Genomic DNA, 70,913 nt, shown 5'->3' on the forward strand with positions numbered 1-70,913 from the left:
ACCTTACCCTAAAGGCTCCCAGGGTGCAGTCAGGCCGCAGCTCTCCACAGATCCAGTACTCAGACGTGATGCATTTAGAGGAGCCAACGCTGGGGTCAGACAAGGAAGATGATGGCAACACTGACGCCATTTCCACTTTGTCTGACCTGTATGCTTCTGTGCAAACTCAGCGAACCAAAACCATCGACACTGACAGTGGAGAGGGCTACGCCAACCATCTCTGATGCTGAAATGACAGAAACCATCTTTTTTAAGCTTGACCTGCTGCCACAGGAGGGCACTGTGTGTCACTGTTTGAAACCTGACAACCCTTCTGTGTAGGATGGAGCACGCTTTCTCAAGTGAATGTGCTTGTCTTAATAGGAAGTGTGCATTTTTGTTTGACTTCAGTGCAGGTTTTCTGGCCTTTTTGTTTTGGTGTTGTACTTAAATGATATACAGATTTCATAACTATTCAGGAGTTTTATTGCTTGTTTCATATGTTTAATGTGTCTATCATTGGTTCTGTAAAAAATCACACTGGAATGGATTCATTGTGTGGTATTCATTCAAGTGATATCCACTGATTTTAATTCCAGACCTGGTAATTATTGTTTTTTTAGGTGTAGTCTGATTTATTTTTATAAGAAAGTGTGAAAATGTACTGCATCCACTCCTGCTTTCTCATTAAAAATAAACCTGAATCCACATCTATGTATTTTTTTGTTTCAAAAGTCCAAACATTTAATTGTGAATGTTTGAAAAAAAATGTTCACAAGCCCCCTGAGGCTCCAGGAGCAGCTGAGGGAAGTGAAGTGAGCTGACGCCGACTGGAGCTGAAAACTGGAAAACTGCAGGTTTGAAAGTGAAATTATCAAGGGGTGGTTCTCTGAGTCCGGCTGCACAGTGACGTAGTGGTTAGCACTTTCGCCTTGCAGTAAGAAGATCCCCAGTTCGAATCCCGGCCTGGGCCTGGGATCTTTCTGCATGGAGTTTGCATGTTCTCCCTGTGCATGTGTGGGTTTTCTCCAGGTACTCTGGCTTCCTCCCACAGTCCAAAAATATGCTGAGGTTAATTCTAAATTGCCCGTAGGTGTGAATGGGAGTGTGATTGTTTGCCCTGTGACAGACTCTGGTGACCTTTTCCAGGGTGTCTCCTGCCTTTGCCGGAGTCAGCTGGGATAGGCTCCAGCACCCCCCGCAGCCCTAATGAGGATAAAGTGGTGTGTAGAGAATGGATGGATGGTTCTCTGATTCTTACTGAATGATTTGAATACTAGTTGGTAAACACCTACAACATAGATATCCAGGTGAAGGAACTATAAGCTTAGCATCTTTTTTATTTTTTGTACTAGGACTTTAAAATACTCCCATGTCCATAAATGCCTGATTGGTCAAAACTGCTGACACTCTGTTAGAGATGTGATAAAATCTGATTATTTGTGATATGTTGATATATGAACTTGTCAAATCACACAGTTGACCAATATTTTTTTTTCTTTTCACTCAATAAAAATAAAACTTTTTTAGATTTTACATTTTTTCTGTGTTTCAGTTGTCAGTTCTGTAAAACTTCATTGGTTACTTTCGGCTTATTGGAGAAGGACCTTGTTGATCTGTACTTTTTACGTAACCTTATTTATGGTCTCAGTGAAAGCAGTAATACATGTGACCGAGAAGAAACATTTATAATGATTAATGACAGTTAGAGGACAGCTGTAAACTTATCAGAGTCTACAGTCTGTTATTCTCTTTACTGTCTGCTTTATGTAACAAGTGGAGAAGAACAGACAGTTAAAACATCAGAATGTAAGACAAATCAATGCTAATGATCAATATAGATGCCTTAGCTAAGAAACTTAAATTTGAGTAATTATTACAATAGTGAAAATGTTATATGAATAAATTTTCAGGATAGTTTCCATGATTTTTAGATATGGTCGCAACTTGGTGCTAAGGATGATAAAGTCGGTCAGTCTTTTTGGTGTGTCTCCACTTAAAAGATTGCATGATGCTTCAAATTTACTAGAACCAGGGACAAAAGTCAAATTTGGCATACACATGATGGCCACCCTTGACTGAAGGTCCTTTATGGTGGAAATCCATTTTTATTATGCTTACTTCTGTCATTCCTCAAGCCTCCTCACAAATAGATGGTCTCCCAGCTTTACAAGCCAGTGAGAATTTTAATGAACTATATTGAACTAACATTGAGCTCAAACTTTGTATAATCCTGCCCCCTCTGCACTTGCTGTTTTAGAGGTTTCACAGAGTGAGCAGCTGTCTCACAGTCCACAGTCAAGAGCTCATTCTGCTAACCCAAAATGCATCAAATGTTCTGCTGTTGGCAGCAAGAGTTAACACAACAGATGTTAGTGCATTCCCAGCATCTGAGGAACTGAAGATCCTGCAGATTCTTTCTTTTCATTGGTAATCTCACCCACAGCCATCAGACCGGTCCTTAGTGTAAGTAGTGTAAGCATGCTGTCTGGACTAATGTGGCTAACATTACCATTAACTTTGATTGGTCATATACCCACAGAGTTTCTTTGGAAACTGTAAAAGGTAAAGGGACATTCAGAAAATGGTGGACACCTACAGACTGATTTTGAGACCATATGAACAAGTATAAGGACTAAGTGGGCTACTGTGTTTTCATATTGGCTTCAACCTCAGCCAGTGTTTGCATCTGTTCACTTCTCTTCCTGCTCTCTGTGCTCACATAAAGTGCATTTTATTTTTATTTCTCATTTATAGATATTTCAATTTTTGTTGTCAAACAATGGCACAACTATGAAACTTTGACTAAATGCTCATTAAGACCCACATACTTATGGGGAGTCACCTTAGCAAGCTCTGAGAGAGCTGCTCTGCACCACTAAAATATTGATTTAATAATATTGTCTGACAATCCACATCATACACATGAGTGAAAACAACCACTGAGCCGTCAGTTCTATGTCAAATAATCACCACAGGATAAAATTGAAGTAATTCCTGGTTCTCACATTGATTCATGTCTGTGGTGTGCTTCCCAGTCGGCTATTTTGCTCCCAAAATATTGTCAATCACAGACACAAGGGAGTCTTCTTCCTGAAAGAGGTGTGGCCTATTAGCAGCTCAGCTGAATTAAAACGACAGACATTGAAGCAGTCATGGTAAAAAGAATAATCTTTGCAGTATTTGTAGCAGAAAACTGAAAGATACAGTCTGAGAACATGGCAAGACTTTCCTTAATTTGCTAAAGAAAAAGTTATTCACAATTGTGAGACCTTTAACATCAGCATGGTAGTATTATCCTGTTAATGTGTGATGTTGGCATTTAGATCAAAGCACTGTGACTGAGTACGAACAAGTTTAACAAACAGAATCAAGAGAGAGAAGCAATTGAAAGAGAGTTAAGTAGAATTGTCAATCTGAACTGAAACCTTTTGCACAGAGGTCATGAGGGCCTCTCGTTGTCATACAAGCACCACTTTTAGTAGATTTAAAATTTCAGACTATCCATGCAGATGCGAGTATGGTGTTCTTGAAAATCCTGAAACAGAAAAATGTAATATATCCACAGCCATTTGTGGACATGCGCATGAAGTGCATGAATCCTCTCAAAAGCAAAGCGTGGATCAGCACTTTGAGTATGAATAAATTACAGTTTACATGGAAGCTTTGCAGAACTTTGCTTTCCAGTTGTCAATGATTAGATAAAGCACTTTGTTCACCCTATCAGTTAATAAACACTGATGATGTAGTTAACCTTTGTTGACTACAGCTTGCACTTAATGCAGGTAATCACAGCAGAACAAGCCAACTTCCCCCGACTACAATTTGTAATCTTTGTTAACGATGAGATAATGTAAGAAACCCTTTTTATTGACTCGATATGCAGCTTTGTCCAATAATCTATCATTAAACAAGGTGATAAAATCCAGACTGCAATCACGTGTCAGTTAATTTTGCTTGTAGTTTAAAGTGGTGTAAACCAATAAACCCAGTAATTCAGTAATCCCTTACAGAAGAGGTTGCATCACTTTGAAGTTGCTGATTAAACTTTTGGCAGTGAGCAAATGTTCATTGGTTAGCAAGACAGCAATATTGCAGATAATAAATAGCAGGGCTGAATATCAAATGCTGAATAAGTTAGATTGTGTCTGTTGCACCGCACATCAAAACTGTCCAACATTATATAACATTTAGTCAAATTCTTTTGACTTGTTTACTCATTTGATGCAGCCCAATTCATAATAAGTTTAAGATGTACTGCAGGCCTCCTTCAAGCAGGTTGCCATCACTTGAGGCCCGCAACGTCCAGATTAAAATGCTCTGCGTCAATCTCAGTATTGTGAAACAGAATGAGAGTTTTTTGTCCAACATCCGATGTGATTTGTCAGCAAAAACCATTGATTGCTGTCAAATGCAATGACAGCAGCAGTTTCAAAAGACCAGTTAATTTGTGTATAAATGCATGACAGTATTTTTAAATGACCATTAAATTGTGGTTTAAGAAATGAGTCCATGAAGTTACCTTAAATTATAAGAAGGAGTGGAATTTGTGCTGACTTTAGAATATATTTCAGCGGGATGATTACAAGCCTACACTGTTGTCTTTGTGCATATTGTTTCACTATGACTGATTCCTACTGACTGCAAAGACGGATCGTATTCAACAGACAATGTTTCTGTATCCTTCAGATTCTCAAAAAGCATTATGCCATCGAGGACATGATGTTCAGCATTTATTCTGCTTCCATTTTTGAAGCATTATATTAAAAGTTTGTTATCAGCTTATTTGAATGTGAATGATTCGTGCGTGTGAAGCCCAGTAATGAAATATGCATAACACAGGAGATGATATATGGCCAATATCTTCCTAATCTAAACAGCTCTTTATAACACACAGAGGAGGCACTGAGTTTAAATTCATTATGAATGCAAAAGAAGACCAAAAAATATATTTGAAGCTGCCAATTTAGTTTAATCCCTTGGTGAGAGAGTATGAGCTAAATATGTTCTATAAAAATGTTAGAAGAAATATAAATGTTGCATTGGTTTGGTCATAAAATTCTTTATTTCAGACACAATTTATGAAATACAGTGTCATATGACAGACTTGACTTTTCTTTGCATACAAAACACCAACAGTATAAACAGCATTTGATTTATTTCCCCAGATATATTTTATGCATTCATAATCATCAGTCTCACGTGTACCACACACATTGCAACATTTAGGTGAAAATATCTACATGTATTTGTGATGGCAGTAATTTAAAATGTATTAATCTTATGTACATCAAAACTGACTGTCAACTAAGTGCTTTTAAACCTCAGACTTTGGTGTCTGAAGGATCCGTTTGTCCTTTTTCATCACTGCTCACGGGGTCTTTAACACTTCCACACTGTCAAAGTCAGAGGGCATGTCAAAGAAAACCTCATCATCAAAACAGTCCTCATCAGACGGCGATGCCATGAAGGACAAATCCATGACCATTCCAGTGAGCACTCCACCGATTGCAGCTGCTGCGATGGTGGTGAAGATCGCTGCAACCTGGTACAGAGCTTGTTCCTGTGCGCTGCGGCCCAAACCTGGCTTCAGCCCAGGAATCAGTTGCTGCAGCTCCAGCAGCTTCGGATCTCCCTCAGGTGGAGCTCGATGGGAAAAGATCTGGAACATGCTGGGCCCGTAGGTTTCCTCAGTGGCCAGGAGGATGGCAACAATCCCTGCTATGGATGATATGAGGCCAGTGAGCCCGTGGAGATTGTGAATACCACACTGGTCCTGGATTCTCATGCGTTGGGCCAAAAAGGGGGTGAGGTATCTGTAACCGAGGAAGCAGGCGGTGCAGCCCATGACGCCTAGAGCGTATGCAGCCACAGGAGAAATCATCATGTCCACAGAGGCCCCAACAGTCACACCGCCTGCCAGAGTCACATTCTGAATATCAGCCATTGTGAACTTGCTCTCTTGTTGAACACCGCAGAGAGAGCAAAGGCGGTGATAGTGGATGAGCTCAGCCCTATGAAAGTGTGGAGTACAGCTCTGTGCTGATCGTCACCTTTAATTGTAAGAGCAGAGTTGAATGAGGGCCAGAACACCCAGAGGAAAAGGGTTCCCATTACAGACAAGATGTCCGAATGGTAACTAGTCGTCTCTTTAGCATGTCCAGCATTCAGGCTTGGGCGATACAGCATAAATGTCACTCCTAGACCAAAGTAGCAGGCAAACAGATGAATAAGAATAGAGCCACCTGCGTCATTGATCCTGATATATTTCAGCACAGCCCACTCTGTCACAGAAAAGATAGGGATCTCTAACAAAGACATGACCAGGAGCTGAACTGGACTTTTCCCAAGCACAGCTCCGAAGGAGATAAGCACCACAGCACAGGCGAACTCTGCATTCACCAGGTTGATCACCCCTATGTGAATTTTGCCATTATAGTAAAACTGGAAGAAACCTTGTATCAGGATTGCCCACTGGATCGTGAATGCAGCAGTGAGGAAGTTGAAGACCATCCCACTGAAGCCGTAGAATCTGAAGAAGGCCAGCAGACAACCAAAACCAATGAAGATCATCACCTGCACGTCAGCAAAGTAAGGGTAGTCGCGATACATGGAGTTGTCCATGGGGTTGGTCTCATTGTTTTGCATCTTAGCATTGGCATTGTCATCGTAAGTGACAAACATAGCATAAAGAATTATCATGACCACCTCCATCACCAGCACGAACGCCGGCAGGCGCACCTTCAAACTTGTAGACGCACTCATGCTGATGTACAGTTCTTGTCTGGACAGGTGCTCCCCAGCTGCAACAACATACCTTTTATACCTCTTTATTATCAGATAAGAGCAGCTAATGACATTGAGTAAGGAGGCTGACCCTGTGCAGGACATGGTTATTTAACAATGCAGCACTTTAAGTGAGGAATGTACTTTAATCCCTTAGTTTCCTGACTACTGCATTTTCTCTTGTCCTGCTGTTTGCCATCACAACTATATTTAAAGATAAATTCCTGACAGTAGATTTAAACCTTATGATTAAAGGAAAGCAAAAAGGAAACAACAAGTTAAATTACTTTAAAAAAAACATATTAAAATGGTCCATTTTTAACTTTAACAAAAAAAAATCTAGATTTTTACTTTTCTTGTCCCTTCCTGATGAAGTTCTGATGCAAAATATTCTATTTTATACAGTTAAAATAATAAACGTGATGACAGTGGGTAACAGTTTCACATAACAGAGGCAAGTAAGAATTTCAAACTTTTTATCTGAAATAAACGTTTCACCTCAAATACCTCTCTTTTGATGGTAAACAAGTGTAGGGCTACCTTGGATTATCACTAACCATTAATAATATATTTGACAAATGAAAAGTCAGAAAGTCTTCCAAATGACAGGTAGCGGAATTGTTTTAAAGACTAATGGTAAGTGTTTGTAGTGAAAATAAACCATTACAGAGAATGTTACTTGAGTAATTTAAGATAAACAAGTGCATCATATTGCATATTGTTCATGTCAGACAAGAGTCATTCACGTTACTTGTTGGATTGATGTCAAATAAATTGACAGGAAACACCAGTGTTGAGCACAATCCGAAGAAGCTACATGGGGCTGCTGCCAAGTGGGTCCACCACCCACAAGGGTAGGATTTGGGGCTGTATGCATTGTAAAGGTGGTTACCTGGATGTGCTGACCTCTGGTGGCACATTCAAAACGTAAAACATACAAAGCACAACATCATATTAGATAATCTGCTTGGAGAGACACCGTCACCTTAATAAAATAATACCTAAGAAATGTTAGATAAAATGCCAATCCTGTACGTGACAGTAGAGCTACTCGCAGCTGCTTCACAGCCGCCAACAGGACACCAAAGAAGAAGAAACCGACTCCCATGATGCATTGCACTGCCAACGTATGCAAACAGGAACATGGCTAACGGCGTTTAACATCGGCAGTCTTCAGAATCCACTTCTGTCCGCTGACACAGTGTGTGACAGCCCGGACACTTGCTGTGTCCCTGCGACAGAAGAAGAGCTTCTGTAGAGTTTACCAGCGGAGCCTGCGGCCGGAAACAGCGTTGTTTTCGTTGTTCATCAATCTCGGACAGGTAACGGCTCTGTTAGCTAGCGTTAGCTCAGGCTAAGCTAACGTCAGCAGTGTCGGTAATCATGTCATTCCACTGACACACTTGCAAATGTGTTATGTCCCATTGTAAGATTAGTTTTTAATCATTTCGTTAAGGAAAAATGCCGTGACTAGTCCTTGTTATTTTTCTTTAAATACACACGTTAACCGGTGTGTGAAATCGTAGTGTTTTTTTCCCAGAGCGTTGACACGACTGCAGCTCTGTGAGGCTGTTGTTTTAAACATCACAGTGATTGAATTTCCCTAAAAAGACAAAAATTACCATTATTGGACACGCAGTTCAAGGATATTTTTGAGTTCATTATTACGATTAACGACAAAACTATTCATATCAATACCAAACGTTGATTTATAGTGAATTTCTATTCTGGCTGGCATGAACAAGTGGCGGAAGGCACTAAGTCATTGTGTCAGAGATGTGATAAATTGTCACTGTCGGTATTTTTCTCTTTTTACCTTTTTGCTAAAGTGCCATGTTTCAAATGTGGGAAATACTCGTGAAAATGCAAGAAGTTTTTACACCATTCCGAGTGGCACTAGTAATTTCTACCATTCTCGACTCCATTATAGTAAATTAATAAAACAGTTCATGTCATAGTCCACTAGTCAGTTTTTAGTTGTCACAGAAGCAGAGATGCAACATTGTTGAAAGGCTTTAAAGAAGTGTCCAAATGTTTGAAGTGCCAGTGGCCACAGCACAATCATATTTAAGAATGCAAGTAGTTTTTACACTGTGAAAAGTCTCAGAGGTCATGGTAGAGAGCCAAAAGCGATCCCTGCGCTGGCACCAGTGGTACTGCAAGAGGCCAAGAAGAATGCAAAGATCACCACCAAGCATCATGAATCTAAGCAGATCTTGATGCCAACATATACATCAGATACTTCAGCAGACACTGAATAAGGTGGTCTGCATGGATATCACCTAAGGAGGGCTCTACTTCTCAAAGACATTCACACAAAAACTTTGCAAAAGATCATTTGGACAAAGAAGAAAACTTTTGATCCTCAGTTCTCTCTTAGCATGAGATGAAAATTGAGTTGTTTGGCCATAAGATTGTGGATTTAGTTTGGAGAAAGAAAAGAGGTGCATTCAACCCCAGCCATACCATCCTCAGTCAAGGACCGGCATGGGATGTCCGAGAAACACAAACAGCATCATGGGAAGAGAAGACTGCATTAAGATTCTAGAGGAAAAAATCAGGCTGCAGAAAAACTTTGCAGATGTCATGTCAAACAAGACAGCGATAGGAAACATATTGTTAAAGTGGTCAAGAAATGGTGAACAGAAAGCAATATCAGCATGTTGGAATGGCTTGAATGGAACCCAGACTTGAACTCTTTCGAAAATCTGTGGAAGAAATGAAGACCAGTGTGATGGCGAGGAGCACTTCCATCTGCAGAGACCATAAATTGTCCCAAAAGAGGAGTGGAATAAACATACCATGGAGATATGCTGACAGCTTGATGGCAGTTATAAGAATCATTTGATGCTGTGTTGAGAACTAACGATGTTAATATTGATTGCGGAGAAAACTTGCAAATATTTTTTCAACGAAAACATGTAGTATAATTGATTTGGCCAGAAGAAACCTGTAGATCAAAGAAAATTCACTATAAATCAAGATTTGGAATGGGTAGGTAGAAATAATTTGGAGCTTAACTGTACATAATTTGAGCTATGTGCTTTTAGGCTGTGCTTGAATAGAACTTCAACAACATAAAATGATATATACATTTTTAATGTGATTGAGCAGCTGCCTTACTCCTGAGGGCAAATGAGAAGTTTGTTTCACACAGAATATCCAAACGTCTTTGTTGAGGCAACACACTCCTTAGAATATGCTCCAGAGGCTTTTATTTGCTTCGTCTAGTTGTCTATGATACTGCATGGATTACTGAAGGGGGCGCCTCTGTGAAACATCACACCATCCTGTGAGAATTGCACTGCTCAGAAATGTCCACACAATTACAGAAGTTATATTCAATACTCGACTATTTCAGTGATATTTGGATACTAAAAGAAAATCTATCTCTCCCTATTATAATATTGTATATTTAATATATTCTGCTGGTCTGACAATCCTATCTGATTTAACATATCACCTTGGGCTACGTGAAATGTAGATATTTCTCAATTTAATATACAAAGAGCATGTACAGTTTAAAGGATGGGGATGGGACTTTTCTTTTTGCCAACCGGCATGACCAAAAATGTGTTGGTGCATCTGTCGCTACTTTCTGACCAGGATATGTTCATATGACTTAGATGACATTTTTCTTGTGGCACTGAAGTAATGTTTGACTCTCTTGGTGTTTTGTGAAATTCTCCTTGAATTGACTTTAGGTAGATTAGACCATTTTGACCTGTCACAGTTATGAAAGCACATCTTTCAGTATTGCAGCATATGATGGATGAAATGGTAGTTTTTAGGGGCAGAGCTTTTGCTGATTTTAGATTCTTAGATTATTGCTGTGACTATGCACCCATATCACCATCACTGATGTCATGTTGTCCTGGTAGTTACTCCACTATTCACAAAATTTGTTTGAAGGCATTAAGACAGTAAGAATTATTAGTAATCACCGCTCAGTGCATGCTGGGTAGACGTCTGGGCAACTGGCTCCTGATTTGCCAAGGTGTCACAGTGCTGTAAACCTAACAAGACTGAGGCAGTTGTAGGAACGTGTGTATTCTATAGGTTTCTGTGCAAGTTATTTTTTATTTGTTAAATTAATATATATTGAATATAAGAATACAAACTCGTGATTTCCACAATTATTACTCATATCAGCAGAAAATCAGTAACGTGTTGTTTATTGATAGCAATACCTGATTAATGCTGCAGTCACAACATCCAGTGATGTATTGGATGCCGTATCTCTCAGAGCATCCACATCAATAAACAATTTATTGTTTTTAAAAAAAAAAAAAGTTCGATAGATTATCATATCGCAACTTTTTCAATTATCATCAGTAACTTCTGCTGTGATGAATGTCGAGCTGTCTTCCTTCATCATTCTGGAAGGGCTTTACTGCAGCTTTTTGTAACTTCTCCTGGCTGCAGCCTCCTGCTCTCATCCACTTTCCAGGCGAAGCACAATTAATCTCAAACAAGCCTGCTGTCTGTGGAGAGGGTCCAGTTCTCTTTCTGATTACATCATCAGTACAACAGTTTCTCTTATTGCTTTCCAGTCTTTGGAGAGAAATTGGTTCAAATCCACAAATGAAAACTCACCACTGTTATACAGTATAAATTAAAGAGACCCTCCAGTAGGAATATGTGATTTCAGTGTGAAATGTTCCTCTGATATTGGTGCCATTTTATCCATTTTGTTCATATTGTCGCTTGCTAACATAAGCTGGGTTGTGGAGTATTAATTCCCAGTAGTTTATATTCATGTTTTGATAATTAGCTTTCAGTAGCAAATGTTGTACTTAAAACGATCATTTGCTAATCCTTTTCAGTGCGGGTCATCATGGCGAGTCCAAGGACCAGAAGAGTTCTGAAGGAAGTGAGAACACAAGATGAGAATAATGTAAGTCCTCATAGCAGATTTTTAATGTCACTTCTCAGTCAAACTTAGAACATTCTTCACATAGACGGTAACGGGTGTTTGGGAGCCTTGTGATGTAACGCCTTCTCATAGTTCTTCACAAAATGTCCCCAAATAAATGGCGAGAGTAATTTTTTGGTGGGAATTCTAGTGCCAGTGGACATTTTGTCAGCCTGTAGCTTTGGCAGTAGCAGTAGAACAAGTGTAAGATCTCCTACTCTAAAATATTAAGTTATTCTATTATTGTTTAGTATTTTTCCAGATAAAAATACACTTTATTTATCAAGAAACAAAGTGCCTAGTCTGACTTTCTGGATGTTTGCTGTGGGTCTAAGCCTGTCATTGGCTTCCTTCTTGCCTTCTGCTATTTCCATGTTACTGTTTTCCTCTTTATTATAGGAAACAACAACAGTAGTCACTTACCCACTAAATGTTTTAATTTGTGTATTACAGCAGCCTTGCTACCTTTTTTTAAGTGAATTAGCCATTTTAATGATAATTATTGGCTTTACTGTGTGCAAATGTTCCTCCCAAACATTTTCACTGTAACTATTTTAAGTGAACACTGACGCAGCATCCTTCACTGAACTGCCTAATATGATTGTGACTAGTTTAAAGAAACACAAACAAGATAGAGTGTTTTCTCCTTTGTATCAAAATGATAATGAGATGCAGCCAGAGCATTCTGCTAGATGAGAATAGATCTGTGTTTGCTTCATTTTTTTTAGAGCTGGAGGCTACATCTATCTTATATACACAGTTTACAACCCTGTCAAAAGTTTTAGGACAGGTTCTAATTTATTTGAATGACAAAGTGTCCTAAAACTTTTGTCAGAGGGTGTATTTGCTTAAGAGCAAGAGAAAAGAATAAGAAAATCTAAATTAAGTATATTGTTATAGAACAGATGAGAAAAAAAAGCCAATACAAAAAAAAAAAACATTTCAGAAGTGGGATAATCGGCAACACATCAAATGTCCATTAAGGCTGTCCAATATAAAAAATAATTGAAGTGGTTGAAAGAGCTCTAAAGATGTTGCCAATCTGATGTCAAAAGTCAAATTGTTCTACAGTGTGGGTGATCAACAGCACACGGTTCAGTCAGGTGGTCACCTCTGGTCACTAGCACAGCCCCATCCACTGATCTAAGTAAATATTCAGGGTTTATTAAGGCCCTGATGTAGTTTGGAGGAAGGCCAGTTAATGCTTTAAAAGGGATCAGCTGTCAAAATCAATACAGAGTGTAACAGGCAGCCAGTGGAAGCTGGCAAGTACCAGAGAAATATGTTCATATCTTGGTGCCAGTTAAAATGATATACTAAGAAAATGGCATCCCATTGCAACTCCAGTAAAGAAAAGAGGTTTTTAATAGAGGATTAGTCATCTTTTTGCCTTTGGACAAAATAGGAATGCTCACTCCCAAGAATCTCCTCCACTATAAAATGTTTGTTTGTAGTAGTGGAATGTGTAGGTTTTTTATGATTGTTTGGCAACATTTGTATGTTACAGTTCAGTGGCGTTTAGATATTTTCCAAACCAATGCAGGGTCAGACTACAATATTGTTGCATAATGATACAGTAATTCATTAACTGTTGAATACCTGTTCTTTTCTTCTCAGCTGTGTTTTGAGTGTGGGGCTTTTAACCCTCAGTGGGTTAGTGTGACATATGGCATCTGGATTTGTCTGGAGTGTTCTGGCAAACACCGGGGCCTGGGAGTACATCTCAGGTAAGAATAGAGCTTTGCTTCATTTAACACTACGGCACACTACTACTGAACTTTTAGATGAACTTTCCAGCTAATAGCTCAGACTACAAAGTGTCCTTAAAACACTAGTGTGAGTGGTCTATTGCAAATGCATGGGTCAGTTTTGTGATTAAGTTCCATTACTGTCACAGCTTTGTGTACCAGCAGCTGAACAGGCCAGAGAAGGCAGCATATTCCTTCCATTCAGTAACAATACAGTATTACAGCCTGGCAATGTTTAATTTAACACTTTTTCCCAATCTGCAGTTTTGTGCGCTCGGTCACCATGGACAAGTGGAAAGATATTGAACTTGAGAAAATGAAAGCAGGAGGAAATGGAAAATTCCGCCTGTTTCTTGAACTTCAAGATGATTATGACTCCAACTGGACTTTACAGGAGAAATACAACAGCCGAGCTGCTGCACTCTTCAGGGACAAGGTGAGCTGCACAGGACAAGATTTCAATCATTCAAATTAGATCAGTTGCCCTGCAAAATCCCAGTTTATTTTTTTTCATTATGTCACTTAAGTAGGTTATTTTAGAGATTTGAAGTGTATTTGCTTAATTGACAATTTAAAAAAAAAAGAACAAATATGAAATGGATTATGGTCGAAGAATGGTTTAGTGGTAGCTTAAATTTTGTGAGATCCTCACTTTGTCAGAGTATCTCCTGTTAATCAGTAGAATTTCGTCCCCCCCCCCAACGCTGAACATGACAGGTCGCAACTTTAGCAGAGGGTAAGGAGTGGTCCATTGAGACGTCCCCTGCCAGAAATTGGACATCTCCTCAACCCAAGACCAGCCTTTCATCCTCTCATCGGTAAGAATGAACTCAATTTTAAACATAATTCTGTGTGTGATACCAGATACAGAACAGCCATCAAAGCAGTGAACTCATGTTTCTTTAACGTAGCTCTGGAGGACCTGGACAGAACTCTGCAAAATCTAGCGACAAAGCTTTTGAAGATTGGTTAAGTGACGATGTAAACTCTTATCAGAGGTACATTTTTGACTTTTTTTTATTAGTCTGTCTTCTGTTGTGTTCTGTAAAGGGGGTGATTTGCTAAAAGTGTTTTTCATGCTTCTTCAGTGGAGGTGGTTACAGCGGGAATCAAGAGAATCGATATGTTGGCTTCGGCAACACAGTGACCCCGGAGAAGAAAGAAGACGACTTCCTGAACAATGCTATGACTTCTTTTTATTCAGTAGGTCATGATATACATCCTCTGGCTGATTGGAACCTTTATGTTGTTTATCCTGTTAAATGTTGTTTTTTTTTCATCAGGGTTGGAGCAGTTTTACTGTTGGAGCCAGCAAATTTGCTTCTATTGCCAAAGATAATGTAAGTATGTTTAAAGAAGTGTTGTAATTTCATAGCATTTATGTTCTGCATTGAATTTCAAGCTAAAATAAGAACACATATAAAAAGTTGAAGTAATTATGCTTCTTTTAACTGCCCACATACAGACAAGTAAACTGGCAAATCAAGCAACCTTGAAGGTAAGATGAATGTTTTCACAGATTACTTGTTTGACCTATGCTTCCTCTGACCTCCTCTGTCAGCTATATGGAGTATTTCTCTCTTTCCTGAGAGTATAAGCATTCACATAATGTGTCTTTTTTCTTGTTAAGCTCTTTATATATAATGTAGTCTTTCAAGCTTTAATAACTGTTACTACTTTAATATCTCTCTGCCCTCTCTGGATGTAGTTAAGGGGCTATAAAGCGCCCCCAGAACCGGTAAAGCAGTTTATAGGTGCATGGCGCTTTTTCACATCATGTTTTTTTCACACATTTATTTATTTTATTTCTATTTATTGAATATGCATTACATTACCCATGATTTATATTTTTTGTCGGCTTGTCAGATTTTCTGTTTTAAAGCAGTAAGACACGTTTTGCAAAATGTGGGTAAATGTCATCTTCCCATGCTTCTGCTTAGTAATACTAATACAAGGCAACGTGTCAGTCTTGGTACATCTGTTTTAAGTTCATGGATAACCTTTGACAGGTGGTATTTGTACTGTGAGATATGATATATTATGGGATAGGGATCTATGGGAATTCCTACCCCTAATATAGAAATGAACAGAGGAACTGTTCTCTCACATCCATTGATACTGGGTTATCCATTCATGCATGACAGTTCTTGTGCTCACTGCTGACAGGGGGTAATGGTGTGTTAAAACACTTCAGTAAACTTCTCTAAAGTTTGGCGCTTTATCGACATCTGGTAGATTTTTGAGACAAAAGAAATCCTTCGTGCAACCTGTTCCCGTTGCAAGAAGGATGCGTAAATCAAAATGTTGTATTTTATTAATTCCAATTGCAGCTCTACCCTTGAAAGGCTGCTAGTTTTTTGAACCATTACACCCTCTAGTGCTTGTTCAGTGTCATGGTGAATGGGAATGATCAGGCCTCTTCATGCAACTGCAGAACAAGCAGCTCAGTGTCTTGCAGTATTTGAATGTTAAACTGTGTTTCATTCAAGTGAACTCTCCTCTCTGACTTCCAACTAGGCCACTGAGTTAGGACAGACATTAAATGAGAATGTTATCAAACCTACCCAAGAAAAGGTAACATTGATGTTTGAAGTTGTTGGTTTGGTGGTGGGTTGCAGTGCTTTAGACAAAGAACAGCTTCAGATGTGAATGTGCTATTTTCTCCACTGTTTGTGTGTGTCAGTCTATCTGCTTTATGCCAGCGCACATTAAACGACAAAACCTGCGGTTGCAAAGATGGAAAAAAAAAATTCCTTTGTTTCTCCTAGTCAGTGACTCAGTCATGAGATTTGCAGACACATACAGTGGTGAACTGTTTATTTGAGAGCTTGTATGAGTCAGTGTGAACTGTCAGCAGAGTCATTGGATGAAGATTGAAGTACATTTAAATATTTTTACAAGGCTGAGTCTTTGTTCAGATATCATGCCTCATTTCAAAGTAGTCAGTTTCCAATCTTGACTTGCTCTTTGCTGAAAAATTACTTTCTGTAAATAATTCAGTGTAATTTATATATCAGTGGTGTCAGTTTCCATTTAGCTTCAGGGCTGGTTCCTACACATTCTTGCAATTAAGGAAATCAGAATTTAATACAAAGTTCTAAAACTGATGTACATTGCTCAGTCACAGCATTAAAACCACCTGCCTAATATTGTCAGCTCTCCCTCGTGCCACCAAAACCCATCAGATCATGGACAGGGAACCCATTGTGGCAACTGGAACGCTTAAGCTGTTCCTGAGCAGTTTTTACAGTGTGATGAGGTGCACTGTCCTGCCACTGGAGGCTGTTGCTGTTGGGTCATTTGCTTGATCTGCACCGGTGTTTACATCGGTGGTGACATTCACTTTAATGCCTGGACCCAAGATTTCCCAGCAGAATGAAAAGATCAACGTCATTCACTTTACTTGTTGGTGGTTTTAATATTGTGACTGTTCATCATCATCTGACTGAACCACTGAATTTGATTTATCCTGTCTTCGCTGATCAGGGCAAAAGACAGCTGAGTGTTGTTTTAGTATGAAATTTTCTTGTTGACTTCAGTAAACATGAAATGACACAACCTAGAGCTCCTCATTTGAAAACAGCTGCTCACTATCTTTGCAGATTTAATGTTTTTGAGCTTTGACGTTTAAGTAAGCTTTGTTTTTGGCGTTATATATGAACTACTGAGCAATTTGCTTTCCCTGGTGAGTGTTTTCCACATAAGCGCTTCTGCTTAACGCTTTAACTTTGACTGTCAAGTGAGCAGCTCCTGGATGTGTCTTTTATTGGGATCAAACTGGTCCTGTATACCTGTAAGTAAACATACAGGCCTTCACAGATCAAAATACAGGATAGGGACCTTCTCATTTACTTTTTAACATTACCAAACAACAAAACCAAATTTAATGAGACCGTGTCATTCACCATACTGTGTGTAGTTTGTTCTCTATAAGCTGGTGACTCACAGGGACAGATATTAAACAAAGTGCTTTTGTCTTCTAATGTACAGTTGGCATTGCTGGTTTCAGATATCTCTAGTATGTGCTTTTGAATTTTCATTCTACTGTTTCCTGTGTTCCTAATTTTTAATGCTCTTAACAAATCTCGCTACAGCTTTTCTCACAATCAAAAATTGACAGTGCACAACTTGTTCTGTGCAACAAACATATTTGAATAGTGATTCTTGTTTTTGTTAGTTTTTAATAATAATTTGGCTCATCCAGGTGAAAGATGGCAAATTGCTAGATGAAATGGCCGTCAGCATCTCTGGGCTGGCAAGCAAGGTAGGACGGGCAGACATCTGCCACACTGTGCGATGCAAAACCAGCCTCCTGGATGAGGAACAGCAACCCAGATCCACCGTATTCTGGTTTAAACTGGGTCTCTTAAGTCCACAAACAATTTGCAAAAATGCAGAGAAAGTACCCCCTCAACACCGTAACCCTCCAAGGAGACTGGTTTTGCAATGTTAATGAATGTTTGAATAATGCTAATCAAATGTAATCTCTCGTTTGTCTTGCTGCCACTTTAATTTTGGCGGTGAGTACACTGTAGTCAACTGTTTTGCTGTTAAAGTGTTAGAAACAAGTATCTTTGTGCAGTCTTAGTATTGCTGTCTTTGTGACTTGGTAAAACAAATTTTGCAGTCTTTTTACTTGTTGTGTAGCCAGTATCCATTTGTATAATTTTTCACGTTATGCTCTTGTATTTTTTTTTGTTTGTTTTATCCATTTATTTCAAAGACATTGTGTTTTAAGACTTCAGGTAACATCAACCTAACGATTGTCTCTGGTGCTTAGGTTCAGGGAGCTGGTGCAAAATTGACTAATCTCTTCTCTGGAAAACCGGAAGATGGGTAATAAAATCCACTTCATAGAAATGAGCAAACGGCAAAATGTTTTCCAATATATGATCCTGTGAACAATATGACACATGATTATTAAACCACATCTTTATGTTTCCTGCTCTTTCAGGTCTGCTGGAGAGAGCTACCAGAACATGGATGCCACTGAGGGATATCAAGGCAGTTCAAGCCAGCCTGTCTCAAAGGACTTCTGGGAAACCTTTGGCAGTAACACCTCCTTAAAGGCCAAGAAATCTCCCAGCAGTGACAGCTGGACCATCGCAGATAATTCTGCAAAGAAGAGCTCTGACAGTTGGGACAATTGGGGCTCCGAAGCGGCGTCCAACAACAAACACAGCACAGAAGAGAGCTGGGAGGCCTGGGACAACAACTGGGAGAACGCAGATGGTAAGACGAAGAAGAGTCCTACGAAACCTGCTGAGGAAGCCTGGGATAATGCAGACTGGTAGTGATCTTACAACCATACATGTCACCTTTTTCCTACTCTGGCCTTCTCTCTCTCTCTCTCTCTGTCTCTCCCTCTGTTCATCTCACTGGCACTTTCAGGGAAAGAGCTGCGTCAGCTTAGTTCCTGTTAATGCAATCGAAATGTATTTAATAATCATCCAAGAAACGATTAAAGCCCAGGGATAAATTTAGCTCAATATTGAATGAATATTCTTAAAAAATACAACTATGTTGACCTGCAGTCCTGTATTTTATTGTAAATTTCCTCCATCACAATGAATCAAAGTAAATCAGTGTAGATAATGTCATAAGTCGCTGTCTGGGATCTCCAAATATAGTAGTCTTGGGTGAACAAGCCAGTGTTTGTACTGTATCATTGGTGTCATGGTACTGGTTTTCAGTTCACCACATAAAAGATGCATGATCGAGAAGATTGGATGTTGTAAATATGGATTATTGTAAATACAGTACAATTGACTGAAAACTAATCACACTACTTTCTGTGTTTACGTTAAACCCTTGGACATTTTGCACATTTTGGTTTTGAAAAATTGATTATGAAGTGCGTTTCTGACAGAATAAAGCCCATCCAAAGCATACTGTAGTCACAGCGTTACATTAAATTAACAGAACAAACGGTGATCTTAATTATCTGCCATTTATCAAAATCTGTGTGGATATGTACAATTTTAAATAAAAATAATCTAATGCATAATCAGGTAGGATTAAATGACCTTCATAGTATTTTTTTTTTTAAATGTGCAAATAGTCGACGGTTTCCAAATCCGCACAGAGCTGGTGATACAGTATTGTCATGTTAGGATTTTGAGGCGTCCAAAACAAATTAAGTTCATCAGTAACTGGCCCCCTGCTAAAATAATTAAGATGCTTTAGGGTAAATGCATATATGACACCACCTTGTTGTTATATTGCATGATCTGATTATTGCATCAATGACCTTTTTTAAAACAAATTTTGATTGGTTGATGCAATATTGTGATTTTACTCTCATTTTTCCCCATCTTCGTTGTCTGTCAATAACAGGTCAAAGCCCGTCTAACTTATAATTTCCATGTTCACTGCAAACATTTGACATTTGGTGTTCTTTGAAGCACATTCCCACATTAGGATTTTTGTCTTCAGAGTATTTCTAATTGTACTGTAGTACTTAAACAGCTGGTTATTTACTTACACCAGAGTTGAGATCAAACAGTTTGGCTTGAAAAATAACAAGACATATATGACATATATATATGCCAAGTATACCTGCCAATACTTGGGGAGAGCAGGGGGATTTATTGCAATATTATGCTATGTATCATTGTTTTTTGTTTGTTTATTTGTTATGATTCTCGTGTCTGACCCTGAAAAGCTGGCGGAATTATTAAACTGAAATGTATTGTTGGAATACTCTTAAATAGGAACTCACACAGTCAGTACAGGCTGTATTTACTTGTAAAATCGTTTAAACCAGGCTCAGGATAGACAAACTGGCATTGTCTTATGAATAAACTGTAGCAACTCACATTATTGGACAAAATCAACAGTTTTAATCGTAATTTTGTGATTTTGTTTTCAAAGATATATTGTGGGGTTTCGAGTAATTAATGTTTAAAGATTATATTGTAGATAATAACACACGAAAGTTCCTCTCTGCAGGGTCACATGCTGTAAGTACTGTAAGTGAGCGTGAAGATTGTGTTTCGGTAAATGGGCACACATGGGGATCGTGGAGTAAATTGTCGTCATCGTGCTGTTGTAACTGCTGACCTGTGAGCCTGTAACTCGTGACCTCAGCTGAAGAGACAGGTCGTTGTAAATTTCATCTCGTACAAAGCAACTCTGTGAACTGCATCAAGTGTCATTGCGCCTTGTGTACTGTGAGAGTTTGGTGTCACAAATACCTTCACACTTGTATTAACATCTGAGTTGCAGGTTGATGTTAATGAGGCTCATTAGACGCTGGATGCTTAGATGGTCTTAGCTCTCAAACACTTGTTAGGAATTAATTTAATCAACCTTGTGCATCCGTCAGATTAAATGGCAGCTGCACTCACATTGTTCATAGATGCAGTTATATTCCAAAAAGTTCACTGTTGCGACAAGTAGAGAAGTAATCGGCATGAAACTGATTCTGTAGAAATTTACTGAGTTACCTGGGTTTAGATGTATGCCAATTTTGAAGCACCTAGTATTCTATGTGGCTTTTGATTCCCTGTAACTCTAAAAAAAGTCAAACAAACCTCAAGTTCAATACTATGGAACCAGCTACATCTCTGGTTTTTGAAGTGATACTGGAAGATAGTTTGACGTGCTTGAATTGCATCTGATTCTTTGAACATTGGTGTCTGCTGTCATCAGCCAGTATTCAGTTAATAATCCTCCTGTGCAGCCTTCTACCAGTGCAATGCAGCTACTGGATTGTTGACAATATTTTGCAGTACTCCTAAAGGCGGTCCTCTTCGAGCCTCGTAACTGAACAAAATAAGATTTTACAACCATGCGTTCTGACTAGTGAAGGATAAATCCTGGAAACTGAATTCCACGCCCATTTTCCTACCTCTAACAAGTGTTCAGTTTACTGCCTGATTTTCAGTTTTTATTTCGTTCTTTCATCCTGCGGCATTGTTTTGAGGTAGACCTTATTACCACTGTTTTAATTTTCTGTGGCTCATTTTGTCTTTGATGAAAGAAGTGTGTAATAGCAAAGCTGCAAACGTGAGTCTACAGTGTTTGTGTGTTTTCAGTGACAATGCAGTGCTGTTGAAAAAAAGAAGTCACTCCTGGCACATTTGTGTCGCTGAACCTCGACAGTCGTGTTCATGTATGGTCGTGTTAAAAGCCTTAAACAGCTGTGTTTGCTTTCTGATGTCAGTTTGCTTCTGTGTTTCTGATGCAGTTATGTGTACATGTCAGTAAATGATCATTCAAAATACATCGTTTTCCTCAGATTTTCCTTTACTACAACAGTTTTATGGTATGTCAATTAATTTGGTTTTGTTTTAAAAATGATGTCATGACATGGAACACGCAAACTGCCAGGAAATGAAGTGCTGCGATATCTCACCATGTTAGAAGGGACATATTTGAACAGTAATTTGTCTGAAAACTGAAAAAAAGCAACAAAAAAAGTACTAATTCTGAGAGACCACAGCCTTTCATTCAGTGAATGTCTCCTGATTCATGGACAAACTGCAGAATGTGTCACTGAATGAAATACGTCTAAATGACCTTTATAAAAAGTCATGATTATGTTTTTCTTTTTTTATAAAACTGTATTTGTGATGTGATGCTTTGGCCACATTCTCTAAATCTAAACTTTCCAGAGGAGCAGTTTAGCTCAGTTTCTGTGCCTGTAGAACATTTGAGACTGGGTATGTCTGTGTTTGTTGATGAAGCTAATTATGTCAGAAATACTATTTTTGATGTAATGCATGATGTGTAATGTGGAGCTAAATACATTCAGTTGTCTCCTCAGTGAATTTAAGTGCAGTTGTCCGCTTTCCCCCTCAAGTTTCACCAGCAGCCATCCTATGAGGTGAGCCACTGTTACCTACTACCCCCTTGAGGCTGTGGATATTTTTCCTGTACACATGGTTTCTGCGTAAAATAAAAATGTATTGTGTCGTGAGTATCTGTGTGGTGCAGAATGTGCAGTCATTTGTTGAGCATTTTATATTTAATGGCCACAACTGGCAGTTATTGGTTCATAAATGTCACATCTGTGCACAGCTGGTAAGATGAGAATCAAGCATAGGCTCCTGTTTGCTTCATTTTTCCCTGAACCGCATTTACGGATGTAGTTGGCCAGATTTTTACTAAGACAACTGTGAAATCCTGTGTCCTAGCACAAAACAAGCCGAGAGAAAACAGGACAATTAAAGGTCACATATTTTAGTCATATTCCCAGCTTCAAGTTGTCTTGGTTTGGGCTTTATTAATGCAACCTTCCTTTGACAAAAGAAAAAAAATGTATTTGTTATTAACCCAAAGGACATGAAGAGTGACTTTAAACTGAACAACCTGATACTTCTGACAATATTTTACGTTTGCTTTTAAATAGTGAAAAATGAAACCTCTTTTTCATTTTTTAGTAAAGAGCTTCAAAATTAATATAAGGGAAACATGCAAAATCTGTATGATTTTCCAAATGATGGAAAATATTTAGTGCAAGCATGGAGGAACACATCTTTAGGCTTCTGTCTTGTCTGTAGCACCCTGTGTTGGTGGTAATATGATCTAAATGCAAATATGTTTATATATTCTTCAGTTAAAGGTAATTTTGGCTTTACAGCCTCTATGGAAGAATAGAACAGTTTAAATAATTTACAGGAAAAATGATCAAGTGCTTCAAAATATTCCTTCTTATATCTTGTAATCCTTTCTAAAAATTCTGCTTGTCAGCATGTCCTTTAATGAAAATTACTCGGCAGTAACACTGATTCTGGTGACATACATGGATGCCCACACATATAGAGTTGTTAGATGTCTAATTACCTCACACATAATTAACTTAATCAAAAATCCTGTCTGTCAGTTTCTGCACATATAGGAACACTGATGTCTCATCCAGGCGGCATGAGGAAGATGTCAGTGTGCACAAATGATGAAGAGATGAAGAAGGGTCTGTCTCACATTTGCAGACGGTGACATTTACATTGTGTCCCGCCTACAAGGCGTGGAATCGTGTCTCCTTTCCACAAGTATTTCACTGGGGAGAGAGAGGGACACAGAGAGGCACCATCGATGGCCCAGACACGAACTGAGTAGCACCGAGTATTGACATTAGCAGACAAGAAACGTCCGGTTAAAAAACCCACACTGAGTGAAGCCATCATCTGACTCCGACAGAGAGAGACACACAGAGAGAGACTGGCTGCATCCTGACTGCAATGGAGGAGCGGACGGGGACAAGCCGGAATGGATGACTGAACAACATTAGCCGCCTTGTGAGGAGCACCGCTGGTTCTCACTGTAATAGCGAGTAAGTTTGCTGTTTTGCATCACTTTGAGACGGAGAATTAGCGGGATGTAGCGTTGTCTGAATTAGCCGCTGTGTTTATTAAGCTACTTGATGTCGCTGCATCAGTCTGAGGGGCTCCTTCTGGTTACCACAGCTCCAGTCCAGCCCAATCGATCACCTATAATGAGGCCTTCAGCAGAACTTAAATAGAAGAAGGTTTCCCATAAAAGAAGCGTGTTTAACGGCGCTTGTTTTATGGGAAACCTTGCTAACAGACAAGCCAACAAACAGTTTCCTAACACGCAAGAGGACGCCTGTTGTTGCACCTCGGGCTACAATAACCTGAAATCCCCTCAATGTATCCATCTCACATGGATAAATAAAGAATTAAAACTTCCCTAAGATGTTTATCTGCTACAGAGAGCAGCCTTCTTTTTCTTCCTACTAGCCCAGAGGGGGCGCCACTCTGGGTGTTCAACTAGCTAACATGAAAGTTGGGCGCCCCACAGTTTCCATGTGTCTCATATCCAGCAGCCTGGACTGGAGTCCCCGAACCGCATTAAAGAAAAGAAACGGTAAAATGGCGTCAGAAACATCCGGGTCGCGGTGAAAAGTGAGTGAAAACGGGACAAGTTGAGGAGTGAATGGAGGCTGCGATCCTCCGCACCGCCCGCCTTCTGCTGCTCCTCGGGCTCCTTAGCTGTTGTTGCTAAGCTACCGCCACGGCGCGTGCAGCCAAGTAAGTGTTGTAAACTGGTTTCAGCTCAGAGCTCCCAGTTAGACAGCAGCACGGTGACTGGGCTGCAGAGACAAGAGGGGAGGAAACGCTGCTCATGGCTTTAAAGTTGTCCAGGAAAACAGAACAGCCATTACTGTGCTGTGTAATACAAAAGGAGCTCAGCAGACACACACTGATCAGCCACAACATTATGACCACTGACAGGTGAATAACATCGAGCAACTTGTTATGATGCAATGTTCTGCTGGGAAACCTTGAGTCCTGACATTCATGTGGATGTTGCACCTAAACATTGCAGGTCAGATAACCCCCCATACCCCATGGCAACAGCAGTCCTTGATGCCAGTTGCCACCCTCAGCAGGACAATGCACCTCAACACACTGCAAAAAGTGGCCCAGCTGTTCCCCCGAGTTCCATACTCCCCAGATCCAAATCTTATTGAGGATGTGCCAGAATAAGCCTGATCTACGTAAACCCCCTCCACAGAACTCAGTGCCACCATCGGGGTGCCACAGCACATCCCCAGAGGTCCTGTGTCCATGCCCCACTGGGTCAGAGGAGTTCCAGCTGCCTAAAGGAGACCAACACAATATTAGGCAGGTGGTCATAATGTTATGCCTGATTGGTGTATTTACCTGCCATAGCAGGAGGTGCACAGGTGTATTTACTATCAGTGGCATGCTGGTCCACTTGAATGACTTGTCATAACAGAATCAGCTTTATTGGCTAATCGATAATCAAAGATGTGAACATTGAATCCTACAACCGCTGGAGCCTGAATTCGTCTTCCTTTTCTCCGATCCCGAGCATTAAGAATGACAGTAACCGAATGTATATGATATATGTGAGGTAGAAATTTAGCGTACTAAACGTGTAAATTATTATCCCCCGCCTCCACGAAGTGGAAAAGGGGGATATAGGTTTGGCCTCTGTCCGTCCGTCCATCCGTGCTTCCGTGCGTCTGTTCGTCCGTCCGTGCGTCCGACATGAAGGGGACAGCTTTTCTCGGAAACTATTACAGCTAGGATTACGAAATTTAGTGTGTAGCTTCACACCATGGACACCTTGATCAAGTTCGAAAATGAGACCTGTGCGATAATATTTAACAGAGTTATGGCCCTTGATCACTATTTTGGATATAGACTCATAGACATCACATGTGGCGGGGGATATTGATGACCATGTCGTCTTGTTTATATATGCTATGAGAGAGTATGAGTATGAAACTATGTATCAAGCTTGTTATTTAATGTGTATCTCCTTGTATTTGTTTTATTGATCAGTACAGTATTTTGCACTTTGCATTTGTATGTATTGTATATCTTTTTTTATTTTCTTCCCTACCAGGTACTGGCCTTTTAGTTCTGGCAGGGGGGACAGCCGATGTAAACTAGCCTTTTGGCTAACTCCGGTGCATTTCCATTTTTTATAAAATGTTTATTAATGTGCAGTGTCCCTCCGAAACAAATAAAGGAAATGAAAAATGAATGAATGGTTGGCCAAGTATGTTCCAAGGAATTTTGCACAAGTATAGAACACCTGTGCATTTAAACAGGGGCAACCGGTCACAGAGGAAAAATGAGTGTTTAACTGCTATGTACAGCTATAGATAAGTGTAAAACTGCCTGGTGAGATAAGGCTTGTTGAGTCAAGTTAAATCATTTCTTTAAACCCACTTTTAGAGACTTGCTTATATGTGAAGTTTCCTTTTACCTTAAATTAGTTTTTAGTGTTTTATTTTGTATTATGTCCTGTTTATTTTTTTAGTTTAGCTGTCTAGTTCTTTGGTGTGATGTCATCTCTAATTCTTTAATTCTTTAATTTCTAACTTTAAACCCTCCTTCTCCTTTCATTTTAAACTGCCTAGTTCCCTTGTTAGATATGCGCGCTAATTTAGCGAATTATTCTTTTAACTTATGATAATTTTTTAAGGCTAATTGTGGTGTCATATATAAAAGGATGATCGTAGTGGTTTTGCTAATCTTTAAGCTGAACTGAAACCATTTTCCTGGTCAAAGCAAATGAAAGAATTTGGTTTGAAGTATTTTTATGTAGTATTTTATCAGAACAAAATAGGTGTCTTTTTGTAAGAATACTCCTATACATCGTTTTCTTTACTATTTACATGACAGTTACATGGAAGGTTATGCATTAGTTTAAATGAAACAAACTAACTTTTATGTGAAAGTCTAAAAGTAGGACTTTGCAAGGAAGAAACCCCAACACAATACGGGATAAGAGCCCTAAAACCAAACTTGTTGTCTGTGTTATGATTCAATAACACTCTTTTGCATAGTTTTTGTGTATACATTATATTGGAATTCACAATACATAAGCGTGTACAGAAAGTAGATGTTGTTTTTGAGGGTGGCAGCTGAACTCTGTTTACCTTGGGTGATACTCAGTTCAGGTCCATAGTAGGGATTCAGATAGAGTTGTTTCTGCCTGATTTAAATGCTCAGCAGAGGGATGTGCTGTGGGAAGAAACTGTTTCTGTTTCTGTGTCTGGTTGTTTTGGTGTTCAGTGCTCTGTATTGCCGACCAGAGGAAGATATTTAGAACATGTTGTATTCAGGGTGTTGTGGGTCTGCAGGGATGCTACCTGCCTGTTTCCTGACTCTGGACATGTCTAAGTCCTGGAGGGGAGACATGTCAGCCTGAAGGATTTGGTCTGCAGTCCTGACTTTCCATTGTTTCCTGTCTCTGTTTTGTTCGCTGATCCAAACCAGACAGTAGCTGAAGTGCAGAGAACAGACTGAATTGTAACCCCAAATAAAACTAAACCGTAAATATTTACAACATTTTACAAGCTTTTGACGCTTGCATTTTTGCTGACTCAATGTGATTTCAGAATGTGACTTTTTCATTATTGTCTGCTGTGGGCCATTAGAAGTTGTGGCAATGTAATGAAAGTGTTGTTTTTATTCCTTGGCGGCTTTTAGAGGTTTACTTTGTGTCCATTTAATTTGCCTTGTGTTCTTCCCTGTGGTTGCATTGTACTCATGAAAGTCATGAGTTCATAAACAGCAAAGGTGATCTCACTGGAGGATGCCACGTAATTGGATTGGAAGGAAATCTTAAATATTTTCATATAAACTAACACTACGAAGGTTATGATATGAAAAAATGACGTCCGTATCACCTCATGTCTGTCAGCTTGATCACAGTGATTTCATGGTAATGATGGAAACTGTAATTTTTCTTCTTTTTTCATTCGTTTTCTCTGGAGAAATCAAGTTGTCGATTATTTTTGCTCACTCGATATGCAGCAGTTGGTATACCAGACATGGGTATATAACTGTTTAACATTGTGCAAATGTATAGCCAGAAGTCAGTGCTGAAATATGTAGATTAGTACCAGAACTTGTGGAAAAGATTGCGGTCTTGTTTTCTTGCCAGAGAACAAACTTTTCAGCAGGCCAGGCTCAGAGATCACACATTCAGCGATGCGATGGACAGTCTGCTTGAACATGCGGAGGCGTTGCAGTCTCTCCATCTGATGGTTCGTGAGAATCCGAGTTTAATTGGCAGTTTTCACTCTGCATCACTTACAGAATCCACCTATAATTCATGGTAGTCGACATTAATGTGCTGCGTGTCATCCCCTATCAGTCCGATATGCTCTGTGGCGACAAATTATGCCGAGAACACGGTTCAGTGATCCTGTGCTTCAAAGATGTTGAGATTCAAAAGGATTCAGACGTGCTTATTATTCACTGTGCAACAGCTTAAATTTTCATTCCAACTTTGAGATGTTTTCATCATGAGGGGCTGACATCTGCAGTGCAAAGACGCATCGATGACTGATGCTGTATGCTGGAGAACAAATTGTGCTTTTTTTTCAGCACGGATCAAAGCAGAAGAGTGTCACACGTCACAACCGGTGTTGATGTAAACTGTCAGGTGAACGTATTTATAGAACAAACATCCAGACTCCTCAGAAAGACAGTCCTGCAGTGCTGGAAATGCTATAACGCCGACGAATCTCCAGGGAAGTCAGTTGTTGGTTCTGGTTGGACTCAGGAGGGGTTTTTCTTACATGTAACAGAGGTGTGATGATTGAAGCTTCTTTTTAAATGAGGAGCAATAAGCCGCATGAAGTGCATCCTGAAAGCACTCTGGATGCAAAGAGCTATTTGGAGAAGAGCAGCGGTTTCTTTTTTCTCTCTTTTTTGTCGTCGTCTTCCAATCACAAGCGGAGGCTGTCAGAAAGCTTTTCATGCTTTCTTGATGTTGGAGCAGAGAGAGATCTCATTCCGTTGCCAAAGACTGCTCCCTGTTGTGCTCTTCCTGCTCTTTTATTACAGCGCTTTTGTCGCAGATAATTAAATATGTTTAATAATTAAACACTTGTAGTAACTGATAAACTGCAAATATGTGAGCTACATACAATTGAGCAATATGAATAGAATTTGAGCAGAAGGTCAGAAGGCAGGGCTGGGCAGCACTATTGCCTCACAGCTAGAAGATCCCCAGTTTGGGTGCATGGAGTCTGCATGTTCTCCCTGTGCATGTGTGGGTTTTCTCCAGGTACTTCGGCTTCCTCCCGTAGTTCAAAAACATGCTGAGGTTAATAGGTTACTTTAAATTGTACATAGATGTGAGTGTGATTGTTTGTCTGTATGTGTAGTCCTGTGATAGACTGGTATCCTGCCCATGGTGTCCCCTGCCTTCACCCTGAGTCAGCTCGGATAAGCTCCAGCCCCCCTGCAACCTTAATAAGAATTAGGATGTATAGATGATGGATGGATGGTCAGAAAGCAACATCTCATTTTGTTCTCATTTGTCTGCGTAGTTTTTTTTGGATCCATATGGCTGATGTTTGTATTCACATCTTCATTGCCAAAATGCAAAACTTTGAAAGTGTCACAGAATGAAAAACTGACATTTTTAATGATAAATGCAGTGAGTTTTTACAAGAAATATGCAAAATTAGTTGAATGTAAAGTTTTTGGGTTATGTATTCGCACAGATTTAAACCCATCAAGGGTAACACAATTCTGCAGTCCCAGAGCCCAGTATGTGGAAAGCTTGACCCAGCCGAGATATTTATGGGACTGTGTGTGAGTGTGTGTGTGTGGGGGTGGTTTTTGTAAAACAGTCATGCTTATTGATCTGTTCTCTGACAGATTCAGTTCAGAGGAGAGAAAATGCAGGGATTCAGCAAACTAAGCTTTTGGGCTTCAAGGAAATCAAGGTTTTGCACTTACATGACCAGTGTGTGGGTTTGTGTGTTCACAGGGGAGCTGACACGGAGGTTTATACAGCAGAGCTGTGAGAGTGACTGACCGTTTCTGCATTTATCCATTAGGTGAAGTATAACCCATGGTTCATATTGTTCTGAAGTTAAGCAACAGACTGCAAAAGACTCAAAATGTTTTCACTCTGCTTGGATGTAGAATAGAAATAAATTATAACAATAAAATGAGACTTTGTTGGCAAATGCTCTGTTTTTTTCCCTGCAGGGTGCTAACAATAAGACAGCCATGCCGCCCCCAGCTGACATTGTAAAGGTGGCTATTGAATGGCCCGGTGCCAACGCTCAGCTCATAGAGATGGACCAGGTCTGTATGTGTGCACAACGTGACATTGAATAGCTCTACAGTTTCCCTCTGATAGCTCAACTCTTCCGAGCCATTAGAGTGTAACTTGATAATTAAAGGGGAAAATCATGCGTAGCTGTAATTTGTTTTGAATGTGCAAGGCATGAGTAATGATGTGAAGTGTTTTAGTTATGCAGAATGCAAGAAAGTCCCTGTAATTGTTGTCATGATAAACTGGATGGACTAAAGATAGATTTAAGATTTATGTCAGCTGTGATTATTGTGATATTAGAAGGGAATTTGGGTAGGGGTGATTTATATTTCGTTTCAGCCCTTTTTATGCTGTCATTTTGCATGTTTGCAATGTTTTTCCCCCTTGCAGAAAAGACCTTTGTCTTCAATAATTCGGGAAGTATGTGATGGGTAAGCACTGCTCCTACACCTTTTAATATATTACAGATGGTTTTAATTGTCTCTAACTTTCTGTTCAGTAACTAATTGAGAGAGTGTTGGTCTTCAGTCTTCCTCTTTATTTTACTAAAAGGACGCCAGAGGTTGTGTTTAGGTTAAAGTCACAGACTGTATAGAACAGGTGGATATAGTGATCGGCTTTGAAAAGTGAAGTAAATGCCATAAAGTGCAATACCACTGAGGGCCACCAGGTGTTTTCTGCAACAAGTTCTGGCTCCAATAAACTCGCATTCAAAATTCATCAAGAAAAGCTCAGTCTATGATTTTTTTTTTTAAACAAGTCAATATGATTTTTTTCTTAAATAAAATTACCTCCTTTTAATGAGTGTCCTGGCAGTCCATCTCAAAGTACTTTCATGATAAAATAAAAGCCAGGCCCTGTAGTTTGTGACAGTGTGGAGCTGCTCTCTGTGTAGACATGACGGGCTCGTTCTAAACTGAGGACAATAAAATGTTTCGTAGTTACAGATGATGATACACTGATGAAACCATCAATATGAAGACTTTATTCAGTTTAGGCTAATAGATTGCTCGAAATAATATTTCAGTTTCATTGCCAGTATCTGTTTGTGTAATATTACTTTACAACCTTCGAATAATTGCCAGTAGTACTTGTTATCTTTATATTCTCATGTTATTTGAGACTACTTATTTTATATATATATATATATATATATATATATATATATATATATATATGTTATATTTTCAGTGACGTATTGTACTTATATCTTATTTCTTTTCTATTAGACATTGCTTTTTTCTTGTCTTGTGATCTGCCACAAGATTTACCTTGGGGATGAATAAAGTTCTGTCTTAACTTCGCTTAGCATGGCTTTGCTTAAATTTGACACCCCGGTCCTTTAAATGTGAGGAACAACTAACATTCAAGAATTTATTGAATGTGTGATTAGCAGATTAATTCGTTGTGTAAATGTCAGTGGGCTTATTAATGCTAAACTCGTTTTGGAGAATATTTCCTCCTTTGCTGAAAAGTTTTCTGGAAATGATGTACAGAACGATGCTGGAAGTCATGCAACTGAAAAAAAAACCCAGAATGTGCAGAAAAGTCACAGCCAAGCTCTTACTCTGCCGTACGTCGTGAAATTTATGTGTCATAAAGCAGCAAATAATTCTTTGTTGTTCTAACCCAGAGGCACTCGTGTGACGCTCTGAGAGTTCTTTTCTTTTAATGAACACCCTTATTCATGGTTATATTCATTTCATCTGTTTGTCTTGTATTTTTTATACTAATCTTTTGAAGTGGCTGTGCTACCTGCTGGTTCAGGATAAACAAAATAATGAACAGGGAGTAGAAGCGGAGGTTTTAATCTGGAGCTTTGCGTAGTTTATACAAGCACTGTGTTGTGTGGTTGAAAGAATATTAATCTTCTTTATCTGCCTTGTCATAAAATGTGTGCATATCAGGTGATGTATGACTAAAAAAAATAACAGAAAATGACGGCTCCTTTCACTGTTTTATCACTGATAGTTAAATAATCCCTCTCAGTCAGTGCTTTTACTTGTGATTTTTTGATTTGCTATTGTCTTGTGTTTTCTAGATTTCTGCATTTCACAGCTGAATACTGCAAATTTGCTCTCTCCCATCCACCTCTTAGCTGGGCTGCATCTACCCACTGCCTCCCTTTACCATTTGAAACGGAAAATTCTTTGCACTTTACTGTTAACGCCCACTGAATAATTCTCCTCCACAGTCTCTCAGTTTGCCACTCGTGTAAATACAACTGCTAGAGGGAACTATCTGACTTTCAGCAACCTTTTGTTCGTGCATACTAAAGTGTGTTGCCGCATTATGACATTCCTACATTGTGTTCCTCTGATTCTTTAGTGTCTAACTTAAAATAAATTGGATTTTTTATCACGAATTTCTTCCCTTTTCTTGTCTGCAGCTGGTCTTTGTCAGGCTCAGAGCAGTTTGCTCTGCGCTATGCTGATGGTCCTCAGCTTTATATCACTGAGCAGGTCAGCTTCACCGTTTTCTTCCTCCCATTTACTGAGGACTAATAAATCATTATAGAATTTCACTATTCCTCCTTATTATCTTTCAGAGCCGTGGTGACATCAAGAATGGGACCATTCTTCGATTAGCAATTTCTCCTGTAAGTGAACTTTGATCACAGACACAAGGTTTTATCTCTCGTCAGGAAGTTTTGAAACTGTAGCTTCCTTAAATCCAAGACCATTAGCTTTTTACACAACAGTTTACTGGTTTGTGTTTTTGCTCAGCTCTTTAATTCTTATTTTGTAGCTACCACAAATGGTTTGCTCACATACCCACGCTCTACTTTGCAGTCTAAACGTGCTGTTGAAAATGTGAATTCAGCCAAAAAGATCTTGTGAGTTTTTTCCTATTGGTCGTGACTCCTGAACTAAAGCGTCAGTTTGTCACGGTAAGGACAGCAGTGCTTCGAAAAGAGTTGATGTGATTTGCAGTGGTTAATAGCAGCAGCTTCTAACTCACTAACAGTGTATGATAAGCTGTCACTCTAATCCCACTTTGCTCAAACCTCCAACGCTAAAACAGTGTTTTAGCTGATGGTTGAAATCTTAGTGTCACAAATTGGGTCGTATTCGTAATGCAAGCAGTCACAAGTTTTAAATGTCCTCAAGTTGAGCCACGATTACGGACAAAAGTGCAGTTATTCCACCCAAACTGTCTCTGAACGCTGACGCCAGTGTAGTTTTGTCTTTGTTCCATCCAAACAGACAAAAAGCAGGTGGAATTCACACCAAATCCACACCAATCTGCAGTAAACCTGATCTCTGTTAAAGGTGGCTCAAATTCACTGACAAGGGGGGATGAGGTGACTCATAAAAGTGTCGCTGTGTGTTCGTGACAGGGTCGTGCTGCTCGTCAGCTGCTGGAGAGGATCCAGTCTCATGGCATCGACGCTCGCCTCGAGGCCCTCAAAGAGCTCGCCAAGCTGTCTGCAGACCCAACCTTTGCCACGGAGTTTATCAACATGGAGGGAATTGGGACGCTGGCTCGTCTAGTCGAGAGCGGCACCCAGTGAGCGCTGATTTAGTTTTTGACAGCTGACTGTGCTGATAGTTTGGTGACAGTTTGTTGTATTGTCTCTGCAAAATGTGCAAGTTCCAAGCGTGGTTTGCTGCAACTCTCTGAAGCCCTGCATCTCTATGGAAACAACACAGCCACGGCTAAAAGAAGACAGCGCTCAGAGATGTATTTTATGCAGTATGGCATAGTTATAGTGGAATAAATCCTTAGAAACAAAACAACTCAATTTTAAATTCTTTGATGATTTATTTGTAAAGAAAAAAAAGAAATAAACCTGGAATGAATATGTACAATGTTTTTTAAGGGTGGCTACGGGTGTTACCAAAACTGGAAAAAAAAATGTTGATGCTGCATACTAAAAATATTTTACTTCTTCCATTTGAAATTTGTCTCCTTACGTGCTCAGTTACAGCCTGCAGTTCAGCCACACGGTCTCTGAATTTTTGTAGTGTCTGTTATTCTCTTCAGAGCCACTGATGATTTCTCAGTTGCACCAATAGGAACAGAATTTTTAGTTTTTTACAACATATTGGAATTTGTAATGCTTTGTTGTAAGTGTTTTGGAGCAAATAGCGCAACTGTAAGCTTATATTTGGTTAAATTTAATTCGGAACTCCTCATCACGCATGATTAGTTCAAAGATCCATAAAAAGGTGCTTTTAGAGTTTTTTTTTTTCCCCCAGATGTTTTTCGAACACACCAGTGGGAGTTGACGTTCTGAGGGTTAATGCTAGTGTTGGAACTCGTAAAACGGTCGGCATTAACTGTCATTTGCTTCCCTCAGCTTTGGTGAAATGCTAGCCTTTACTCTCACTGCCTTCCTGGAGCTGATGGATCACGGCATTGTGTCTTGGGACCTTATCTCCCTCTCCTTCATCAAACAGGTACCTCCTCCAACAAAAGAACAATTCATCACACGTGTTCAGAGTTTCATAGACACTCAATTGTGTATGCAGTATACAGTACACACTCTTTCAAGGTTAAGTCTTTTTTTTCGTTTTTGTTCAAGCACTTTTATTTAATTACTTGACTTTTTTTTTTTCTTTCCGAACGACGGAAATGCGTGGGTGATGTTGCCTGGCAACTCCTCGCATTATTTAGAGCTCTGTCAGTGCGTATGTGCATAGTTTTATTCTGAAAACTTCACTGTGGCCTTGACAGTTACTCAGGGGAAACTTACAGAACTCTTCAGTTGTTTTTTTTTTTTTTTTTTACAGATGTGTGCTCTTTTAATGAGAAAGGAGGTCCTTGTTGATTTAGTAAATTGACTCTCATACTTTCAACAATTACAGGCTTATTTTGGTTTGACACAAACACTTTCAAGTCCCACTGGAGGAGCTAAAAAATGCACGTCTGGCGTGTTAGAGACTCAGAGTTGCCTCACTGCTGCCTGCTCTTGGTCTCTGTCCTCTCTCAGATCGCAGGCTACGTGAACCAGCCGATGGTGGACGTGTCCATCCTGCAGCGCTCCCTGGCCATCCTGGAGAGCATGGTCCTGAACAGCCACAGCCTCTACCACCGAGTGGCCCAGGAGATCACCGTGGGACAGCTCATCGGGCACCTGCAAGTGTGAGCACACACACATGCACAGGGGCTTCACGCGCTCTGAAAGGGGGGGCAAAGGAGTGAATGTAGCAGTGTGGGGTGCTTTAGAAATAATGCTGCTATACTTGCCATGATTTTTTTCATGGATCTTTTTAAAGGATGAGTTCAGGATGTGTGCATGACCCCAGTCAAACATCTAGAGATCCATTAGCAGAACAAAACCAACAGTGTGTTTGTTGGACACTCAGCCTTTTTCTCTGTTGTATTTGTGGCTCTTAGCTTCCGTCCTACGGGACATAAATGTTATAAAACATTATGTTCCATATACATAACAGCCGGTCATTCTAGTTTTAGTGCATATGCTAGTGACAACTTTGTTTAATCCATCTGTACTGCATGCTCTAGTAAGTATTTACAGCAGCAGGAGGACAGTGTGTGTGGGATTCACTGAATAGAAGAAAAAGCCTTTGTTAGTTAGAATGATGAAACATGCCACCCAGTACAGCAGTGTGGCTCACCGATATACTGTTAATAGTTTATGGATCACAGTGGAGCCTGATGAAAGTGAAGAAAAACTATATTAGGGATTAAAAAGGCATATATCTATTATATTAGGATGAATTCAATGTTGGTTTTGGTTCTGTTTAGCGGAATAAAGGTGTTATTTCCAAGATGCGCTCACTTGTGCTGACCGTACAGCAGAATAAAGAATAACAGTTATTTAAAACTGTTGCTGTGTGTGAAGAGGCATCTAAAAATCCTGCACTCATCCTACCCATTTGTACCGATAAAGCTAAGTTTGATTGTAGCATATGCAGATTAGCTGTTAGCCTGTAGTTTAGGTCCTGTGTGGATTTGTGTGGGGCACGATGCTTCTAACTGGTTGCTACGCTGCTGGATATTTCTTCAGGTCAAACCAGGAGATTCAGACGTACGCCATCGCCCTCATCAACGCTCTTTTCCTGAAGGCACCAGAGGACAGACGGCAGGTAAGTGTTCTTACAGCGCAGTGTGTAGTAGACAAAAGGGTCGAATACAGTCAATAGATAGACATAAGGGATACTAATGTTCCATCCTCATACTACACTGTTAAAAAAGCATAATCAACATTTGTTCTTAACAGATTTATGTTTTTACGAGCTGCAGACATTGGTTCACCGTGTCTGCTAATGTTTGCAGCAGTAGGTTAGCTAAAGATAATCTCATGATAGACGTCTGTCTGCCAGCTGTCACGTTGTGGATTCTGTCTGACCGTCATTGTTGTAATGACACACTCACTCAAAATAGTACTCACCTCCCTTTGTGGTTTGTACATTTGTTTTCCTGCTGTTCTTTCAGCTGTAACTGAAGAATGACTGTTTTTGAAGGGACATGGCGCTCTTCAGAATGCAGTAATTTGGATTTATTTTTAGGTTAAGCTTATTGGAAAGGGTTTGTATTAAAGTCAAGGACTGAACTTGATGTTATTCAGTGATATATTATATATTGTGTGTCAAATAAAATTATATCTGTTAGCAGGAATGAAGAAATACAACATGAGAAATAAATCAAACTCATCCAAAAATACAAAATTATAACACTTAATAGCATGATGTTGAATGTTGTTCTTTCTTAAACTATAGCTCAGCTGTGTCAGTGAGACGGTTGTTTTGAATCTGAAATGTCTTTGCAGCACAAACAAGTATACAAACTGTGAAGGGGTGAGTGCTTCTGTCCAGTATGTCTTTGTCTCGTTCTTCTGTGCAGCTCAATCTACAGTCCAAACTTTTGTCCCAGTTCACATTATGCAGTAGAGCCCTGTGGTGTTTAATGCAATGTCCCTGTGTGCACCTTGTTTCTAAGTTAGTGTTGTGACAGGTGTCCATGTAAAGTCTGATTTGTCAGTTAAGGCCTAAATGATATGCTACTGATGCATTTTCGTATTTTTCCAGTAAAGGTTCAGTCCTTCAGGTCAGTATGTGGGAAGGCACTGGGTTATAGGTATTGGTGAGAAGAAGAAGAAGTGACCTTAACTTTTTTGCGGATTGCAACATTTCCTTTTTGTGACCTTATGATATACAGTAAGTTCGGACAGTTGTCCTTTAACACACATTCCCTTACAGCTGCTGTTGTTGGCCACTGGAGGGCGAACTGAGTCAGTTCTAGTGGGAGGATCACAGCAGAGGGACAGACGGTGCATCCTGTATGTGGCTGGCACAGCTGTATTACTGCAATCATCAGCTAAATACCAGTCTGAACCTCATTTGTTAAGTCAACGGAAAATGTTCCTTTGAATTTACGTAAATGGATCTCTTTGCTCCAGTTTAGACATTTTGAATTTGAGTTGTCAGACTAGTCATTGCTAAAACAAAGACAGGCAGGAAGGATGAGGTGCAGAGAGGAGATGGATGTGAGATTGATTTAAATCTGTTATATAATGAACTTTGCAGTCATGAGAGCAACCAGGACACTCAGAGTATTTTCCCACCGAATGGTTGCTTGATGCATCACCTGCTGGGGTTGGATCAAATTTTCTGACTGAAATCTTTTCTAAAACAGTTGGATAAATGAATAAACGCACGGGTGTCAGATATGTCGTGACTGTTTGATGAGACACGATGCTGTTTCATGTTCTTATTCCATTGCATGCTGTGCCGGTGATGTATCCTTGTATCTCATTGTCCGTGTGTGTGCACTTTTTGTTTGTATTGCTGTCACACCCATGTCCCTCCTCAATGCCCTCAACCCATAGGAGGAGTATACTAACCCGCTGGAGCAGCACCTCACTGTGAGTACGCATCCCTCAGCAGCTCATACCATCTTTTCCACTTCACAGTCCTTCCCTTCCGTCACTCTCTAGCTGTTTTTGTGCCGTGGGAAGCCATTGCGTAATCCATTCAAATTAAGATAGAACCATAGCTTGCTGCAGCAGACAGACTTGTGTTGACGGAGTGAAGTTAGATCACGGTAGCTAGATTTTGCCGAAGAGCAGATGCTTCACACCAGTGGCAATTTAGCGTCTACTTTTTGTAAAAATTCCCTTTACTTGAGTGATGTTACTGTTGTGTAGTACAACATCGATTTGTGTGTTGCAATGATGTATCCCTTCACCCTCAGGAAATGGCAAGCACTTTGGCTCAGAAACACCTGCGGTCCATCATCCTCAATGTGAGTATCAAGTCTGAAAGGCGAAGAATGAAATATTTGCGATAAAGTCGGCTGCACCTCAGAACAAAGAGTCTGCTCTGTTGGATATTAAGCTTTCAAATGAGCTTCATTAAGCTTTAAGCTCTTCCCAGAGACTGTGTTTGCAACTAGTCAGAATTGAAACTCCGGAAAACCTTCTATACGCAACATATTTCTGTTTATCCTCCCTTGAGATTATCCTGTGTTGGGCTTTGGTGATAGTTTCATCCCTGGGACTGAGAGTTGGTCAGCATTTGGGGAATGCAAGGCTTTGCTCACTTGGAGAGCTGTGACACAGAACCAGCAAATGTGATACGACACCAAGTCCATGAAGTGGAACAGAATCTGCTCTGAAAATGATTCCTTTTGGCACTCGTCTGGAAGTGGCTGACTGAACTGGCTGCAAATGTCAGCGAGGAGGACGCTGCACTCCAACATCCTGGAGCGGGGAAACGTCCTGGAGCTGCTCCAGCATTGTTTGCTCTGTTCACTGTTAATGAGACTTGCTTACCGGTTGGACAATAATGGTCCATTGTGGACTTTGAATGCAGTTCCATCCATTGCTACAATGACAACAGTGTCTATATTATCACCAGTTTGTTATGCTACATTGTTTTATCAGTCAATTTATGTTCCTTTTTGTTGCATTTGGTAATTGCATCAAACAACAAACGATACAATCAACACAATGTAATAAAATGTCATGCTTTTGATAGGGTGTAGCTTTGTTTTGCGCTGCTTGATGTGATGTGCTGTTTATGCACCATTTGCTGCCCACACAGGTTTCGCTCTAATCACAGGGCTCTTCTCTTCCAGCACGTTATCAGAGGAAATCGACCAATCAAAGCAGAAATGGCACATCAGCTGTATGTTCTGCAGGTGCTGACCTTTAACCTTCTGGAAGAACGAATGATGACCAAAATGGATCCGAATGATCAGGTAGAAATATTCAATAATGATTTTGTAAGTTATTTCTATGCGGCCATGTAAATCTGTTATAATAGATTTGTGCACTGCTCGGTGCAATAAAACAGGTGCACGTAAAAGGAAATAAAGTGTAAGCAAACACTGGTTGTCTGTTTACGTGTATTTCTAGTTAATTGAATGGAAACAGTCTGCATCCTGAAAAAGAGTAATAAGCAGTCTGCCTTCCAGCAGTGGAGAAACCGCTCTGTTAGATCTGCTTTAAGCGTAACAAGTGGACCAGAAAATTAAAGTTTCCCTGTTTTAGCTGAGCTTGTTTGCAGCCCCCCGCTCACCGCTGCTTCACCTGTCCTTTTTATGCTTGTGTTTGTTATTTTGCTGCTATAATGTTGACCTGGTGATGCTGATGTGCTTTTCATATGTTGACTTTTTATCCCAGGCTCAGAGAGACATCATTTTTGAGCTACGTAGAATTGCCTTTGATGGGGAAAATGACCCCACTGGTACAGAGAAGAGAAAGGCCATGTACACTAAGGACTACAAGATGCTGGGCTTCACTGTGAGTCTTCACTGCTGATTTTAATCTTGTAAAGGCAATAGTTATAAAAGTAATTGTATAAATAGATTCATGTAGAGGTACATTTTTTGTTCACCGTCTGCTGACTCACGTTGTCTCCGTTTTAAATGCAGAACCATGTGAACCCAGCCATGGACTTCACCCAGACTCCTCCAGGGATGCTGGCTCTGGACAACATGCTGTATCTGGCCAAGGTTCACCAGGACACGTACATCAGGGTTAGTGTTGGCCTCAGGCAGGACTTTACTCGGTTCACGGAGCCGGAAAAGTCGGCTTCACCTAATGCGCCCCTCCACTCTTGACAGATTGTCCTGGAAAACAGCAGCAGAGAGGATAAGCACGAGTGTCCCTTTGGCCGCTGCGCCATTGAACTTACTCGAATGCTGTGTGAGATACTCCAGGTTGGAGAACTGCGTAAGTAGCTTAGTGTGTAGCTGTCGTACTTTGGAGAGTGCCATGTCATTGTGACACAGTGCTCATTACTTCAGAGCAGGATGGCGTGAGAAAGAAAAATGCCCCTCTCATGCCAGGGTTTTCATTTTAGAACTGAAGTCTTTTTTTTCTTCTTTGTGTAGCTAATGAAGGCTGCAATGATTATCACCCCATGTTCTTCACTCATGACCGGGCGTGGGAGGAGTTCTTCTGTGTGTGCATTCAGCTGCTCAATAAAACCTGGAAGGAGATGAGAGCCACAGCTGAAGACTTCAACAAGGTCTGACATTAGAACCGTCTGACATTACGTATTTGATAACATTTGCTGCCTTAAACCAGCTTTCACTGTGCGGTGTGTAAGCCTTCTAACGCAAACCTCATAGAAGTTAAGCCATATATGTTGAACTGTAATTTTTTTTCTAATGCTGCAAACCTAAAAGTACAACCAAGATGATGACCTTTGCAAACAAACTGATGCAGAACAAAATGCCGCCTTTGAACTTGTTTGTATTTGCTGCAGCAATGCCACAAAACACTATAAAGTCGAAAAGGACTAATAAAAATCGCAAATTTCACTAAAACACAAGAATATGCAGAATTTTCAAACTTGAATACGGATCATTTTAAGACTGAATGCTTCCTTAACCCTCATAACCCAAATCAGTCTGTGGGTGTTTTTGCTCCCGTCACATTTTCAGTGACCGTGGCCTCGGTGTTCACTGCAATATAAAGTCTTTCATCTCTATGGCAACGGCACAACCATAGCTAGAAATAACAGAGCTCAGTGTGCAGGATCACATAGTTGCAATGCCGTAAATCATAAAAAGAATAGAGAAAAGTTGATTTTTTTATTTTTATTACTTAGTTCTTCAAAAATTGAAAAATGCTAGACAGGCTCTACATGCTACAGATATGTTACTGCTTACATTTTTGATTTGACACCATGCTTATGTGCTCTCTGCTCTGTGTGAACACAGTCTACAGTTCACACAAATAGTTGCTGAACTTTATGGCACGTTAATGTTAGTAGCAAACAGGGTTTTTTTTGTCAACTTTTTGAAAGAGATATGTAGACTACAGACTACATTTGATGAAAAATTAGAGTTGTAAGTTTGGATTTGCTTAAATTTGTCACAAGGACGGCACCTCAGACATGATTAGTTCAAGGTTAATGGAAAGGTGAAAATTTGACAATTCTTTGAGTAGTTCCAGTTTCTGGCTCTAATAAATGGTGCACTTTTTGGTACTTTTGCATTTTCTGCAACGTGCTTTTCAAACCTGCCTGTAGGCTTTTGGTGTTAAGAAGGTTAAAGTAAATCATATTCAAGTTAAATTGAGATTACACATGGTGATTAGTTGTTGCACAAATATACTTGTGAACTCTACTGACTTTGGTGATTTGTCCACTTGGACCACCACAAATTTTACATTTTTTTGGTGAAATCAGACTTTTGTTGTTGAAATATGACATCGCTTTTGACAGATGTTTTATGTTGAATTTATTTCATCGACTCAAATACAAAACTGAGTGCAAATGTCACCATATGTTTCCAGTCAAGTAATGTTGAGTAGGTGTGTTGGTTACAGTAGGTGATCCTCATTACCAAATCCTCACCATCTGTCCAGTTTGCACGGTTTTCCCAGTATGAGCACAGGAGATGTCAGGCTTCTCACTGGCACACATTGCTGCTCTAACGGCTATGTGACTGAGCAGCTCACTGGAGCAGACAGCCTAAAGGTTTTCGGTTTCTTCAATAATGCATGACAATTACTACTTACCTAGACATTCGATGAAATGAACACGGGAACATGAAACCATTTGCTGTGTTTTAAATATTGATGCTTTAGGAAAAGTCAAAAGATGTCTGCCAGCAGACCGAGTCTCTGAATGGAAAAATGAGGGTTATGGGGAATTTGACTTTAATAATATTCATGGCTCATTAAAAATCAATGCAGCTAATCAGAAAATATGACCAGTGACAGAATACTGCAGCTCTTGTCTCTTCACAGTTTGAAATCATCTTTTCTCCCCTCACCAGGTGATGCAGGTGGTTCGTGAGCAAATCACCAGAGCTCTGGCGATGAAGCCGTCGTCCATCGACCAGCTGAAGAATAAACTGCGAGGCCTCAACTATTCAGAGATTCTGCGCCTGCGACAGTCAGAACGAATGAGCCAGGATGACTTCCAGTCTCCACCAATCATGTCAGTCTGCGTCTCTGCTGCCTCTCATTCCGATGTTAAAGTAGAGTTTTAACATTTTAGGCATTTCTAGAATTTCCCACAGACTTCAGCAGTCTAGTTTTGATAAAACCTGTAGAGTATTACTCATTCTGCATGTTTAATGTTTTACTCTTTTCTGAGCAATAGACTATACTGCAGCTTTAATGAGTTCAGATCAGGACTCTGCTTTGCCCCTATAATAGTAAATTCTACATTATTTTACACATGTGCTTGTTCTTGTTGCTCATGCCTTGTTTGTGCTGCAGTGAGCTGCGGGAGAGGATTCAACCCGAGATCTTGGAGCTCATCAAGCAACAGCGACTCAACCGGCTGTGTGAGGGAAGCTGCTTCCGTAAACTGGGGAACCGCCGAAGGCAAGGTACATCCAGCCTCAGTACGATCGCTTTGCGTCGTCCTGCTGAAGGACTACTGCTGCTGTTGTCTGACACCTAAACACTGTGTTCAATGCCTTTTTTGTAGAGAAGTTTTGGTTCTGCAGACTCTCTCTGAATCACAAAGTGCTGCACTACGGGGACTTGGATGAGTCACCTCAGGGTGAAGTGCCTTTTGAGCTCCTCAGTGACAAGAGTAAGACACTTTGAAAACCTTTATTTCTCCAAGTGGCTGTTTCTCCCCGTTATTACATGTTTCATAACACACATGCATTGACACTGCCACTGAAAGGCGACATTGCATCTGTCAGGAGGCTGGCCTTAATAAATTTCTGTAATTATTTGTTTATTTCTTCTCCGTTCCTTGAAGTCCCCGTCTCAGATATCAAGTCTGTGGTGACAGGGAAAGACTGCCCTCATATGAAGGAGAAAAGTGCTCTAAAACAAAACAAGGTCGTATCATTTTCATTTAGTTTTTTTATTAGCATTCTAGTCACGTAGCCGTTCTTTCATTCTTTGCTGTGTCTCTGTGTAGGAAATGCATGTTTAACCTGTCATTGTGTTCTCTCAGGAGGTGCTGGAGTTGGCCTTCTCTGTCCTCTATGATCCTGATGAAACGCTCAATTTTGTTGCACCCAATAAATATGAGGTAAGCCGATACATACACAATAAGGCGTTTTTATTCATGCCTGCTATTACACAAGGGTTTCCTGTGTGGACGTCAGCATGCAACCCGAAGGCAGTAGGGCAGATGCTCGACAGTATTGTGCATTTCTGGAAAACGTAAATGACAGTCTGCTACACGTGTGACGCAAACTAAAAAGTAGAATAACGACAAGTACGCACTGCTCACAGCTGTCTGCATGCAGAGGGGCTTCACTCAAAACTTAAGCCTTAAAGTTGCACCGAGCATTGTTTTTATATGAACAGTGAGTCAAATTGTTACGTGTAATGTGAAAGGGGTCGCTTATGTGACAAACCTGGAAAGAATTCGCGGCATTTTATCGTATTTGTCACTTCATTGCTACATCAGCAGCTTCACTGTTTTGGCTCAGTATCGCTGCTCTCATCATCCTCATCTGGAAGAGCAGCAGGCAGCTGCATCACAGAAAAAGCTATAAACATTTTTTCTGCATGCTAGCTTTCCAACACCAAACAGCAGACAGACAAACTTAGTAACCAGCTGGTGAACACAGCGAAGTGTTTAGCTGCTAAAGAGCCAGATATTTCCCTCAGGAATTGGTGTGAAGAGAGCAGAATGTGAGTGAATATTTTGACTCCCATTTGCCAGGTGGCCAGAAACATCTCCAACTCAATTCCAAATGTTGTTTAGTGTTTGGCACGTATGTAAATTGTCAACACATTTGCCATATCAACTTTAGGAGGTGATAAAATGTTAATGTTGTGTTTACAGCTTGTTTTGCTGCACCCCAGGGGAGCCAAGAAAAATCAATTAACCCCTTAACACTCACCGGCCTGAATGTGGGCCAAGAGAAAATTCTGCTGCTGTATTTTGAAAGGCGTCAGCCCAGTCTGTATAATCAGGGGTGTAAACCATTTTAAGATGTCAATACTGCAGCAGCAGCAGCAGTTCCTTACATTGTAATTACACTGCAGAATGGTAGTTTTTTCTGATGTCTATAGGGACACATTATCAAGGAGTCACTGTGTGCTTTACGCTATTTCCATCATAAGATGAGGTAAGAATGAGATGAGGTGTGCCTTATTACTCCCCCAGTGGAATCATTTACAGTATTACTGCAGCATAGGATGATAGTGCAACCATGCAAAGAACATCTGTAGAAAATATTTTCATAGCACCGATTCATCCATATGTGAACATTCAGCTGTTGAACACAATCCTCTAGATGTGGAAAATAATAATATTGCACATATCCGTAGTACTGCACATTCTTTTATGAGTACAAAAATACTCGTGTTGCACAGATTCTTGTACATGTAGGAACATTTATGATGCACAAAGTTTTTAAAAGTACAAACTACTGTAGAATCCTAACTGTCCGATGAGCAAAATTCTTCCAAACTTTCAGGCTTTTTATTGCAGTGAAACAGAGGTGAATATTCAGCTGTTAACAATAGTAATAATTATGTTTACACTGAGGAGCATGGTTTGAGTATTTTTTTTGTGTAACTATCAACGAAAGGGCAAATAGCTGCTCAGTCAGAAACCGACAAATGTAGTTTCAGATGCGATGCTTGCATAATCCTGGGCGACCAAATGAGCAAACGTAAGTGCAACTTGTTGGACAGAATCTCTTTCGCTGAGCTGCTATGAGGCCAGTTATGACACAGCATTCATGGACGTTCCTTTGTGTTTCTGGGCTTATGTGCAGTATTGCATCTGGACTGATGGGCTGTGTGCGCTGCTGGGCAGGGAGATGGGCAGTGACCTGACACGCAGCGACCTAGATACTCTCATCAGCATGGAGATGAAGCTCCGCCTCCTCGACCTTGAGAACATCACGATTCCTGAAGCGCCACCTCCTGTGCCGAAGGAGCCTAGCTCGTATAACTTCACCTACAACTACAGCTGAGATGTGTGTGTGTGCGTGCGCGCGTGTTTGCTATGCATGTATGTGTTTGTCAAGGATGAGCATACTCGATCTTTTGATGAATTTTGCTGCAATTGTGTTCACCGGACAAGACTACTTCGATTTTTTTTTTTTTTTTAACATTACAGAACCTTGGAGACTTTGCTCTGTCTGTGTTTGTGATGCCGTGTGGTTGCCAGATAGGAGAAATGTGTTTTATAGCTGCACAGGCAGGTCAGAGGTCAGGGTTCAGTGCAGAGTGTTTATCCTGGAGCTGCTAGAGATGCAGCGGGCGAATCTTTTTTTTTTCCGAAAAGTCTCCAGGCAGCGTCCCGATTTGTGTTCCCCGTTCGCAGATTTAAAGGTGCAAAAGAATGTGGATGAAAAGATCGAAATCTGTAAGGGAACTTTGACTCAAGTATAGTTCAGTCAAATTGAGGCTTAATTGATCAGTTGAGGCATGTGTCTGGTCTCCATGGCAACTAAAAATGAAGTAGCCACCATTTCAGTTGTGATGCTGCGTTCGCTTCGACACTGCTGCCCCTCCATGTGTACAGCTGTACGATGCAGTCTGATCAGCTCTACACTCTGTTCCCCACTGCAGCCTCAGTGATGGTAGGATTTCTCTTTGGAATTCAGTGATTAAAAGGACGGAAAATATGACAGACTTGTAATGTAAGTAAGTCATACATGGAAAATAGCAGGTAGTAAGGAAGCACATTCTTTGCTTCTGTTTGTAATATTATGTTTTTTTCATGAGTATCGTAGATGGGAGAGAAAAGTGTGTTAATAGTGATAAACTGTTTGAGCTATTAAATGTTAGAAAACTGTGAAAAATGTCAATCTCCATTTTCCAGAGGCCAAATCATAATGTTGAAAAAGCTTGTTTGACAAAAACCAAAAAAATAAGTAAGTTTCCTACTATGAAAACCCACAAAACCAGCAAATAGTAATATTTGAGGAGGCATTTTTAAAAAAAAAAAAAAGTGCCATAAAATCTGATCAACCAAGTGTTTGTCTGTTTTTTTTTCTTTTGCAAATGTACTGTCAGTCACTAATCAATTAATCTGCTATTTTTCAGCTCCAAGAAAGTGTTCGTACGTATATATTTGTTAGTTTACTCAACATTGATGCTGCTTCTTTGACTCACTTCCCTCCTCAGACCTTCTCCATAATTTGTCATACAGTGTGAACATACTGTATATACCCCACTGGATTAATGAAGTTGTTCAAGTGTGTGAGAATCCTTAAAGGTACCCTCGCCCACTATCGGTGTCTGTAAGTGTGTGTCTGTGTGTATGTGCAGATTTTGTTCATGTATACGTTGAGGGATTTAAGGAATGATATTTCATGAGCTCGCTGCTCGTTAAGATCGGGGCTTGAGGCTCCGACATCCAACACTTAAAAAAGACATGAGTGATAGGAGCTTGTTTGAATCATAGTCACTGCATTGCCTTATCAGTCATACATTCGCTACGTGTCAGTATCATTTCTAAGCAGCATATTAAACACATGGCAGCACACTATATGAGGCAGTTGTAGCTGATATGGATAGATGGAGGTGTAATGTTGATATGTGATTTTTTTTTTTAAAGACAACTATTATGTTATACCGTGTTACAAAACATTTCTTGTTGCTTCTGATGGTTAATAGTTGTTAAGAAATGTATTAATAAACTCTACAAATATACCAAAATCAGCTACAACTACATTATATTGAATCAGCCATGTATTGTTTATATACTGCTTATAAGGTAAATGCTAACTTTGGTTTGATTTACACTCAAATGTGTTTGGGAGGCTCATACTGTAGTGTGGTACAGAGGCTTTGTTCAAAAGAAACTTGGCTTGACAGTGAATACTGCCCTTGGTCTTTGAATTAATTACCAGATTTGAAGCTTGGTTTCGAACATTTTGTCACACTGTGCAAACGCAAACAGGACAAAAGAGCAGCTCTGTTGGCGATATTTGGTTTACGTGCCAGAAACACACAATCCTGGAAGCAGGTCAAAAACACAGTGACATCTAGTGCTGCTCATGGATCATATAGAGATGTTACTTCTAGTACTATTGCTTGATGTCATTTCTTATCTCCACAGTTATTGGTTCTAAACTTTGTCCTGTTGACTTCTAAACCAGTACTAATCACTGCTGTCATTTATTAATGCAGAATAGAATTATATTTTTGTAAATGATTGTACAATTTTATCAGTTATGAAGAGAATGGGTATTGAACTAACGTAGCATTTTCACTTCGCATCACTGTACAGTACGTTCAGCACGCTCATTTCACTTTTTTTAAAGTGTCCTGCGCATTTTCATATCATGAGCACCATTTAGGAACCGCTCACTCCAGCACCTGAATATGATGTCAGCGTTGATGTAATAATGAAAATTGCCATTGCTGTTTGTGAAAAGAAATGCAGTCAGTATTTGTTTTTTTCTTCTTATGTTTGGATTTCAATGTTAAAGTAGTTTTAACCTGTTAAAAACTTTTAAAAAATATTTTTGAGGGTGAACCTGAGAGTTCAGTTCACTGCAACTTAAAAAAAATTCACACACAATCTAAATAATACATGACAAATTCTTTCTTGGTGTGCTTGTGTTTTGCATATTTGCATGTCTTTTCTTAAGCTGCAGTGCTTGGAGTTCTCAGGGTCGCTTTATTAATTTGTATTCCAGTAAGTCACTGAACCATTAACCTGTTTTCAGAAATCGGCTGCAGCTAGAACAGATCAGTAATCACAATAAACCACAGAGAGTAATTCCTGCGTTGGATGTACTAACAGTATGACTTGAAGTTTTTGCATCTGACACTCTTTTACATGACTTGCTACACTATTTATTTACACTTGGTAGTGATAGGTAAAATGACAGAATGACAAAAAACACTAAATATAGTATACATATAGATCATTGTATGTATATACAGTATTGTGTTGCCTTATTGAAGAAATGTATTATGTTTTGTGTGAATAAATACAAAGTCTAACTACTGCTTAAAGTGTGTTTCTACTGACTTTGTCTCATTGAGGGACCAATCAGTCTTTTTTTTCACCCACTTAATGTAAATTTGAAGTAGATTCAAAAATGCAGTTGAAAGTTAATAAGTAAAAATGTAATAATAACTTAAAGTGGTTTAAGCTTCATATATTCTGTGTCTTTTCCCAACAGAAAAGATACATGTGTACTGAGAAAGGTATTAGTTGGCGCAAATGTTCCTCTGGCCTTAAAGATATTCCTCTGGGAGTCAGTCGTAACAAATAGGAGGCAAAATCCTTTGACCTTGTTGTTTGTTCAGCGCAAAAAAATTAATCCTGAAGTTCACTTAAAGCTATTAGGCTTTATCAATTTGACTCAGACAAATCAATGGCTCAAATTAGTGAAGTCTTTGTAGAGCAAAAACAGCCCAGCATGAAAACACTTTGTGGAAATGCAAGGAGGGGTTTTTATAGGAAAAAGACAGCCAGGGTGGAAGCAAACAACTCGATTTGACTCGCTCAGACTGCTGAAGGCTTACATTAACAGCTTTCAAAGATGGTAGTGTCTACAGCCTGTGGCCTACGGATACCGCACTTTCCATTTGCCAGACAGATACGGACCCGTATGCGAGTCTCGCGAGTCAAGAAGCTGCTAACCACTGCAAACTGTTGAAAGGTAAGCAAAGGTTAGGGTTAGGTTTAGGGTCCGTACCTGTAGTACCGACGCTACGGGTCCGTACCTCTAGCGTCTACTGGGAGTCACGTGACCAGATCTCGCGTATCTGATTGGCAAATGGCAAGTGCCGTATCCGTAGGCCACAGGGCTATGGGTACGGGTCCGTACCTCTAGCAACTACCAATCATGTAAGTGAGGGATCATCACTTTCACTATCGAGGAATGTGCATGTTGGAATGAGAATATAGTTCTAAAACATCTTGCAAAAACGTAGAAACCTGGCTTAGCTTCACTTAACCCTGTTGCTCAGTTCCACGTCTTATCCAGCAGGGGACACACTGTGTCCTGGTTACTGAGCCACTTACTCGGATGTCCTGAGCTATTATTCAATTCATTCACGCTGCGGAGCAACAATAACTGCATACCGATAAGGAAGGAGATGAACCTGCAGTAGAATCAGTATATTGAAATTTTTATATAGAGTTTGGTTTGAAATCTATCATCATTGCTATGTTTCATCTCCTTATTTGAAATATAACGAAATCCAGGTGGTGGGTGCAAAAATGGAAATAAACAGTAATATAGAGGAAATGAAAAAGATTTTATTGTATTGTATATAGCTCAAAATAGAATTTAACACAATCACTTTAAGATCACTTTTATTTTTGAAACAGAATGTGGGACGTTAGGTGGGGAATCTGAATGAGAATACCGTGTATGTTCTGCAAGATGGACAACCCAGTCCAACGTACTGAAAGCGAAGCAAAGGGGTTGTTTACATCAATCACTTTGACTTACAAAGTCCAAACAAGCAGAAGTTTCATTCAGTATCAGTCTTAAGACAGACTTACATCTGCTTGGAGAAAGTATGGTTCAGTCTGTGGAACATGTAGACAGTAAACATGACAAAACCCTGGAGATCTGAGCTGCTCACCTCTGTAAATATCTGTCCTTGGATTGACTCAGGCTCTCTTTAGTTTCAGTCCAGTGATCATCGGCAGCTCAGTTGTTTCTCCTGTGTTCACTCACTGTGCAGCAGGAGTCTGATTGTCCAGTTTTATTTCCCTGGTTAGGGGTTAGGCATTCTGTACAACACATCTTAACACAGAAACAAAGTCAATATATACTTTATACTGTATATAAAATAAATACAAATCTCTTTCTACACCGACGCTGTCATCTGCGATTCCTCTCTTCTTGGTGTGATTAACAAAGTGTACATTTGACATTTTGCATGTATGTATGTGTGTCAGTGTTCCTTGTCTGCATTTGAATGTGCACAATTATCTCAGCAGTCCTGATGTAGTAGCAGTTTCTCACTCAGATTTGGCTCGTGTCCGTCTCTTCCTTTTGTCTTTTGATTGATGATCACAGTCTTGGGAAGCTGGATATCCTGATGGAGGGTCATGTGGTGCTTTCCTGCCCCTTCGCCCGGCTCGGTGTCCCAGCCCTGACCTGCCAGCAGCAGTATGAGTGCGAGGAGCAGTAGTGTGACTGCTGTGGAGGTCAGCTGTGGGTTGAGCTGCAGGCTGGGCTGAGGCTCTGGGACATCCTTTGTCCTGAATGAAACACACTGAGGCTTTTTGCTCCCTCCTAGGCTCCTGCTGGCATGTTTGGCGACTTCACCGCTCCCTAAATGCAGACACACTCTGTAAAACGTCTCTGCCTGCAGGTGAGTTAGGTTGAAGCTCTGCGTACCAGCAAGGATGCGTGTGGTGTACGTAGGTGTGTGGGCGTTTGAGTATATGGCCTGCCAGGATAGACGAGTTGAAGGCAGGTTGTGGCCGCTCTGCCAGGATAAAATAGCAAAGCGTTCCCCAACCTCTCTCACCTCCAACCTGGCATCTGCTCTGAACTGCAGAAATTTCTTCAGATTAGGAACCGCACCCCTCTTCCTTTTCTTTATTCTGTCATGTACACCCACAGTAACACTGCGTGTATCTGCTCCCAGTGCATTCTCAGCCACACAGGTATACAGCCCTGCCTCTCTGGGGGTGATCTTGCTGATCTCCAGAGTTCCCTCAGGCAGTACCTGGTAGTGTTTGAAAGGTTGACAGGCAGTATCATCTGGAGTACTGGAGGCAGACGTTTGGTTGATTCCTTCAGATGTCAGGCTCTTGCAGGGGGTGGGAACCGGCGACCCTTTGGATGGAGGACTAAGCTTCAGGCCAGAGGGAGTCACCCAGTACAGTTTAGGTGGTGGATCTGCAAGAGCTCGGCAGTGCAAAACCAGTTTTCCCCCTTCTCGCACCCCTGCATAGGAAGGCAGGGAGCTGGCAGGAATCATGGGGAGGCAGGAGGCTGACATCTCTCCTGAGGTCACATCTCTCACCCTACGAGCTCTCAGTTCTGGTGGTTCAGAGCATAAGGTTGCCTGGGGTTGGATGAAGCGCACCACTCGAGCCATTTGTGTCTCCGTTCGAATGGTTTTCTCAATGTGAGGATGAGCAGTCTCCTTGGCTGCCCAGTGAAACAGGCAGTCACATCGCAGTGGGTTGGAGTGTAAGCTGACCTCCTGAAGACTGGGCAGAGAGAGCATGATGTGCTGGTGCAGGGCGCTGAGAGAGTTGGAGTTGAGCATTAGACTCTCCAACCTGCTCAGCTGGAGGAAAGCCTGTGGATGAATGTAGGACAGACGTGGGTTATTGGTGATCTCGAGCTTGGTGAGCTCTGGAAGGTTCTCCAGGGCGGCTCTCTCAATGGACACCAGCTCCTCCATGTTGTTCAGACCGAGCTCCTTCAGGTGGATCATATCTTGGAAGTCTCCTGACTCTATCAGTTTGATTCGGTTCTTGTTGAGATCGAGGAACTTTAGTCCTGGCACTCTCCTCAGGGCCTGAGTTGGGACTTTGGTCAGAAGGTTATCATAGAATGAGAGGCTCTCTAGGCCCTCCAGCCCTTCCAGGGCTTTTTCAGCCAAACCTCTCAGACCCATACCACCAAGGACAAGACTTCGGAGGGATTTTAGGGCGATGAAGCCTCGTTCAGGCAGGGCCTCCACCGGGTTTCCCCCGAGCATGAGAACTTCCAAGCGAGGCAAAGCCTTGAACCACAGAGGGTCAACAGTGGTGAGCCTGTTGTTGTTGATATGAAGACGAAGAAGCGAGTCCAGACCAGTGAAGGCTCCAGGGGCTATCAAATGTAAATTGTTGTGGCTGAGAAAGAGCTCCTGCAAAGCTGGCAGTGACAAGAAAGAATCCTCGGGGAGGTGGCTGAGATGGTTTTCCTCCAGGTGTAAGGACAGCAGGGAGAGCAGGGAGGAGCTCTGGGTTATCGTCCTGACATGACTGAAGCGATTCTGGGAGACGTCGAGGTCGGTGAGATTGGGGAGTCCATGCAGCACTGCAGTGTCCAGCACTGACAGGAGGTTGCTCTGCAGGCGCAGGGTGTGTGTGTTCTCAGGTATGGGTAAGGGGAGCTTGGTCAACAGCAGATCATTGCAGTCCACGGTGGGAGCTTCGTGATACACAGAATCAGGGGAGAACCATGGCTTGATCTGACACACACACCTGACCGGGCAGGAGACGTGCCATGGCAGTGCAGGAGGCAGTGAGCCCAGGACAACGGGCACAACCACAGCACCGAACACACACAAGAGGCAATGTGACTGTAGGAGCACTAAAGCCGGCCTCATAATCTTCACAGGTCACAGAGGCTGATTCAGACAAGGTGAGGAAAGAGTGTGTTATGGGGATGCGGGGTGAATCATTTGGACCAGAGATGTGAGTAAAACTGTGGTTTTAACAGTTTCAAGGTGTGTGAGCAAATTATAAATGTAGGACAGATGGTTCAGTGTCATCATTCGTAATGTGGTAACCAATTAAACAAGGATTATTTTGTTGACAGACTTGTACAATGGCTTCAGACAGAAATCAAAAACTGAAATGTGTGTCTTCTCATTGCTGAGCTTGTGGATTCTCTGCGATACCAAGACTGTCTTTATGTGAGACTTTAATTGCAGTGGTAGATCAGGGACAGAACGATGGCTGGAGCTCAACGACGGCCTTTACTGTCACACCATCAATCTCACATCCCGACCACACGTAGAGGACTCATAGCTTGCGGCGATCACTGTTTTGTCAGAAACACAAGAAAAGAAACAAAAGAAAAAATCAGAGAGGACAACAGAAATACAGTCTATTGAAACTGAAGGTGTCACTTTTATACAACCACATTTTTACACATTATTTCTCATCTGCACCCAAATCCAGTGAATGTGAATTTCGAATAAATTTCAGTGATGCTTTAGCAAGGTCACGGGAAATTTCAAGGACTATTCCTAAAAGCAGAAGTGCTGTGCAGCCAATGACAATGAGTGAGGGGTGGAGAAGATGGATGAGAATGACGAGAAAAGAATGTAAAAAAGAGGGGAATGTCTTTCTTCCGGAAAAAAAAACAAACAAATTCCGCTTTGACTCTAACTGCAAATTTAGACACTGAGGGAATAATGACAAACCATTGTGGTAAAAAACTGAGATAAAGAAAATTAAAAATTGAACGATTGGTGCAAAAGAGAGAGAAAATGGTGCCGGCTGTAATCTTCAGTCAACGAGAGAACGTAGGTAAATATGCAGAAGTGATGAAACCATGTAGCATGGACGTAAATATTTCATGTCTTCCCATTCAGTGCCTGTTGGAGTATAGCATCCCACAAACGTTATTCATTATGTAACAGTTAAAAAGACCCCAAGGAGCTTTTATATTATCAGCCTTCTGTACTTAAGACTATAATGAGAAAGATTGCGTGAATGTGGCCGCTGCTGGAACAAACACACATAGACACACACACACACCAGAGTTTCATCAGCATTTACAGCATTTGGCAGACTTTCATATCCAGAACAATGTCCTGCTCAGTATTCATGGTACGAAAGTGCCACACTAAAGGACTGTAGACATTTGGCAGCAATCTGATCATCCCAGTAATTAGCTGACCAATAATGCAGGCATCCTATGCCGACAATCATTTATGTGCTGTCCTCACAAATGTCAACCTATTTTCGATTTTAAGTTAATTAGTCCATGATAGTCTACCTTACATAATAAAGTATGATTTAGAATATAGGTTACATGATATTCCATGTTGCTATTATTAAAAACAGCAACGTTAAATGATTTTTGGACACCTTGGTGCACTGTGAGAAGGTTTGTATCAAACCTTATCTTCCCTTACAGTCTGTAACACGTTTAGTGTCTCAGATATAAAACAACACAGCATTCAGTGTTGTTTCTGGCCACCTGCTGAATGTAAGTCCAATAAAACTTCAGCTTTGAAATGCTCCATTATGTTCGCCACTAACTTTATCTGTCTCGATGCAGGGCACGTAGGGTAAAGTTTTTAAGGTCTTTTCGCTGAAAACAACCACCTGCTGTGGCTGAAAATTACACTCATGAGAGTGGTCAAAACAGTAAAGCTGCAGATCGTAAAAACGATATCAATAACTATCAACAAGCTGAAAGGCCTTATAAAGCTCCAGAGAGCTAAACGAATTGCGGAGATGGGTGACAATTTGCTCGGGGAAGAAAACTATGAGTGTCACCCTTAAAGTGGCAAATTTACAAATCACATTTACTCAGTAGCTTTAAACACGAAGCAGCTGGTAAACCTTCACTTAGAGTCACAAAAAACTGTCACTGTAGTCGTAATTCTCTCTGTGTAATGTGAAAACAGTCAACTGAAAGGATTTTTTTTGCATTTTTTTGCATGTTTTTATCTCTGTAAGTCTTGTGCAGCACTACTTTGATGAGTCTGAACTTCTGAGAATCAACTTAAAAGTTACTTTTCAGAAGAGACCAGGTGCATATCGCTAAACGGATGTTAGTCACTTTCAGGTTTCTGCATGAAGGAGGTGGTGTTTTTAATGGGCTAAATTACATTATCATTGTGGGCAGAAACTAAAGTGGGTATTTGCTGACGGCACCTGATGTAAATGAGTGAGACACACAGACATTTTGATCAGATTATATGTGTAATTTTGAAGTGTTTTACATGTAAATGAGTAGATGTTGGCAACAGAGAGGCGTTTTACTGCCCTTCGCCTTTTAAATGTTATTTCAGATGTTATTATCACTCTGTCAAGATATTTTACAAGACTAAGTGGAGTTACATTTAAGTTTTTTTAGGTGCTGACAGACAAAAATGGTTTTTAAATAATTATATTCCTGTCAGTTTTTGAAAAAATTGATGCATATTCAGAGACTCAAACACACTTGCACATGCCGAGAAACCATGCGAGGCTTGCCGCATAGTTGCCATGGAAACAAATCTTCCAGTCTCTCTCCGTCTCGGTGCTTTGAGATTTACTTTGGGATTCGTTTTTGTCCAACCTGTGTACCAGTTGATAAGAATGTGGATCAAACAACACTGACCCGAAACGCACAGCGCTGTGCAGAAGTTTTTGACACTTCAGACGTGTAGATTTGTATCTTTCGCACAGTAACAAGAAGGAGGCATCTGACTGGCCCCACATTTATTCTGCAGACCCCAAACATGCAGCCAGAGCCACAGAGAACTATCTTCAGTGGCACAAACACAACAAGGAACCCTGAAACAGATGGTGTTGCCCCATCAGAGCCTTGAGCTTAACATCATGGACTCAGTCTGGGATTTCATGAAGAGACAGAAAACGCTGAGACAGAATCAATTCACAGGAAAATCCCTGGAACAACCTTCCTGTCAAGTACCAAGATTTAGCTTCTCTGTAATGCATTTTATGTGAAACTAATTGATCAACGTAAACAATTCATAGCTTTATTCTCGAAAGCATCCTCATTACAAAAAAAAGCCTAAAACTTGTACAGACTCCTGTTCATCGTAACCACATTTCTGAAACAGAAAAAGCTGCATTTCATAAATCTCCATTTGTTCTCAGAGAAATTGTATTACAGCTGCCATCTGGCAAATTTCTGTGTTGAAGTTCTGCATCACTATAAATAAAGTTGACATGAGATGCACTTGCAACCTTTTCTGACACTTGCAAAGTCTTTCCATCCTGCCAGCTGGTGTGCTAAAGCTCTGCAGGTCTGCAGCCTTCGTGACTAATGGGAAGTAATGTGCAACTCTGCCGGCTTTGAAGTCGGTTGTGTTGGTTAGTGGATGAGAAGCGTGAAGAGATACTTGACAAGTTACTATCAAGGAGGGAAAGAAAATAACTGACAGCTTCAGTTTGGAACATTTCTGTACATTTTTAAGGGGAAAAAAACATTAAAATTCAAACATTAGTGTGACTATGTGAACAAAAAACAGGCAGCATTGTGTGATTTTGGTGCTACGTGTAAGTCAATTTAATGTCTGAGCCTGAACAGTAAAAACACAGGAGCAGTTCCCACCTCCTGGGGTTCCTCTCACTCTTCTATCAGCCATTCACTTTCATCTCCACTCTCTCATCTTTTCACATGCAACCTGTTCCATAATGGATTCATCATTTAATTTTGATGTCCTCCATTTTTATCATTTGCTCTCAAAAGCTTGTCCCTTTTTTTCTTTTCTCGGTTTAAAGAATGCCGTGTGCTCACGTGTGTGTGTGTGTGTGTGTGTGTGTGTGTGTGTGTGTGTGTGTGTGTGTGTGTGTGTGTGTGTGTGTGTGTGTGTGTGTGTGTGTGTGTGTGTGTGTGTGTGTGTGTGTGTGTGGTCAGGTGCTGGCCACCTGTCATTTGTGGGGACCTCATTTGGGTCCCCACAAGTGGAAACAGTGTTTTCTTGGCCATGTTGTTGTTACTGAAAAAAAGTAAAAGTGCAAAAACGTTTCTTTAGGGTTAGCCATTGTTTTGGTCTGGGTTAAGATTAGGGTTAGGGTTAGGGGTGGGGGTTGGATATGAATGGGAGTCAATGGTAAGTCCCCACAACGATAGAAAAACACAGTATGTGTGTGTGTGTGTGTGTGTGTGTGTGTGTATACAAAGAAGTTGTGCTGACTTGTAATTTAAACTATTCATAAATGCAGTGTAAAATCGATCTGTATGACTCAGTGGCTGCGTTGTCTCCACCCAACACTTCACAATCTTTTCAAAGTGGACAAATACAAAATATCTTTTTTCTCTTATTACTCTGCAGACTCTTGTGACTCAGATTTCTTTGAAAGTTTCATGCTGACTGCACAAAAGCTCATATATTATCCTCAACAAAGCTGCACTGACCTTAATCCAAATTCTGTTGTGTCCCCTGAGTCAGTGTCTTGGGAAGAGGACATTTTTCTTAAACTATCTGTATATTGTTGGATCACGTAGGCCACATGAAAGAAGGTACTGATCTAAGCAGAAGATGTTGCTGTGACTGTAGCCAATGACATCTCTACAAGCTTAATTAAGAGCAATATTAAGAATACAGGCTTTTTTTCCAGCTCCCATGAATTTTATTGTCCCAAGTGCAAAAGTCTCACTATAAATCGCCTGTGTCCACTCACAGTAGCTTAGAGAATATTGTTTCCCTTTGAAGTGGTAAGAAGAAACCCCGAAAGAATGAATCAATCACTGTTTGATCTACAGGTAGCAGTTTAACATATACTTTATGATTCTTGAGAGTTCTCCACCTATTTAGCATCGCAGTTCTGTGAGTCCTTATCAGAATTAAATTGGACAGTTTAAAAAACTGATTTCGCAGAAGCAAAGATATCATCTTTTGTATTTCATGAGATCTTTTTCCTCCTCATTGTGTGTCTCATAGTAGTAGTTAATGTGTCCTCGAGCCTCTGTTCTCAGGCAGAGATGAGAATCAGGCTGCACAGATCCTGTAAGCTCACTTCTTTGTAACTCCAGTCCATTTTCAAACTTGTGACATTTAGCCGTTTCTGGAGCCATTAAAGGCTTTACAAAACTATTTTTGAAATAAGCAGAATGCCACAGAGTTGTAAACAGGCTTTGATTTGTAATATTAACAAAGTTTCCCTTTAACCACTCTGGTGAGGCAGTTGAAGGTACAAGATAAAAGTGATGAAAACACATTGATGAATAATTTAATAACAGTCATTTATTTACTATTCATAGTCATTGCCACAAAACATTGGAAACCATCATCTCATGAGTTGCCTTTTCTGGTTCTGTCATTGTTAAAATGCAAGTGCAGATCCTACATATGGACTGGGTCCATCCCAATAAATACCAAATCTGTGTTTCAAAAGCTGCTGTCCATTTTGTCTACTTTTTTTTAGATCCCCACATCCATCGTGAAGCCAACAGATGTAGTGCAAGTGTGAGTCACTACTTCATCAATCCATGGTTCTATTGATCAGGCTTTTCTTGTTTCTTTTATCTATACAAAATACCTTTGCATGTTTGCTAAACATCCACTATTTACAAAACCAACTAAAATAAATAAAAAACTAACATAACAGTTCTTTAATTAAAGTTGTTTTTTCACATTTGTGTGAACACTTCACTTGACACGTTGACAACAAGCTCAGCATCGAAGTTTCTTGTTGCAATCAACTACTTTCCTGTCTTGCACTTAAATGACTAGGAGATGTGCCAGACCTTTAATAGATAAACCGATACAAGGATACTGTGAGAGCGAAAAAGAAGACTTAGAAACGAAAAAAACACACTGTTTTTTTCTTTCAGAAAGAAAGAAGTCAACTCTTTTGCTGTGAGCAATCTGATATTTGACATGTTAAACTAACACACTGTCTTTTGTACTTTTTAAAAACACTTCTTGCACTTTAGCTTCTGTCATTAAATTCTAGATTTAGCTTTGGTGTTGGGTATTTGATTGCATGCTGTTTCCTAGCCTCTGACTGGTAACTATGCAGAGGTCACAGGGTTAAAAGTTTTAAGAACCTATTTGCAGATGAACAAAACCACAGTGATTAAACAATCAAAAGCCAAACATGCCTCCTCTTTGGCACCTTTTGATCTCCCAATCCGGGAGAAAGTGAGAGCCAGAAAGAGACAGAAGAAAGGAGAAAATTGCATGAAGAAAAGACACATGTTTACATGATATAATCCTTTGCATAAGGTTTGTTTGGGCTGTGCAGCTACGACACAGAGAGACACTGCAACAGGGCGGAATAGAGAGTGGGAGGATTTACAGAGCAGGAAAGAGGGATGCTATGACAGAGATAGAGGTGCTGGATGCAGATACTTAAAAAAAAAGAAAAAAAGAAAAACGGAGACGCATTGCTCTGCAGCTGAATCTGCTCCAGCATGCACACAAACACACATATGCTCAGGATTTATTTCCCTACCCTCCCGAGACAGACCTTCAAGCTTTCACCATTTTCAGACACACACACACACACACACACACACACACACCTGCTACCGTCACCTTTGAATCAATGCTGCTTTCACTCAGAGTCAGTGTGCATCCATCCACAGCTGCATATGTCCACGAGTGACTGCATGTCTCTGTGAGTGCTGCAATGTCCTGTTTGCTCAGAAAATGCTGCCAACATATTTCATATGTCTTACCGCAACAGAAGCACAACCTCTCCCTCTCTCTCTGTCGTTTCTTGCTTTCTCCATTTGTTGTCGGATGTTCTTCACATGCCGGGCTGCTTTTTCCTCTCCCGCGTCTTCCTCTCACTCGCACGTTTGTTGATCTCTTAAGATTCCTGAAATATCACTTCCCCAGCTCTGCCTCTCTATCACTGGAGCTGAGGAGAAAATTGGCACAGACTGAATCTCTCTCTCTCTCCCTCTCTCTCTCGCTTTCTCTCTCTCCCTCCAGCTAAAGAGGAGATGAGGTGTGTTATGCAGCAGCGCTTCTGTCCCTCTCATCTCTCCTCGTCTCTTTCTGTTGCCTGCCTCACTCTATCCCTCTTTCTCCATTCCAGTTTCACAAGCCGATTAAAAAAGCCCCACTTGTGTTAGCAACAATGCACTATTTTTTGCAGGTTGACAGGTTTTCTTTTGGCTCTTGGTGGGATTTTCTGCCATCACCTGCACAGTAAAGACCTGCTTGTAATACCAGGTCATATGCGAGTACAGAAGGTTACAAACCAACAGGAGGCACATAGAGATTTGATGGAGAATTTCCTCTCTTTAGTGGAGAATTTATGCTTCACCGATTTCCAAAACTGAAGCAGAATTTTCGAGCTTCTTTTCAGTGCTGAAGTTGTGTCAATGTGGATTTGTCTCTAAATAAGTGCACATCTTGAGCACACTCTCCTACTGCCTCATGTACATATTTTTAACAACACTGTAACTCTACAAGGAATAACCTCTTCCATTATTTTGGCTACATGTTGAAAATGAAGTAGCTGAATTGAGGTATACCCTCTACTCTGTGGGATATTCCAGGCTTCAGCAATACAGCAGTAACATGATAAATAGTTGGCATGCAGCACGGAAAGCAATCCCCTGTGAGAAATTAACTTGGATGTAGAAGACACTCCACACTTTATATAAATGATATAAAGCCGACGCAGACAGAAGTGTAGATTTATGCAAACAGCACCTGCTGTTACAGCGGTGAAGTGCCTTCGAGTTAAAGAGCAAATGTGATTTGAAAACCTCAATTCAACTGTCGAATTAATGGAGTGAAATGAAGACGAGTCGGGTCTGCAGCTCATACAGCGTGACTGGAGTGTGTTTTATATTGGTCCCTAAATCACATCCTAACACGGAATCGGTATTTTAAATTAGCATGGGCTCAAACGACTATACGCAGAAGTACTGCTGCCGATCCTGTGTCCACACAAGAAAATCTGCACAATGAAGTCTTTCAGCAAGTGCCTCAGCAGACATTTGTTTATGTTCAAGTGACAAAGTCCTCCAGTGGCAGTAGTGATTATGAAGCTAATAAAGATGATGCTGTCAGAGTCAAATACCAAACAGGGAGGAGGATGGATGGGTCAGTGAAACATTGAAAATGACGCTAATTTTGTTTCCTCTGTCTAACTGGCAGACAAACATTATTTTTCACGTTACAAAACATTTTATGATGAATGTGACAACTTTTATCTCAGTGATCATGTTTCATTTTTAGCTGATTTGTTACAGTTTTGAAAAGCACATATAAATGATGTCTTGCCAGTAAGTGCGCCAAATCACAAAACCCTTCCATTTGTCTTTCTAGAGGACATGGACAAAGAGCCTCTTTTTTTTTAGTTTGGAAAACTTGTCAGATAAAGATCATAAAACTCTAGAGTTCTTGTTAGCTATCTTTCAGTGTCTTCTTTTTACAGCCCATGAATTTAATGTTGTGTTTCTGATTCCCGTCACAGCGGGCAGCTGTTTTCACTGAAAAACAATAAAAACACACAGTACACTACCTACCAAGCACCGAACAGTAGGGTTTAGCTGATAAAGACATATTTCTTCGGGAGTTGGTGGAGACCAAACATAGAGGACAGTTAATGCTGAGAGTTATCACTTTACTTACATTCATCAGGTGGATAAAAAGATGGTTTGAATTGAATGCTGTTCTGTATTTTGATGTGTAAATAGGCCCAGTGCCCCTCTAATCTGTTTTTGAGGGGCACAACTCCAAGCAACTCCTAAAAATAATGCAGGATTTTATGACTCAGTCCTGTCACATCCAAATATTCTACTTGTATGTTCAGAGCAGGGCTGCAGGGGTGGGCCTGGGATCTTTCTGCATGGAGTTTGCATGTTCTCCCTGTGCATTTGTGGATTTTCTCCGGGCACTCCGGCTTCCTCCCACAGTCCAAAAATATGCAGAGGTTGATTGGTTACTCTAAATTGCCCGTAGATGTGAATGTGAGTGTGATTGTTTGTCTGTATATGTAGTGTGGTATCTGACCAGATGTGCTGTTAGACATGTGATTCTCATGACTTGAGACAAGTGATGTTGGTGTTGCTAGGCATGTGCTATATGTCAGAATGGAGTGTATCTTCTTGTTGAAAGAACTCAGTGTTGTATTAGTAGTTCCTGTGTCTAGGGAATTATCCTATGGATTTCGCCACAGGGTTTACCAATGAGGCTCTTGTTTTTTGGTCTTCTGATACAAATCACATGTTGTGACAATGGTTCCACTTGTTTAAAACATATAAAAGTGACCTCCGTTTACTGTTTGGGGAGATTCATTTGGCCGGATCCTCCCAGACAGTCTCTTTGTCTGATCAATGCTGTTCTTCCTTATAATAAACTTATTATTAAGCAAGTCAGTGTCACGGACTTTTCTCCTTCACCTGCACATCACGGACATCAGAGAGAAACCACGACAGTAGCCCTGCCACAGACTGGCAACCTGTCCAGGGTGTCCCCTGCCTTTGCCCGGGTCAGCTGAGATAGGCTCCAGGACCCCCCATGACCCTAGTGAGGATAAAGCGGTGTATAGAGAATGGATGGATGGATGTTCAGAGCAGCCAGAGAGAGAGAGAGATAAGACCATATTTGTGGATCATCAGAGACTGATGCAAATTCCTACATTGATTATCTGCATTTATGTGAGCAGGAGACTTTGCTCCATCATTCATTACAGGGGCAATAATATAATGCAGACTAGGACTTTAAGCAGCAATGATATTATGTATTATCAAAAATTCATACAGCCTGAAATTACATGACATCCAAAGCCTTCACTGGTTCAACTAGGACTGGCAGCTCCGAGAAACTTGCATAAGGACATGCATCTTTTATTTTAGCACTTAGGAAGGTTATTATAAAAAGTGCACGTCAGAAGTGAAGCAAAGTGTTTGGAACCTCTGGTCAGTGATGAAAAGTTCACAAGTGGTGATGTTGAATCACTGACGCCTTCAACAACGTTAAAAGAAACAATAACAGAGTATCTGCTGTATGTGAGGATGATTGTGCGCTTGCAGTTTTGGTTCAAACCAGTTGAAATCCAGTTAGGACGAGCGCGACTACAGTAAAGCTGTTCTTTTCTGTGATTTAATCTGGTACTTGCACTCTAAGCACATTTAATACGCAGCAATTGGTGGCTCTAGGGTTCAGTTTGAGGGCATTTCATACTTTGTAACTGCAATGTCCTGGAGCAGTTTTGAGGTGATCCTGTGGTGTTACAGAAAACACATCATATTTCGCTGTTAAAATCACTTGTCTTTTGCTACTGGTAAAAAAACAAAAAAGATGGATACATTCACAGAGCTCAATGTTTTTACTGAGTTCACATTTGCAGAGGTAGAGAGGATGTGTTTGTATTTGAGTGGGTGTCTGGTAACTAAAAATCTCCCAGATGGTGGCGAAAGACAGTGAAGGAAGATGCAGAGGAGCTACTGCAGAATAAATTGTGATAATGAAAGATTAAAGGAAGAGAAAGAACTGAGAAGTCGGTTAACTTAAGTGCATGAAGCGTTTCTGCAGATCGACGGCTCATATTCTTGTGTTCATGTATGTGTGTATGTACATGCATGTGTGTGTATGTGAAATAGTCCGACTTGGCTCTCTAATGGCTCTCCCCTTCATTTGGTTGATTCATTCAAGAGCCAGCACACAAAAGCACACACACCCACATGCCCTGCTGACTGAAAGGCAGCAAGGATAAGTGGTAGCTCGCTGAAAGGAAGGGAGAGAGAGGAGGTCGCCATAGCAACACTGGGGGGTTGTCGCTTTTATTGGAGAAAGAAAATCAGCTCTGCCTGTCCCCCTATCTCTCTCCTCTCACTCTCTCAGTTCTCCTCTCTCTGTCTCACCTTTCTTATTCTCTGTATGTTCATTTCATCTTCCGTGAGCTGACGTCAGCTTCTGCACAACATTTGAGTCACGCCTGTTCTTACAATCTTCTCCCATTAGTACAATGAATGATGCTGAAGTTAAAATGTTTTATTCATAGTTTTTAGGATCTGCATGTGCAGAGACACGTCTGTTTGTGTCTCAGATTTCGAGGAAAAGAAGCGAAATCAATGTATCACTGATGCAGGGACTGTGACAAATATTTGAACGTGCGCTTTTAGCTGTCACTGATCAAAATCCTGACTAGTGCTTTGTTCTTAGTACGTCTGAAGAAAGGCAAGTGTAGGAATGAGAATAATGCATCAGAAAAAGCTTGCTGACACACACACGCACACAGGCTCGTCTGCTACATGATGCATGGCAGCACATAATGTCAGTGGCACCGTGATATCAAATCCTAACATGAGCATGAGAGAATGTTTAAAATGTGACATGCTAATGAGCGTTTGAGCATCTCTTTCCTGTCACGGCATTTGAATTCTGTTCACAGGTGGACTGTTTCCCAGCTGGACCAGGGAACACTCAAGAACTCAAGGACAACACTCCCCATCACAGTTAAATGGTGAGGGAGTGCTGTGTATGTGCGAGTGTGTGCAGATAGAAACACGGCAGAGAGAAATGATTGAGCATTTGCTGCCATGGTGACAAGCCCAGCAGTATCTAATAGCAACGGGCTGTTGAGAAGCCTGAATTATGCGGGTGGGGAGGCCGGTGCAGTTGGAGAGGGAGAGGAGAGGGACAGAGACAGATAGATGGATTTAACTGAGCCATGCTCACATTTGTCACAGTATTCATATCTTTATAATGCTTCCTTTACAATCTGTGCTCACCGCTTTTATGTGTTACAACATTGTCTGCAGACTCAAATCTGAAAAGAAAAACACAGATGGAGTCTTGTTCTCACTATTTATTCCCTCTGCTTTAAATATGCTCTCTTAAGCATCTGAGAAGTTCACAGGATTAAGAAAAATCACACATACTGCTGAGAGCTAATTGTACAACTTGATCACATGTGCTCCCCTAGGAAAGGTGTGAACATATATATAAATGTATTACAATTACAGACCTTCAGTTCTGTGGTATTTCATTTATTACAGCAGATTGGTGCATTTCTGTGCCTTCATCCAGTCTCTCTAACAAAACGAGCAACACAAAGACAACATTAATAATCATGATTAATCATAATCTTCATGTCATACTTGTAGCAATGTGTGTGCGTGTGTGCGTGCTGTGTGTATTGCGTGGGAGATAGCAACAGGTTTGTGTTCATCTGCTGGCTCCCTGAGCATGGTTGCCATGGTGAAAGAGACAGAGAGGAGAGAGTTTGGTTTGTGGTTCAATAAGTTCAATGTAATTTATGTCTACAGAAAGAAAGAACAAGATCTGATGTTTCAGAGGTTAAGACCCGTTTCGCTTGCAGCGTACTTAAAAGCTCAGACCATTTTAAAGAGCAAATGACGTCAGTGAAGGGGACTATGATCGAGAAATAAATAGGCTGTTGTTGTTGTTGAACATCTCAGAGAAAATGCACCAGGACTCCACGCAGCTTATTGACTCTCTCTGGTGGTGGGCTTCAGTAATGCATCTGATGCCCATTTTTTCCACCTTATACTCAGGGGTGGATCCAGATTAATTTTAGTGGGGGGACACAGGGAGCACAACGGATATTTTGGGGGGGCCACTGAAAAGTTGTAAGAAAAAATGAAAGCTGCTGGCTCTTTAACCCAATAGGAAAGCTGTGTATGACCCTTCATTTTGGACTGTTAACATTCAAATTATGATGGACTTGTTTCCTTGTTTATGTGAATTACAGCATCATTAGCTGCAGCATCTGCCTGTTATGTAAAACGACAGTATCCTGAGGGCAATTAAATGACAAACATTGTACAAGAACAGCACTATATACAACCCTGTCAATTTCCACTTCTTAGAATGTTTAATGACAATTATCACACCTAAAATAAGAAGTAATATTCTGTACTTTTAGCAACCAGTTCTCAGCTGTAAACCATACACATCATAGGGTTCTGTATGCTAATGAGTCTAAATCAAAAGGAGTACTACCCAATACACAGTGAACAACAGCAATCTGTACCCTTGATCTATGGTACACTAATCTTAAATGTTCTGTACAGTAATGTCAATTTTAAAATACAGTAAGTAGCACTCTATACATTTAACAGTAAACCTGAGAACAATAATAAACAGTGTGTTGCAGGTCCATGGTCCAGATGTGGCCATCGAACAGGCGGGGGGGGGGGGGGGGGCTGGGGGTCTGGGGGTCTGGCACCGTCTACTTCCTGGAGCACCTCCTCTTTTTGCATTCTTCATATGGGATGGAAATAAAGTAACATTGGTTTAGCACGTCAATCAAAGGCCTGTAGGTGTAAAGCAGGAAGCCCTCCACAATGAGGATGTGAGTCTCCTCCTCCTCCTTGTGGTCGGACTTCGGGACCATCTCTGTGTCCAGGGTGTTATTAACGTCATGAGACTTCTCAAACTTCACCAGGTTCTCCAGCCACGTGTAGATCCTACTCATCAGGGCGTGTTCATATGATTCTTTTGTTCAGACATTCAGTGAATAGATTGATGTTAAATACCTTATTTGACCTGACTTGACTTCTGAAGAAGGCGAGAGTGTTCGCTGAAACTGTGAAGTAAGGTATTTAACATCTATCTAGTCACCGAATGTCTGAACAAAAGAATCAGAAACTAAAATATCCTATCATTTTGCGCTTTTTGAACCACATAACAATCTATGGGATTTTTGCTGACGTGCTATTCTATGAACTACAGACCATACTATGTTATTCTTGAAAAGTATACTATACGTTGACATTTTCTGAACTACATCCTATACTATGGCGTTATACACACAGTGCTTTGGTTACATGTTGATTTATAATCTAGATTTTTTTTCTGTTTTGTTTTTTGACAGGATTACCACAGACCTGACTGTGAACACCGTTGACACCCACCTGAGGGAGACGCTGCCTAAGATCTCAAGGCTGCTTGGTCGTGGTCCTTCTGCTTCAGAACATCTTCATCAACTACATCTTCTTTTGAAGAGGCCCTCAGATGCTGCAACCTCTGACCTTAAGGAGGAACTGCTACTTTCACTCTGTAACGAGATCACAGTTATTTTTAAGACCCAGCTCCTAGCAGCTTTGAGTGAAAATTTAACATCCATCAAAACGGAACTGCAGACAGTTAAATCTGAGCTGTCGATCAGTATTTCAAACATCAAGTCCGACCCGGGTGCCCTAAAGCACGCTGTGGGTGAAACGGAAACTTCAGTCTCCACATCAGCGACTACATCGTCACACTCCAAAGCAGAGCACCTGTCTGCTGAACTTTTAAAAATGGACTATAAAGGTGAAGACTGTGAGCAGCGGAACAGATGTGATCAGAAAGAAGTCATTTTCTTTTTTCTTTTCTTTCTGGTTGACTTGATGCTGTCAGATGCAGATGTTGGAGCTGATCCTGATCTTTCAGGAGAAAAAGCTGCTTTTCCTTCACAGACATTTTAGGAAATTATTCTCTCAGGTTTTCTCTGCTATTTATATTTTTATTATCTGTGATTATTTCATCATTTCATTTTTGTAAAATAAAGTTGGAGGCATAAAGACTCATTTACGGTAGATATTTTATTCCTGAAATCTTTGACGTAGCAAAACTGAACTTCCAGCAATGTAAATTTCCAACGAAAATTTTAGGGAGGCACACAGGGTGGCCAATCAGATCACAGGGGAGGCCACTGCTCCCCCCTCCCCCCGCGGAAGATCCGCCACTGCTTATATGTCTTGAATATTTCCTAAGCATAATCTCAGTTATCAATGTACTTAATTGAAGTGTCTCTGTGATTAAAAAAAAAAGCATACTGAACAAACGCAAAAGAACAAATCAAACTGATCACAGAAAAAATAAATGTTTTGTTTTCACAGAGATTTCACTGATGTTTTTTCCACTTTCCACAAGAAGGTTTGATGAAGAAAACTCTGGTAAAAATGAGAAAAATCTGAATCCATAATATGCTGCCATATGTGCAATGATGCAACAGTGATGCAGCGACATAAAACAACAGCAATATATAGATTTTAGTGCTGGTTGAGTGAACTGCACTATGGTGGAACTCTTTTGCAGTAGATTGGTGTTTTTCATACTTTGTCAAGTACATTAGCACTGAGCTGTGGTTAGAGGGAATAATACTTTGCTGCAGACACTCAGCTGTATTATTTATAGTTTAAAAAAAACAGATATCAAGGACTGTTAGAGCTGGTGATTTTGTGTTTGTTAAAAAATGCATTTCTTAGTACAGAGTGGAAACCTGCAGTATGATAATCCACACTGTAAATACTGGTAGATATTAAATAGATAGTAAATCCATGCTAGTGGAAGGGCTCCTGGGATGACAATAGTTGTGCAGCTACCAAATGAACTACAATGGAACGTTGCACCAGAGCATCAAGCTAAATAAATGCGGTGCCGAAAGATTTAGGAAATCTTTCTTGCCATCAGCAGTCAGGCTATTCAATTCAAAATTAAACAGATAAGAACCCTGACAACTGAATTTCCCTTCGGGGATGAATAAAGTAATTCTGATTCTGATTCTGATTCTGCCACCAACAGGCCCTAACTGTCTTATGTAGCAAAATTATCCAGCAGGTCTGATTCCAGCATTAGTAAAATACTAGTTTAAACCTATTGAAGATGGATTACCAAGTATTTCACAGACTCTCATGATCCCTAGAAAATAAATCTTAATCACTGCATGACCTTTCAACTACAATGGGGCTGCTAAGAAGTCCAAATATAATATAATTTGCCAAATATAAAAAAAATTCTGATGAAATGTCTACATCAGTGAATGACATTCTCATTAATCTCAGTTGTATTTTGTAGACTGATTATGTTAATTGTGTTGTCATTTTCATTAGATTAGCATTTCTTTTTCACTCTCTTTTGACAGTCTTCCCCAGAAATGTCATTTGATGACGCTTCTGAGGGAGACTGTCATGGAGGCCATGGAGGCCAATCCATGTGTAAAAATGAAATCTCATGCTCCCTGATCCACTCATTCTCAATGTGAGCCCCATGAATCCTGGCATTGTCATCTTAGAACATGCTCATGCCATCAGGGAAGAAAAACTCCATTGATGGAAAGACCTGGTCATTCAGTGTATTCAGGTAGTCAGCTGACCTCATTCTTTGGGAACATAACGTTGCTGAACCTGAAGAACCCCAGATCATAACCCTGACCCCCACAGGCTTGTAGGCACTAGCCATGATGAGTTCATCACTTCATCTGCCTCTCTTCTTACCCTGATGCATCCATTGCTTTAGAACAGGGTAAATCTGGACTCATCAGACCACATAACCTTCTTCCCTTGTTCCAGAGTTCAATCTTTCTGCTACCTAGCAAACTGAAGCCTTTCTTTTCTAATTAGCCTCACTGATCTGTGGTTTTCTTAGAGCTACACAGCTGTTGAGTCCAATTCCTTTGAGTTCCCTTCACATTGTGCGTGATGAAATGCTCTTACTTTCACTATTAAACATAACCATGTGTTCTACTGTTAATTTCATCAAACATTTAAGTGATCTTCTATCCCAATCATCCAAGAGTTTGTTCCGACCACATTTCGTCCCCAAAGATACTGGTTAACCACTATCTTTCCAGGTTTTAATAATGCGTTGGACGGTTGTTGACCCGACTTCAGTAGTTTCAGCAATCTCATCAGTTGCTGTCTTTGTTTGATGAAGGACAATCTTTTGATCCTTCTGAAACAGATTAACATAATTTCCATGACCACATGATGTCTTCTGTTAGGGCTGTTTAAGAAATGAGAAGCCACTCACTGCATCAGCTAGGTTTAAATAACTTGTTGCAGCGGAAACATATTCATCACTGCAGTAATTATCCAATAGAAGGCTCTTACCTATTTGCTCAGTTAAATCCAGGTGGTGACTTATTTTTTGGACAGGCAGTGCGTATACCAAGCATGGTATCAGCCTTAATTCATCTCACATCAGTCCTTGGTTGGTAAATTAGAGGATGAAGCCTGATACGTATGGTCAACTTGTAATTCCAGTACAGCAACTTCGCTATTGCTGAGTCTTGTCAAGGTTCCCTGGATAAATACTAGCTCAAAATAGGCCTGTCCTGTATTACAATTTCAATACCACAAAATATACAGTATGCAGCTATAAATGCTTCATCTGGAAGTTGCTTCTCTTAGTAGTCGTTATTTCATGTGCTGTGAAACTTTAAATGCCACTATCTCTGTAAATCAGACTACAAGTGTGATGATCAGAGGGTCCCTGTGAGGTCCTTGCTGTTACCTTTTGAACCTTTATCAATTATCAAATCCTCTCCCTTGATATGGATGTTTAAAATGTAAAAACTTATCATTTTTCACTTTATGCAGATGATTAATTGCTATTTGTATCTGATCACATTTTTTTTGTCTTTCAGTACTGAGTTGTTGCATAGATTTGATTTGTAAATTAACTTTATATTCTATATTCTATTAAACATTATTTATAATATTTTTATTGAACATTCATCTTACATACATTCCACACATGCATACAAGTTCTTTGTTTTTTTTTAATAAAGTTTTGATTATAAGTAATTGAACAACATTACTGAACAACTGTAAAGCAGATTAGAAGAGAGAGAGAGAGAGAGAGAGAGAGAGAGAGGAAGAAAAACAAAACAAAAACATAAAATTTAAGAAAAAGAGGGGAGAGAGAATAGAGTGGAGTGGGTTTAGGATGTTTTAAGTATAATATAATATAATATAATATAATACAATGGGGGTGTTGCTATTTGATAAGTAGATTCTGTGTTTGAGATGGAGATCTACTTGTATCTACACATATGTAATCAAATATATGTGCATCCATATATGCACATATTTACATACATACATACACATACCTATATATTCATACATATGCATCCACATATACACATATATTCACACAAGCATACATATGTAAACATGCACCAGGGGTCATTATACTTTATCTGTAGAGGTCAATGAGGGTTACAGAGATATATAGAGAAACATATTTTATGTGTATTCTATCAGCTCCATATCTGTAGAGATTAGTGATAAGACAAACAGAACAGAGCAGTTATCTTTAACCTTAAGCTATCAAAAGTCTCCAATGCCCCCCTTTCTCCCCTTCCCATCTTTCCAAGCGCCCTTCCCACACCCTTCCCTTGTATGCTTTCACTCTTAAGTTGTGTTTAGTTGTACAAATTGAAGTATCTATTGCTCTGATCTTTTGCCAGCAAGATATGATATCAGGGGCATCCAGGTCTTATTGAATTGTGGTATTCTATCTTTCAAAGTATATCTTATCCTCTCCA

At 40.3% G+C, this 70,913-nt stretch overlaps 5 protein-coding genes across 15 annotated transcripts in view; 3 read left to right on the top strand and 2 right to left on the bottom strand.

Moving 5' to 3' along the window:
• LOC110968709 (signaling threshold-regulating transmembrane adapter 1) overlaps positions 1-689 on the top strand; it is a 4,824-nt gene extending 4,135 nt beyond the window's left edge. The window contains exon 6 of the mRNA XM_051948405.1: positions 1-689. This exon is cut by the window's left edge and continues 25 nt beyond it. Within this exon, the coding sequence (XP_051804365.1) occupies positions 1-224 (224 nt within the window). The 3' untranslated portion in view covers positions 225-689.
• A 4,599-nt stretch (positions 690-5,288) lies between these two features.
• On the bottom strand, positions 5,289-6,744 carry LOC110945534 (ammonium transporter Rh type B-like). Its single transcript, XM_022218672.2, is given in 2 exon segments — positions 5,289-5,940; positions 5,943-6,744. Coding segments are annotated over 2 exon segments (1,392 nt in total). The 3' UTR covers positions 5,289-5,350.
• A 1,115-nt stretch (positions 6,745-7,859) lies between these two features.
• On the top strand, positions 7,860-22,354 carry arfgap1 (ADP-ribosylation factor GTPase activating protein 1). Of its 8 annotated transcripts, none has more exons than XR_002597001.2 (14): positions 7,860-8,087; positions 11,592-11,662; positions 13,298-13,407; positions 13,693-13,864; positions 14,146-14,246; positions 14,340-14,426; positions 14,517-14,631; positions 14,712-14,768; positions 14,894-14,926; positions 15,137-15,166; positions 15,946-16,002; positions 17,633-17,948; positions 18,209-18,264; positions 18,383-18,450. XR_002597001.2 is itself a non-coding variant. In XM_022219820.2 (14 exons), the coding sequence occupies exons 2-14, from the start codon at positions 11,603-11,605 to the stop codon at positions 18,720-18,722; spliced, it is 1,278 nt and encodes a 425-aa protein (XP_022075512.1). In that variant the 5' UTR covers positions 7,860-8,087; positions 11,592-11,602; the 3' UTR covers positions 18,723-22,354. The 8 variants fall into 8 exon arrangements, 7 of the variants coding, with proteins under 7 accessions (XP_022075512.1, XP_022075514.1, XP_022075513.1 ...); XM_022219820.2 differs by having other exon boundaries at positions 17,633-17,692; positions 18,383-22,354; XM_022219822.2 differs by lacking the exon at positions 17,633-17,948 and having other exon boundaries at positions 18,215-18,264; positions 18,383-22,354.
• A 1,013-nt stretch (positions 22,355-23,367) lies between these two features.
• On the top strand, positions 23,368-48,289 carry elmo2 (engulfment and cell motility 2). Of its 4 annotated transcripts, none has more exons than XM_022219814.2 (23): positions 23,368-23,704; positions 29,665-29,734; positions 29,889-29,987; positions 30,349-30,389; positions 32,348-32,420; positions 32,507-32,557; positions 33,299-33,468; positions 34,262-34,361; positions 34,895-35,046; positions 35,933-36,011; positions 37,754-37,789; positions 38,119-38,169; positions 39,004-39,126; positions 39,551-39,670; positions 39,802-39,906; positions 39,994-40,102; positions 40,264-40,400; positions 42,160-42,323; positions 42,608-42,720; positions 42,822-42,929; positions 43,104-43,186; positions 43,305-43,382; positions 45,088-48,289. In XM_022219814.2, the coding sequence occupies exons 3-23, from the start codon at positions 29,910-29,912 to the stop codon at positions 45,286-45,288; spliced, it is 2,172 nt and encodes a 723-aa protein (XP_022075506.1). In that variant the 5' UTR covers positions 23,368-23,704; positions 29,665-29,734; positions 29,889-29,909; the 3' UTR covers positions 45,289-48,289. The 4 variants fall into 4 exon arrangements, with proteins under 4 accessions (XP_022075506.1, XP_022075508.1, XP_022075509.1 ...); XM_022219816.2 differs by having other exon boundaries at positions 34,895-35,040; XM_022219817.2 differs by lacking the exon at positions 37,754-37,789 and having other exon boundaries at positions 23,369-23,704.
• A 1,235-nt stretch (positions 48,290-49,524) lies between these two features.
• lrrn2 (leucine rich repeat neuronal 2) lies at positions 49,525-59,678 on the bottom strand. The gene is made up of 2 exons (XM_022219819.2): positions 59,347-59,678; positions 49,525-53,013 (listed from the first exon to the last, which is right to left on the bottom strand). The coding sequence occupies exon 2, from the start codon at positions 52,574-52,576 to the stop codon at positions 50,231-50,233; it is 2,346 nt and encodes a 781-aa protein (XP_022075511.2). The 5' UTR covers positions 52,577-53,013; positions 59,347-59,678; the 3' UTR covers positions 49,525-50,230.
• Between the last annotated feature and the right edge of the window lie 11,235 nt (positions 59,679-70,913).

Source organism: Acanthochromis polyacanthus, chromosome 5 (genome assembly GCF_021347895.1).
Source record: "Acanthochromis polyacanthus isolate Apoly-LR-REF ecotype Palm Island chromosome 5, KAUST_Apoly_ChrSc, whole genome shotgun sequence".
NCBI classification, from domain to species: Eukaryota; Metazoa; Chordata; class Actinopteri; family Pomacentridae; genus Acanthochromis; species Acanthochromis polyacanthus.

Excerpts from the sequence above, each read along its gene's own strand:
- arfgap1 (XM_022219820.2), top strand. The coding sequence starts at position 11,603 with ATGGCGAGTCCAAGGACCAGAAGAGTTCTGAAGGAAGTGAGAACACAA. Across the intron at positions 14,632-14,711 it reads CTATGACTTCTTTTTATTCA|GGTTGGAGCAGTTTTACTGT; the intron begins GTAGGTCATGAT and ends TTTTTTCATCAG. Across the intron at positions 15,167-15,945 it reads ATAAAGCGCCCCCAGAACCG|GCCACTGAGTTAGGACAGAC; the intron begins GTAAAGCAGTTT and ends ACTTCCAACTAG.
- elmo2 (XM_022219814.2), top strand. The coding sequence starts at position 29,910 with ATGCCGCCCCCAGCTGACATTGTAAAGGTGGCTATTGAATGGCCCGGT. Across the intron at positions 32,558-33,298 it reads TTCGATTAGCAATTTCTCCT|GGTCGTGCTGCTCGTCAGCT; the intron begins GTAAGTGAACTT and ends TGTTCGTGACAG. Across the intron at positions 39,127-39,550 it reads AAATGGATCCGAATGATCAG|GCTCAGAGAGACATCATTTT; the intron begins GTAGAAATATTC and ends TTTTTATCCCAG.
- lrrn2 (XM_022219819.2), bottom strand. The coding sequence starts at position 52,576 with ATGAGGCCGGCTTTAGTGCTCCTACAGTCACATTGCCTCTTGTGTGTG.